The sequence below is a fragment of the Ptiloglossa arizonensis genome, unplaced genomic scaffold, assembly GCF_051014685.1.
Source record: "Ptiloglossa arizonensis isolate GNS036 unplaced genomic scaffold, iyPtiAriz1_principal scaffold0111, whole genome shotgun sequence".
Lineage (NCBI taxonomy): Eukaryota > Metazoa > Arthropoda > Insecta > Hymenoptera > Colletidae > Ptiloglossa > Ptiloglossa arizonensis.
In genome coordinates this window covers 263,462-335,550 of record NW_027478481.1, presented here as the reverse complement: position 1 = coordinate 335,550, position 72,089 = coordinate 263,462, and positions in this window count along the sequence as shown.

Genomic DNA, 72,089 nt, shown 5'->3' with positions numbered 1-72,089 from the left:
GTTATACGTTATACGTTATACGTTATACGTTATACGTTATACGTTATACGTAATATGTAATACGTCATACGTTTTACGTTAATCGTTATACGTTATACGTTATACGCTATACGTTATACGTTATACGTTATACGTTATACGTTATACGTTATACGTTATACGTTATACGTTATACGTTATACGTTATACGTTATACCTTATACGTTATACGTTATACGTTATACGTTATACGTTATACGTTATACGTTATACGTTATGCGTTATAGGATATAAGTTATACGTTATACGTTATACGTTATACGTTGTACGTTATACGTTATACGTTATACGTTATACGTTATACGTTATACGTTATACGTTATACGTTATACGTTATACGTTATACGTTATACGTTATACGTTATACGTTATACGTTATACGTTATACGTTATACGTTATACCTTATACGTTATACGTTATACGTTATACGTTATACGTTATACGTTATACGTTATACGTTATGCGTTATAGGATATAAGTTATACGTTATACGTTATACGTTATACGTTGTACGTTATACGTTATACGTTATACGTTATACGTTATACGTTATACGTTATACGTTGTACGTCATACGTTATGCGTTATAGGATATACGTTATACGTTATACGTTCTACGTTATACGTTATACGTTATACGTTATACGTTATACGTTATACGTTATGCGTTATAGGATATAAGTTATACGTTATACGTTATACGTTATACGTTGTACGTTATACGTTATACGTTATACGTTATACGTTATACGTTATACGTTATACGTTATACGTTATACGTTATACGTCATACGTTATACGATATACGTTATACGTTATACGTTCTACGTTATACGTTATACGTTAAACATTGTACGTTATACGTTATACGTTATACGTTATACGTTATACGTTATACGTTATACGTTATACGTTATACGTTATACGTTATACGTTATACGTTATACGTTATACGTTATGCGTTATACGTTATGCGTTATACGTTATACGTTATACGTTATACGTTATATGTTATACGTTATACGTTATACGTTATACGTTATACGTTATACGTTATACGTTATACGTTATACGTTATACGTTATGCGTTATACGTTATACGTTATACGTTATGCGTTATACGTTATACGTTATACGTTATACGTTATACGTTATACGTTATACGTTACACGTTATGCGCTATACGTTATACGTCATACGTTATAGGTTATACGTTATACATTATACGTTATACGTTATACGTTATACGTTATACGTTATACGTTATACGTTATACGTTATACGTTATACGTTATACGTTATACGTTATACGTTATGCGTTATACGTTATACGTTATACGTTATACGTTATACGTTATACGTAATATGTAATACGTCATACGTTTTACGTTAATCGTTATACGTTATACGTTATACGCTATACGTTATACGTCATACGTTATACGTTATACGTTATACATTATACGTTATACGTTATACGTTATACGTTATACGTTATACGTTATACGTTATACGTTATACGTTATACGTTATACGTTATACGTTATACGTTATACGTTATACGTTATACGTTATACGTTATACCTTATACGTTATACGTTATACGTTATACGTTATACGTTATACGTTATACGTTATACGTTATACGTTATACGTTATACGTTATACGTTATGCGTTATAGGATACAAGTTATACGTTATACGATATACGTTATACGTTGTACGTTATACGTTATACGTTATACGTTATACGTTATACGTTATACGTTATACGTTATACGTTATACGTTATACGTTATACGTTATACGTCATACGTTATACGATATACGTTATACGTTATACGTTCTACGTTATACGTTATACGTTAAACATTGTACGTTATACGTTATACGTTATACGTTATACGTTATACGTTATACGTTATACGTTATACGTTATACGTTATACGTTATACGTTATACGTTATACGTTATACGTTATACGTTATACGTTATGCGTTATAGGATATACGTTATACGTTATACGTTATACGTTATACGTTATACGTTATACGTTATACGTTATACGTTATACGTTATACGTTATACGTTATACGTTATGCGTTATACGTTATACGTTATACGTTATACGTTATACGTTATACGTTATACGTAATATGTAATACGTCATACGTTTTACGTTAATCGTTATACGTTATACGTTATACGCTATACGTTATACGTTATACGTTATACGTTATACGTTATACGTTATACGTTATACGTTATACGTTATACGTTATACGTTATACGTTATACGTTATGCGTTATAGGATATAAGTTATACGTTATACGTTATACGTTATACGTTGTACGTTATACGTTATACGTTATACGTTATACGTTATACGTTATACGTTATACGTTATACGTTGTACGTCATACGTTATGCGTTATAGGATATACGTTATACGTTATACGTTCTACGTTATACGTTATACGTTATACGTTATACGTTATACGTTATACGTTATGCGTTATAGGATATAAGTTATACGTTATACGTTATACGTTATACGTTGTACGTTATACGTTATACGTTATACGTTATACGTTATACGTTATACGTTATACGTTATACGTTATACGTTATACGTCATACGTTATACGATATACGTTATACGTTATACGTTCTACGTTATACGTTATACGTTAAACAATGTACGTTATACGTTATACGTTATACGTTATACGTTATACGTTATACGTTATACGTTATACGTTATACGTTATACGTTATACGTTATACGTTATACGTTATACGTTATACGTTATACGTTATGCGTTATACGTTATGCGTTATACGTTATACGTTATACGTTATACGTTATACGTTATACGTTATACGTTATACGTTATACGTTATACGTTATACGTTATGCGTTATAGGATATACGTTATACGTTATACGTTATACGTTATACGTTATACGTTATACGTTATACGTTATACGTTATACGTTATACGTTATACGTTATGCGTTATACGTTATACGTTATACGTTATACGTTATACGTTATACGTTATACGTAATATGTAATACGTCATACGTTTTACGTTAATCGTTATACGTTATACGTTATACGCTATACGTTATACGTTATACGTTATACGTTATACGTTATACGTTATACGTTATACGTTATACGTTATACGTTATACGTTATACGTCATACGTTATACGTTATACGTTATACGTTATACGTTATACGTTATACGTTATACGTTATGCGTTATACGTTATACGTTATACGTTATGCGTTATACGTTATACGTTATACGTTATACGTTATACGTTATACGTAATATGTAATACGTCATACGTTTTACGTTAATCGTTATACGTTATACGTTATACGCTATACGTTATACGTTATACGTTATACGTTATACGTTATACGTTATACGCTATACGTTATACGTTATACGTTATACGTTATACGTTATACGTTATACGTTATACGTTAAACGTTGTACGTTATACGTTATACGTCATACGTTATACGTTATACGTTATACGTTATACGTTATACGTTATACGTTATACGTAATATGTAATATGTCATACGTTTTACGTTAATCGTTATACGTTATACGTTATACGTTATACGTTATACGTTATACGTTATACGTTATACGTTATACGTTATACGACATACGTTATACGTTATACGTTATACGTTATACGTTATACGATATACGTTATACGTTATACGTTATACGTTATACGTTATACGTTATACGTTATACGTTATACGTTATACGTTATACGTTATACGTTATGCGTTATACGTTATACGTTATGCGTTATAGGATATACGTTATACGTTATACGTTGTACGTTATACGTTGTACGCTATACGTTATACGTTATACGTTGGACGTTATACGTTATACGTTATACGTTATACGCTATACGTTATACGTTATACGTTATGCGTTATAGGATATACGTTATACGTTATACGTTGTACGTTATACGTTATACGCTATACGTTATACGTTATACGTTATACGTTATACGCTATACGTTATACGTTATACGTTATACGTTATATTATACGTTATACGTTGCACGTTATACGTTATACGCTATACGTTATACGTTATACGTTGGACGTTATACGTTATACGTTATACGTTATACGCTATACGTTATACGTTATACGTTATACGTTATACGTTATACGTTATACGTTATACGTTATACGTTATACGTTATACGTTATACGTTATACGTTATACGTTATACGTTATACGTTATACCTTATACGTTATACGTTATACGTTATACGTTATACATTATACGTTATACGTTGAACGTTGTACGATATACGTCATACGTTATACGTTATACGTTATACGTTATACGTTCTACGTTATACGTTATACGTTAAACGTTGTACGTTATACGTTATACGTTATACGTTATTCGTTATACGTTATACGTTATACGTTATACGTTATACGTTATACGTTATACGTTATACGTTATACGTTATGCGTTATAGGATATACGTTATACGTTATACGTTGTACGTTATACGTTATACGTTGTACGTTATACGTTCTACGTTATACGTTATGCGTTAAACGTTGTACGTTATACGTTATACGTCATACGTTATACGTTATACGTTATACCTTATACGTTATACGTTATACGCTATACGTTATACATTATACGTTATACGTTCAACGTTGTACGATATACGTTATACGTTATACGTTATACGTTATATGTTATACGTTATACGTTAAACGTTGTACGTTATACGTTATACGTCATACGTTATACGTTATACGTTATACGTTATACGTTCTACGTTATACGTTATACGTTACACGTTGTACGTTATACGTTATACGTTATACGTTATTCGTTATACGTTATACGTTATACGTTATACGTTATACGTTATACGTTATACGTTATACGTTATACGTTATACGTTATACGTTATACGTTATGCGTTATAGGATATACGTTATACGTTGTACGTTATACGTTATACGTTGTACGTTATACGTTCTACGTTATACGTTATACGTTAAACGTTGTACGTTATACGTTATACGTCATACGTTATACGTTATACGTTATACGTTATACGTTATACGTTATACGTTATACGTTATACGTTATACGTTATACATTATACGTTATACGCTATACGTTATACGTTATACGTTATACGTTAAACGTTGTACGTTATACGTTATACGTCATACGTTATACGTTATACGTTATACGTTATACGTTATACGTTATACGTAATATGTAATACGTCATACGTTTTACGTTAATCGTTATACGTTATACGTTATACGTTATACGTTATACGTTATACGTTATACGTTATACGTTATACGTTATACGTTATACGACATACGTTATACGTTATACGTTATACGTTATACGTTATACGATATACGTTATACGTTATACGTTATACGTTATACGTTATACGTTATACGTTATACGTTATACGTTATACGTTATGCGTTATAGGATATACGTTATACGTTATACGTTGTACGTTATACGTTATACGCTATACGTTATACGTTATACGTTGGACGTTATACGTTATACGTTGTACGTTATACGCTATACGTTATACGTTATACGTTATACATTATACGTTATACGTTGTACGTTATACGTTATACGTTATACGTTATACGTTATACGTTATACGTTATACGTTATACGTTATACGTTATACGTTATACGTTATACGTTATACGTTCTACGTTATACGTTATACGTTAAACGTTGTACGTTATACGTTATACGTTATACGTTATTCGTTATACGTTATACGTTATACGTTATACGTTATACGTTATACGTTATACGTTATACGTTATACGTTATGCGGTATAGGATATACGTTATACGTTATACGTTGTACGTTATACGTTATACGTTATACGTTATGCGTTATAGGATATACGTTATACGTTATACGTTGTACGTTATACGTTATACGCTATACGTTATACGTTATACGTTATACGTTATACGTTATACGTTATACGTTATACGTTATACGTTATATTATACGTTATACGTTGCACGTTATACGTTATACGCTATACGTTATACGTTATACGTTGGACGTTATACGTTATACGTTATACGTTATACGCTATACGTTATACGTTATACGTTATACGTTATACGTTATACGTTATACGTTATACGTTATACGTTATACGTTATACGTTATACGTTATACGTTATACGTTATACGTTATACCTTATACGTTATACGTTATACGTTATACGTTATACATTATACGTTATACGTTGAACGTTGTACGATATACGTCATACGTTATACGTTATACGTTATACGTTATACGTTCTACGTTATACGTTATACGTTAAACGTTGTACGTTATACGTTCTACGTTATACGTTATGCGTTAAACGTTGTACGTTATACGTTATACGTCATACGTTATACGTTATACGTTATACCTTATACGTTATACGTTATACGCTATACGTTATACATTATACGTTATACGTTGAACGTTGTACGATATACGTTATACGTTATACGTTATACGTTATATGTTATACGTTATACGTTAAACGTTGTACGTTATACGTTATACGTCATACGTTATACGTTATACGTTATACGTTATACGTTCTACGTTATACGTTATACGTTACACGTTGTACGTTATACGTTATACGTTATACGTTATTCGTTATACGTTATACGTTATACGTTATACGTTATACGTTATACGTTATACGTTATACGTTATACGTTATACGTTATACGTAATATGTAATACGTCATACGTTTTACGTTAATCGTTATACGTTATACGTTATACGTTATACGTTATACGTTATACGTTATACGTTATACGTTATACGTTATACGTTATACGACATACGTTATACGTTATACGTTATACGTTATACGTTATACGTTATACGTTATACGTTAAACGTTGTACGTTATACGTTATACGTCATACGTTATACGTTATACGTTATACGTTATACGTTATACGTTATACGTAATATGTAATACGTCATACGTTTTACGTTAATCGTTATACGTTATACGTTATACGTTATACGTTATACGTTATACGTTATACGTTATACGTTATACGTTATACGTTATACGACATACGTTATACGTTATACGTTATACGTTATACGTTATACGATATACGTTATACGTTATACGTTATACGTTATACGTTATACGTTATACGTTATACGTTATACGTTATACGTTATGCGTTATAGGATATACGTTATACGTTATACGTTGTACGTTATACGTTATACGCTATACGTTATACGTTATACGTTGGACGTTATACGTTATACGTTGTACGTTATACGCTATACGTTATACGTTATACGTTATACATTATACGTTATACGTTGTACGTTATACGTTATACGTTATACGTTATACGTTATACGTTATACGTTATACGTTATACGTTATACGTTATACGTTATACGTTATACGTTATACGTTCTACGTTATACGTTATACGTTAAACGTTGTACGTTATACGTTATACGTTATACGTTATTCGTTATACGTTATACGTTATACGTTATACGTTATACGTTATACGTTATACGTTATACGTTATACGTTATGCGGTATAGGATATACGTTATACGTTATACGTTGTACGTTATACGTTATACGTTGTACGTTATACGTTCTACGTTATACGTTATGCGTTAAACGTTGTACGTTATACGTTATACGTCATACGTTATACGTTATACGTTATACCTTATACGTTATACGTTATACGCTATACGTTATACATTATACGTTATACGTTGAACGTTGTACGATATACGTTATACGTTATACGTTATACGTTATACGTTATACGTTATACGTTAAACGTTGTACGTTATACGTTATACGTCATACGTTATACGTTATACGTTATACGTTATACGTTCTACGTTATACGTTATACGTTACACGTTGTACGTTATACGTTATACGTTATACGTTATTCGTTATACGTTATACGTTATACGTTATACGTTATACGTTATACGTTATACGTTATACGTTATACGTTATACGTTATGCGTTATAGGATATACGTTATACGTTATACGTTGTACGTTATACGTTATACGTTGTACGTTATACGTTCTACGTTATACGTTATACGTTAAACGTTGTACGTTATACGTTATACGTCATACGTTATACGTTATACGTTATACGTTATACGTTATACGTTATACGTTATACGTTATACGTTATACGTTATACATTATACGTTATACGCTATACGTTATACGTTATACGTTATACGTTAAACGTTGTACGTTATACGTTATACGTAATACGTTATACGTTATACGCTATACGTTATACGTTATACGTTATACGTAATATGTAATACGTCATACGTTTTCGTTAATCGTTATACGTTATACGTTATACGTTATACGTTATACGTTATACGTTATACGTTATACGTTATACGTTATACGTTATACGACATACGTTATACGTTATACGTTATACGTTATACGTTATACGATATACGTTATACGTTATACGTTATACGTTATACGTTATACGTTATACGTTATACGTTATACGTTATACGTTATGCGTTATAGGATATACGTTATACGTTATACGTTGTACGTTATACGTTATACGCTATACGTTATACGTTATACGTTGGACGTTATACGTTATACGTTATACGTTATACGCTATACGTTATACGTTATACGTTATACATTATACGTTATACGTTGTACGTTATACGTTATACGTTATACGTTATACGTTATACGTTATACGTTATACGTTATACGTTATACGTTATACGTTATACGTTATACGTTATACGTTATACGTTATACGTTATACGTTATACGTTATACGTTATATTATACGTTATACATTATACGTTATGTGTTATAGGATATACGTTATACGTTATACGTTGTACGTTATACGTTATACATTATACGTTATACGTTATACGTTATACGTTAAACGTTGTACGTTATACGTTATACGTTATACGTTATACGTTATACGTTATACGTTATACGTTATACGTTATACGTTATACCTTATACCATATACGTTATACGTTATACGTTATACGTTATACGTTATACGTTATACGTAATATGTAATACGTCATACGTTTTACGTTAATCGTTATACGTTATACGTTATACGCTATACGTTATACGTTATACGTTATACGTTATACGTTATACGTTATACGCTATACGTTATACGTTATACGTTATACGTTATACGTTATACGTTATACGTTATACGTTATGCGTTATAGGATATACGTTATACGTTATACGTTATACGTGATACGTTATACGTTATACGTTATACGTTATACGTTATACGTTATACGTTATACGTTATGCGTTATACGTTATACGTTATACGTTATACGTTATACGTTATACGTTATACGTAATATGTAATACGTCATACGTTTTACGTTAATCGTTATACGTTATACGTTATACGCTATACGTTATACGTTATACGTTATACGTTATACGTTATACGTTATACGTTATACGTTATACGTTATACGTTATACGTTATACGTTATACGTTATACGTTATACGTTATACGTTATACGTTATACGTTATACGTTATACGTTATACGTTATACGTTATACGTTATACGTTATACGTTATACGTTATACCTTATACGTTATACGTTATACGTTATACGTTGAACGTTGTACGATATACGTTATACGTTATACGTTATACGTTATACGTTATACGTTAAACGTTGTACGTTATACGTTATACGTCATACGTTATACGTTATACGTTATACGTTATACGTTATACGTTCTACGTTATACGTTATACGTTAAACGTTGTACGTTATACGTTATACGTTATACGTTATTCGTTATACGTTATACGTTATAAGTTATACGTTATACGTTATACGTTATACGTTATACGTTATACGTTATGCGTTATAGGATATACGTTATACGTTATACGTTGTACGTTATACGTTATACGTTGTACGTTATACGTTCTACGTTATACGTTATACGTTAAACGTTGTACGTTATACGTTATACGTTATACGTTATACGTTATACGTTATACGTTATGCGTTATACGTTATACGTTATACGTTATACGTCATACGTTATACGTTATACGTTATACGTTATACGTTATACGTTATACGTTATACGTTATACGTAATATGTAATACGTCATACGTTTTACGTTAATCGTTATACGTTATACGTTATACGTTATACGTTATACGTTATACGTTATACGTTATACGTTATACGTTATACGTTATACGACATACGTTATACGTTAAACGTTGTACGTTATACGTTATACGTTATACGTTATTCGTTATACGTTATACGTTATACGTTATACGTTATACGTTATACGTTATACGTTATACGTTATACGTTATGCGTTATAGGATATACGTTATACGTTATACGTTATACGTTATACGTTATACGTTCTACGTTATACGTTATACGTTAAACGTTGTACGTTATACGTTATACGTTATACGTTATACGTTATACGTTATACGTTATGCGTTATACGTTATACGTTATGCGTTATACGGTATACGTTATACGTTATACGTTATACGTTATACGTTATACGTAATATGTAATACGTCATACGTTTTACGTTAATCGTTATACGTTATACGTTCCACGCTATACGTTATACGTTATACGTTATACGTTATACGTTATACGTTATACGTTATACGTTATACGTTATACGTTATACGTTATACGTTATACGTAATATGTAATACGTCATACGTTTTACGTTAATCGTTATACGTTATACGTTACACGCTATACGTTATACTTTATACGTTATACGTTATACGTTATACGTTATACGTTGTACGTTATACGTTATACGTTATACGTTATACGTTATACGTTATACGTTATACGTTATACGTTATACGTTATACGTTATACGTTATACGTTATACGTTATACGTTATACGTTATACGTTATACGTTATACGTTATACGTTATACGTTATACGTTATACGTTATACGTTATACGTTATACGTTATGCGTTATAGGATATATGTTATACGTTATACGTTGTACGTTATACGTTATACGTTATACGTTATACGTTATACGTTATACGTTATACGTTATACGATATACGTTATACGTTATACGTTATACGTTATACGTTATACGTTATACGTTATACGTTATACGTTATACGTTATGCGTTATAGGATATACGTTATACGTTATACGTTGTACGTTATACGTTATACGCTATACGTTATACGTTATACGTTGGACGTTATACGTTATACGTTATACGTTATACGCTATACGTTATACGTTATACGTTATACGTTATACGTTATACGTAGTACGTTATACGTTATACGTTATACGTTATACGTTATACGTTATACGTTATACGTTATACGTTATACGTTATACGTTATACGTTATACGTTATACGTTATACGTTATACGTTATACGTTATATTATACGTTATACATTATACGTTATGTGTTATAGGATATACGTTATACGTTATACGTTGTACGTTATACGTTATACATTATACGTTATACGTTATACGTTATACGTTATACGTTATACATTATACGTTATACGTTATACGTTATACGTTATACGTTATACGTTATACGTTATACGACATACGTTATACGTTATACGTTATACGTTATACGTTATACGTTATACGTTATACGTTATACGTTATACGTTATACGTTATACGTTATACGTTATACGTTATACGTTATACGTTATACGTTATACGTTATACGTTATACGTTATACGTTATACGTTATACGTTATACGTTATACGTTATACGTTATACGTTATACGTTATACGTTATACGTTATACGTTATACGTTATACGTTATACGTTATACGACATACGTTATACGTTATACGTTATACGTTATACGTTTATACGTTATACGTTATACGTTATACGTTATACGTTATACGTTATACGTTATACGTAATACGTTATACGTTATACGTTATACGTTATACGTTATACGTTATACGTTATACGTTATACGTAATATGTAATACGTCATACGTTTTACGTTAATCGTTATACGTTATACGTTATATGTTATACGTTATACGTTATACGTTATACGTTATACGTTATACGTTATACGTTATACGTTATACGACATACGTTATACGTTATACGTTATACGTTATACGTTATACGATATACGTTATACGTTATACGTTATACGTTATACGTTATACGTTATACGTTATACGTTATACGTTATACGTTATACGTTATACGTTATGCGTTATAGGATATACGTTATACGTTATACGTTGTATGTTATACGTTATACGTTATACGTTATACGTTATACGTTATACGTTAAACGTTATACGTTATACGTAGTACGTTATACGTTATACGTTATACGTTATACGTTATACGTTATACGTTATACGTTATACGTTATACGTTATACGTTATACGTTATACGTTATACGTTATACGTTATACGTTATACGTTATATTATACGTTATACATTATACGTTATGTGTTATAGGATATACGTTATACGTTATACGTTGTACGTTATACGTTATACATTATACGTTATACGTTATACGTTATATTATACGTTATACATTATACGTTATGTGTTATAGGATATACGTTATACGTTATACGTTGTACGTTATACGTTATACATTATACGTTATACGTTATACGTTATACGTTATACGTTATACATTATACGTTATACGTTATACGTTATACGTTATACGTTATACGTTATACGTTATACGACATACGTTATACGCTATACGTTATACGTTATACGTTGGACGTTATACGTTATACGTTATACGTTATACGCTATACGTTATACGTTATACGTTATACGTTATACGTTATACGTAGTACGTTATACGTTATACGTTATACGTTATACGTTATACGTTATACGTTATACGTTATACGTTATACGTTATACGTTATACGTTATACGTTATACGTTATACGTTATACGTTATGCGTTATAGGATATACGTTATACGTTATACGTTATACGTTAAACGTTGTACGTTATACGTTATACGTTATACGTTATACGTTATACGTTATACGTTGGACGTTATACGTTATACGTTATACGTTATACGTTATACGTTATACGTTATACGCTATACGTTATACGTTATACGTTATACGTTATACGTTATACGTTGTACGTTATACGTTATACGTTATACGTTATACGTTATACGTTATACGTTATACGTTATACGTTATACGTTATACGTTATACATTATACGTTATACGTTATACGTTATACGTTATACGTTATACGCTATACGTTATACGACATACGTTATACGTTATACGTTATACGTTATACGTTATACGTTATACGTTATACGTTATACGTTATACGTTATACGTTATACGTTATACGTTATACGTTATACGTTATACGTTATACGTTATACGTTATACGTTATACGTTATACGTTATACGTTATGCGTTATAGGATATACGTTATACGTTATACGTTATACGTTATACGTTGTACGTTATACGTTATACGTTATACGTTATACGTTATACGTTATACGTTATACGTAGTACGTTATACGTTATACGTTATACGTTATATGTTATACGTTATACGTTATACGTTATACGTTATACGTTATACGTTATACGTTATACGTTATACGTTATACGTTATACGTTATACGTTATACGTTATACGTTATACGTTATATTATACGTTATACATTATACGTTATGTGTTATAGGATATACGTTATACGTTATACGTTGTACGTTATACGTTATACATTATACGTTATACGTTATACGTTATACGCTATACGTTATACGTTATACGTTGGACGTTATACGTTATACGTTATACGTTATACGCTATACGTTATACGTTATACGTTATACGTTATACGTTATACCTTATACGTTATACGTTATACGTTATACGTTATACGTTATACGTTATACGTTATACGTTATACGTTATACGTTATACGACATACGTTATACGTTATACGTTATACGTTATACGTTATACGTTATACGTTATACGTTATACGTTATGCGTTATAGGATATACGTTATACGTTATACGTTGTACGTTATACGTTATACGTTATACGTTGTACGTTATACGTTATACGTTATACGTTATACGTTATACGCTATACGTTATACGTTATACGTTATACGTTATACGTTATACCTTATACGTTATACGTTATACGTTATACGTTATACGTTATACGTTATACGTTATACGTAGTACGTTATACGTTATACGTTATACGTTATATGTTATACGTTATACGTTATACGTTATACGTTATACGTTATACGTTATACGTTATACGTTATACGTTATACGTTATACGTTATACGTTATACATTATACGTTATACGTTATACGTTATACGTTATACGTTATACGCTATACGTTATACGACATACGTTATACGTTATACGTTGTACGTTATACGTTATACATTATACGTTATACGTTATACGTTATACGCTATACGTTATACGTTATACGTTGGACGTTATACGTTATACGTTATACGTTATACGCTATACGTTATACGTTATACGTTATACGTTATACGTTATACCTTATACGTTATACGTTATACGTTATACGTTATACGTTATACGTTATACGTTATACGTTATACGTTATACGTTATACGACATACGTTATACGTTATACGTTATACGTTATACGTTATACGTTATACGTTATACGTTATACGTTATGCGTTATAGGATATACGTTATACGTTATACGTTGTACGTTATACGTTATACGTTATACGTTATACGTTATACGTTATACGTTATACGTTATACCTTATACGTTATACGTTATACGTTATACGTTATACGTTATACGTTATACGTTATACGTTATACGTTATACGTTATACGACATACGTTATACGTTATACGTTATACGTTATACGTTATACGTTATACGTTATACGTTATACGTTATGCGTTATAGGATATACGTTATACGTTATACGTTGTACGTTATACGTTATACGTTATACGTTATACGTTATACGTTATACATTATACGTTATACGTTATACGTTATACGTTATACGTTATACGTTATACGTTATACGACATACGTTATACGTTATACGTTATACGTTATACGTTATACGTTATACGTTATACGTTATACGTTATACGTTATACGTTATACGTTATACGTTATACGTTATACGTTATACGTTATACGTTATACGTTATACGTTATACGTTATACGTTATACGTTATACCTTATACGTTATACGTTATACGTTATACGTTATACGTTATACGTTATACGTTATACGTTATACGTTATACGTTATACGACATACGTTATACGTTATACGTTATACGTTATACGTTATACGTTATACGTTATACGTTATACGTTATGCGTTATAGGATATACGTTATACGTTATACGTTGTACGTTATACGTTATACGTTATACGTTATACGTTATACGTTATACATTATACGTTATACGTTATACGTTATACGTTATACGTTATACGTTATACGTTATACGACATACGTTATACGTTATACGTTATACGTTATACGTTATACGTTATACGTTATACGTTATACGTTATACGTTATACGTTATACGTTATACGTTATACGTTATACGTTATACGTTATGCGTTATAGGATATACGTTATACGTTATACGTTATACGTTAAACGTTGTACGTTATACGTTATACGTTATACGTTATACGTTATACGTTATACGTTGGACGTTATACGTTATACGTTATACGTTATACGTTATACGTTATACGTTATACGCTATACGTTATACGTTATACGTTATACGTTATACGTTATACGTTGTACGTTATACGTTATACGTTATACGTTATACGTTATACGTTATACGTTATACGTTATACGTTATACGTTATACGTTATACATTATACGTTATACGTTATACGTTATACGTTATACGTTATACGCTATACGTTATACGACATACGTTATACGTTATACGTTATACGTTATACGTTATACGTTATACGTTATACGTTATACGTTATACGTTATACGTTATACGTTATACGTTATACGTTATACGTTATACGTTATACGTTATACGTTATACGTTATACGTTATACGTTATGCGTTATAGGATATACGTTATACGTTATACGTTATACGTTATACGTTGTACGTTATACGTTATACGTTATACGTTATACGTTATACGTTATACGTTATACGTTATACGTTATACGTTATACGTTATACGTTATACGTTATACGTTATACGTTATACGTTATACGTTATACGTTATACGTTATACGTTATACGTTATACGTTATACGTTATGCGTTATAGGATATACGTTATATGTTATACGTTATACGTTATACGTTGTACGTTATACGTTATACGTTATACGTTATACGTTATACGTTATACGTTATACGTTATACGTTATACGTTATACGTTATACGTTATACGTTATACGTTATACGTTATACGATATACGTTATACGTTATACGTTATACGTTATACGTTATACGTTATACGTTATACGTTATACGTTATGCGTTATACGTTATACGTTATACGTTATACGTTATACGTTATGCGTTATAGGATATAAGTTATACGTTATACGTTATACGTTATACGTTGTACGTTATACGTTATACGTTGTACGTTATACGTTATACGTCATACGTTATACGTTATACGTTATACGTCATGCGTTATAGGATATACGTTATACGTTATACGTTGTACGTTATACGTTATACGTTATACGTTATACGTTATACGTTATACATTATACGTTATACGTTATACGTTATACGTTATACGTTATACGTTATACGTTATACGACATACGTTATACGTTATACGTTATACGTTATACGTTATACGTTATACGTTATACGTTATACGTTATACGTTATACGTTATACGTTATACGTAATACGTTATACGTTATACGTTATACGTTATACGTTATACGTTATACGTTATACGTTATACGTAATATGTAATACGTCATACGTTTTACGTTAATCGTTATACGTTATACGTTATATGTTATACGTTATACGTTATACGTTATACGTTATACGTTATACGTTATACGTTATACGTTATACGACATACGTTATACGTTATACGTTATACGTTATACGTTATACGATATACGTTATACGTTATACGTTATACGTTATACGTTATACGTTATACGTTATACGTTATACGTTATACGTTATACGTTATACGTTATACGTTATGCGTTATAGGATATACGTTATACGTTATACGTTGTACGTTATACGTTATACGTTATACGTTATACGTTATACGTTATACGTTATACGTTATACGTTATAAGTAGTACGTTATACGTTATACGTTATACGTTATACGTTATACGTTATACGTTATACGTTATACCTTATACGTTATACGTTATACGTTATACGTTATACGTTAGACGTTATACGTTATACGTTATATTATACGTTATACATTATACGTTATGTGTTATAGGATATACGTTATACGTTATACGTTGTACGTTATACGTTATACATTATACGTTATACGTTATACGTTATATTATACGTTATACATTATACGTTATGTGTTATAGGATATACGTTATACGTTATACGTTGTACGTTATACGTTATACATTATACGTTATACGTTATACGTTATACGTTATACGTTATACATTATACGTTATACGTTATACGTTATACGTTATACGTTATACGTTATACGTTATACGACATACGTTATACGCTATACGTTATACGTTATACGTTGGACGTTATACGTTATACGTTATACGTTATACGCTATACGTTATACGTTATACGTTATACGTTATACGTTATACGTAGTACGTTATACGTTATACGTTATACGTTATACGTTATACGTTATACGTTATACGTTATACGTTATACGTTATACGTTATACGTTATACGTTATACGTTATACGTTATACGTTATACGTTATATTATACGTTATACATTATACGTTATGTGTTATAGGATATACGTTATACGTTATACGTTGTACGTTATACGTTATACATTATACGTTATACGTTATACGTTATACGTTATACGTTATACATTATACGTTATACGTTATACGTTATACGTTATACGTTATACGTTATACGTTATACGACATACGTTATACGTTATACGTTATACGTTATACGTTATACGTTATACGTTATACGTTATACGTTATACGTTATACGTTATACGTTATACGTTATACGTTATACGTTATACGTTATACGTTATACGTTATACGTTATACGTTATACGTTATACGTTATACGTTATACGTTATACGTTATACGTTATACGATATACGTTATACGTTATACGTTATACGTTATACGTTATACGTTATACGTTATACGTTATACGTTATGCGTTATACGTTATACGTTATACGTTATACGTTATACGTTATGCGTTATAGGATATAAGTTATACGTTATACGTTATACGTTATACGTTGTACGTTATACGTTATACGTTGTACGTTATACGTTATACGTCATACGTTATACGTTATACGTTATACGTCATGCGTTATAGGATATACGTTATACGTTATACGTTGTACGTTATACGTTATACGTTATACGTTATACGTTATACGTTATACATTATACGTTATACGTTATACGTTATACGTTATACGTTATACGTTATACGTTATACGACATACGTTATACGTTATACGTTATACGTTATACGTTATACGTTATACGTTATACGTTATACGTTATACGTTATACGTTATACGTTATACGTAATACGTTATACGTTATACGTTATACGTTATACGTTATACGTTATACGTTATACGTTATACGTAATATGTAATACGTCATACGTTTTACGTTAATCGTTATACGTTATACGTTATACGTTATACGTTATACGTTATGCGTTATAGGATATACGTTATACGTTATACGTTGTACGTTATACGTTATACGTTATACGTTATACGTTATACGTTATGCGTTATAGGATATACGTTATACGTTATACGTTGTGCGTTATACGTTATACGTTATACGTTATACGTTATACGTTATACGTTATACGTTATACGACATACGTTATACGTTATACGTTATACGTTATACGTTATACGATATACGTTATACGTTATACGTTATACGTTATACGTTATACGTTATACGTTATACGTTATACGTTATACGTTATACGTTATACGTTATACGTTATGCGTTATAGGATATACGTTATACGTTATACGTTGTACGTTATACGTTATACGTTATACGTTATACGTTATACGTTATACGTTATACGTTATACGTTATACGTTATACGTAGTACGTTATACGTTATACGTTATACGTTATACGTTATACGTTATACGTTATACGTTATACCTTATACGTTATACGTTATACGTTATACGTTATACGTTAGACGTTATACGTTATACGTTATATTATACGTTATACATTATACGTTATGTGTTATAGGATATACGTTATACGTTATACGTTGTACGTTATACGTTATACATTATACGTTATACGTTATACGTTATATTATACGTTATACATTATACGTTATGTGTTATAGGATATACGTTATACGTTATACGTTGTACGTTATACGTTATACATTATACGTTATACGTTATACGTTATACGTTATACGTTATACATTATACGTTATACGTTATACGTTATACGTTATACGTTATACGTTATACGTTATACGACATACGTTATACGCTATACGTTATACGTTATACGTTGGACGTTATACGTTATACGTTATACGTTATACGCTATACGTTATACGTTATACGTTATACGTTATACGTTATACGTAGTACGTTATACGTTATACGTTATACGTTATACGTTATACGTTATACGTTATACGTTATACGTTATACGTTATACGTTATACGTTATACGTTATACGTTATACGTTATACGTTATACGTTATATTATACGTTATACATTATACGTTATGTGTTATAGGATATACGTTATACGTTATACGTTGTACGTTATACGTTATACATTATACGTTATACGTTATACGTTATACGTTATACGTTATACATTATACGTTATACGTTATACGTTATACGTTATACGTTATACGTTATACGTTATACGACATACGTTATACGTTATACGTTATACGTTATACGTTATACGTTATACGTTATACGTTATACGTTATACGTTATACGTTATACGTTATACGTTATACGTTATACGTTATACGTTATACGTTATACGTTATACGTTATACGTTATACGTTATACGTTATACGTTATACGTTATACGTTATACCTTATACGTTATACGTTATACGTTATACGTTATACGTTATACGTTATACGTTATACGTTATACGACATACGTTATACGTTATACGTTATACGTTATACGTTATACGTTATACGTTATACGTTATACGTTATGCGTTATAGGATATACGTTATACGTTATACGTTGTACGTTATACGTTATACGTTATACGTTATACGTTATACGTTATACATTATACGTTATACGTTATACGTTATACGTTATACGTTATACGTTATACGTTATACGTTATACGACATACGTTATACGTTATACGTTATACGTTATACGTTATACGTTATACGTTATACGTTATACGTTATACGTTATACGTTATACGTTATACGTTATACGTTATACGTTATACGTTATGCGTTATAGGATATACGTTATACGTTATACGTTATACGTTAAACGTTGTACGTTATACGTTATACGTTATACGTTATACGTTATACGTTATACGTTGGACGTTATACGTTATACGTTATACGTTATACGTTATACGTTATACGTTATACGCTATACGTTATACGTTATACGTTATACGTTATACGTTATACGTTGTACGTTATACGTTATACGTTATACGTTATACGTTATACGTTATACGTTATACGTTATACGTTATACGTTATACGTTATACATTATACGTTATACGTTATACGTTATACGTTATACGTTATACGTTATACGTTATACGACATACGTTATACGTTATACGTTATACGTTATACGTTATACGTTATACGTTATACGTTATACGTTATACGTTATACGTTATACGTTATACGTTATACGTTATACGTTATACGTTATACGTTATACGTTATACGTTATACGTTATACGTTATGCGTTATAGGATATACGTTATACGTTATACGTTATACGTTATACGTTGTACGTTATACGTTATACGTTATACGTTATAGGTTATACGTTATACGTTATACGTTATACGTTATACGTTATACGTTATACGTTATACGTTATACGTTATACGTTATACGTTATACGTTATACGTTATACGTTATACGTTATACGTTATACGTTATACGTTATACGTTATGCGTTATAGGATATACGTTATATGTTATACGTTATACGTTATACGTTGTACGTTATACGTTATACGTTATACGTTATACGTTATACGTTATACGTTATACGTTATACGTTATACGTTATACGTTATACGTTATACGTTATACGTTATACGATATACGTTATACGTTATACGTTATACGTTATACGTTATACGTTATACGTTATACGTTATACGTTATACGTTATGCGTTATACGTTATACGTTATACGTTATACGTTATACGTTATGCGTTATAGGATATAAGTTATACGTTATACGTTATACGTTATACGTTGTACGTTATACGTTATACGTTGTACGTTATACGTTATACGTCATACGTTATACGTTATACGTTATACGTCATGCGTTATAGGATATACGTTATACGTTATACGTTGTACGTTATACGTTATACGTTATACGTTATACGTTATACGTTATACATTATACGTTATACGTTATACGTTATACGTTATACGTTATACGTTATACGTTATACGACACACGTTATACGTTATACGTTATACGTTATACGTTATACGTTATACGTTATACGTTATACGTTATACGTTATACGTTATACGTTATACGTAATACGTTATACGTTATACGTTATACGTTATACGTTATACGTTATACGTTATACGTTATACTTAATATGTAATACGTCATACGTTTTACGTTAATCGTTATACGTTATACGTTATATGTTATACGTTATACGTTATACGTTATACGTTATACGTTATACGTTATACGTTATACGTTATACGTTATACGACATACGTTATACGTTATACGTTATACGTTATACGTTATACGATATACGTTATACGTTATACGTTATACGTTATACGTTATACGTTATACGTTATACGTTATACGTTATACGTTATGCGTTATAGGATATACGTTATACGTTATACGTTGTACGTTATACGTTATACGTTATACGTTATACGTTATACGTTATACATTATACGTTATACGTTATACGTTATACGTTATACGTTATACGTTATACGTTATACGCTATACGTTATACGTTATACGTTATACGTTATACGTTATACGTTATACGTTATACCTTATACGTTATACGTTATACGTTATACGTTATACGTTATACGTTATACGTTATACGACATACGTTATACGTTATACGTTATACGTTATACGTTATACGTTATACGTTATACGTTATACGTTATGCGTTATAGGATATACGTTATACGTTATACGTTGTACGTTATACGTTATACGTTATACGTTATACGTTATACGTTATACGTTATACGTTATACGTTATACGTTATACGTTATACGTTATACGTTATACGTTATACGACATACGTTATACGTTATACGTTATACGTTATACGTTATACGTAATACGTTATACGTTATACGTTATACGTTATACGTTATACGTTATACGTTATACGTTATACGTAATATGTAATACGTCATACGTTTTACGTTAATCGTTATACGTTATACGTTATATGTTATACGTTATACGTTATACGTTATACGTTATACGTTATACGTTACACGTTATACGACATACGTTATACGTTATACGTTATACGTTATACGTTATACGTTATACGTTATACGTTATACGTTATACGTTATACGTTATACGTTATACGTTATACGTTATACGTTATACGTTATACGTTATACGTTATACGTTATACGTTATACGTTATACGTTATACGTTATACGTTATACGTTATACCTTATACGTTATACGTTATACGTTATACGTTATACGTTATACGTTATACGTTATACGTTATACGACATACGTTATACGTTATACGTTATACGTTATACGTTATACGTTATACGTTATACGTTATACGTTATACGTTATGCGTTATAGGATATACGTTATACGTTATACGTTGTACGTTATACGTTATACGTTATACGTTATACGTTATACGTTATACATTATACGTTATACGTTATACGTTATACGTTATACGTTATGCGTTATAGGATATACGTTATACGTTATACGTTATACGTTAAACGTTGTACGTTATACGTTATACGTTATACGTTATACGTTATACGTTATACGTTGGACGTTATACGTTATACGTTATACGTTATACGTTATACGTTATACGCTATACGTTATACGTTATACGTTATACGTTATACGTTATACGTTGTACGTTATACGTTATACGTTATACGTTATACGTTATACGTTATACGTTATACGTTATACGTTATACGTTATACGTTATACATTATACGTTATACGTTATACGTTATACGTTATACGTTATACGTTATACGTTATACGACATACGTTATACGTTATACGTTATACGTTATACGTTATACGTTATACGTTATACGTTATACGTTATACGTTATACGTTATACGTTATACGTTATACGTTATACGTTATACGTTATACGTTATACGTTATACGTTATGCGTTATAGGATATACGTTATACGTTATACGTTATACGTTATACGTTTTACGTTATACGTTATACGTTATACGTTATACGTTATACGTTATACGTTATACGTTATACGTTATACGTTATACGTTATACGTTATACGTTATACGTTATACGTTATACGTTATACGTTATACCTTATACGTTATACGTTATACGTTATACGTTATACGTTATGCGTTATAGGATATACGTTATATGTTATACGTTATACGTTATACGTTGTACGTTATACGTTATACGTTATACGTTATACGTTATACGTTATACGTTATACGTTATACGTTATACGTTATACGTTATACGTTATACGTTATACGTTATACGTTATACGATATACGTTATACGTTATACGTTATACGTTATACGTTATACGTTATACGTTATACGTTATACGTTATGCGTTATACGTTATACGTTATACGTTATACGTTATACGTTATACGTTATGCGTTATAGGATATAAGTTATACGTTATACGTTATACGTTATACGTTGTACGTTATACGTTATACGTTGTACGTTATACGTTATACGTCATACGTTATACGTTATACGTTATACGTCATGCGTTATAGGATATACGTTATACGTTATACGTTGTACGTTATACGTTATACGTTATACGTTATACGTTATACGTTATACATTATACGTTATACGTTATACGTTATACGTTATACGTTATACGTTATACGTTATACGACATACGTTATACGTTATACGTTATACGTTATACGTTATACGTTATACGTTATACGTTATACGTTATACGTTATACGTTATACGTTATACGTTATACGTAATACGTTATACGTTATACGTTATACGTTATACGTTATACGTTATACGTTATAGGTTATACGTAATATGTAATACGTCATACGTTTTACGTTAATCGTTATACGTTATACGTTATATGTTATACGTTATACGTTATACGTTATACGTTATACGTTATACGTTATACGTTATACGACATACGTTATACGTTATACGTTATACGTTATACGTTATACGATATACGTTATACGTTATACGTTATACGTTATACGTTATACGTTATACGTTATACGTTATACGTTATACGTTATGCGTTATAGGATATACGTTATACGTTATACGTTGTACGTTATACGTTATACGTTATACGTTATACGTTATACGTTATACATTATACGTTATACGTTATACGTTATATGTTATACGTTATACGTTATACGTTATACGCTATACGTTATACGTTATACGTTATACGTTATACGTTATACGTTATACGTTATACCTTATACGTTATACGTTATACGTTATACGTTATACGTTATACGTTATACGTTATACGACATACGTTATACGTTATACGTTATACGTTATACGTTATACGTTATACGTTATACGTTATACGTTATACGTTATACGTTATGCGTTATAGGATATACGTTATACGTTATACGTTGTACGTTATACGTTATACGTTATACGTTATACGTTATACGTTATACGTTATACGTTATACGTTATACGTTATGCGTTATACGTTATACGTTATACGTTATACGACATACGTTATACGTTATACGTTATACGTTATACGTTATACGTTATACGTTATACGTTATACGTTATACGTTATACGTTATACGTTATACGTTATACGTTATACGTTATACGTTATGCGTTATAGGATATACGTTATACGTTATACGTTATACGTTAAACGTTGTACGTTATACGTTATACGTTATACGTTATACGTTATACGTTATACGTTGGACGTTATACGTTATACGTTATACGTTATACGATATACGTTATACGCTATACGTTATACGTTATACGTTATACGTTATACGTTATACGTTATACCTTATACGTTATACGTTATACGTTATACGTTATACGTTATACGTTATACGTTATACGTTATACGTTATACGACATACGTTATACGTTATACGTTATACGTTATACGTTATACGTTATACGTTATGCGTTATAGGATATACGTTATACGTTATACGTTGTACGTTATACGTTATACGTTATAGGATATACGTTATACGTTATACGTTGTACGTTATACGTTATACGATATACGTTATACGTTATACGTTATACGTTATACGTTATACGTTATACGTTATACGTTATACGTTATACGTTATACGTTATACGTTATACGTTATACGTTATACGACATACGTTATACGTTATACGTTATACGTTATACGTTATACGTTATACGATATACGTTATACGTTATACGTTATACGTTATACGACATACGTTATACGTTATACGTTATACGTTATACGTTATACGTTATACGTTATACGTTATGCGTTATAGGATATACGTTATACGTTATACGTTGTACGTTATACGTTATACGTTATGCGTTATAGGATATACGTTATACGTTATACGTTGTACGTTATACGTTATACGTTATACGTTATACGTTATACGTTATACGTTATACGTTATACGACATACGTTATACGTTATACGTTATACGTTATACGTTATACGTTATACGTTATACGTTATACGTTATACGTTATACGTTATACGTTATGCGTTATAGGATATACGTTATACGTTATACGTTGTACGTTATACGTTATACGTTATGCGTTATAGGATATACGTTATACGTTATACGTTATACGTTATACGTTATACGTTACACGTTATACGTTATACGTTATACGTTATGCGTTATAGGATATACGTTATACGTCATACGTTGTACGTTATACGTTATACGTTATACGTTATACGTTATACGTTATACGTTATACGTTATACGTTATACGTTATACGTTATACGTTATACGTTATACGTTATACGTTATACGTTATACGTTATACGTTATACGACATACGTTATACGTTATACGTTATACGTTATACGTTATACGTTATACGATATACGTTATACGTTATACGTTATACGTTATACGTTATACGACATACGTTATACGTTATACGTTATACGTTATACGTTATACGTTATACGTTATGCGTTATAGGATATACGTTATACGTTATACGTTGTACGTTATACGTTATACGTTATGCGTTATAGGATATACGTTATACGTTATACGTTGTACGTTATACGTTATACGTTATACGTTATACGTTATACGTTATACGTTATACGTTATACGACATACGTTATACGTTATACGTTATACGTTATACGTGATACGTTATACGTTATACGTTATACGTTATACGTTATACGTTATACGTTATACGTTATGCGTTATAGGATATACGTTATACGTTATACGTTGTACGTTATACGTTATACGTTATGCGTTATAGGATATACGTTATACGTTATACGTTATACGTTATACGTTATACGTTATACGTTATACGTTATACGTTATACGTAATGCGTTATAGGATATACGTTATACGTTATACGTTATACGTTAAACGTTGTACGTTATACGTTATACGTTATACGTTATACGTTATACGTTATACGTTATACGTTGGACGTTATACGTTATACGTTATACGTTATACGTTATACGTTATACGCTATACGTTATACGTTATACGTTATACGTTATACGTTATACATTATACGTTATACGTTATACGTTATACGTTATACGTTATACGTTATACGTTATACGTTATACGTTATACGTTATACGTTATACGTTATACGTTATACGTTATACGTTATACATTATACGTTATACGTTATACGACATACGTTATACGTTATACGTTATACGTTATACGTTATACGTTATACGATATACGTTATACGTTATACGTTATACGTTATACGTTATACGACATACGTTATACGTTATACGTTATACGTTATACGTTATACGTTATACGTTATACGTTATGCGTTATAGGATATACGTTATACGTTATACGTTGTACGTTATACGTTATACGTTATGCGTTATAGGATATACGTTATACGTTATACGTTGTACGTTATACGTTATACGTTACACGTTATACGTTATACGTTATACATTATACGTTATACGTTATACGTTATACGTTATGCGTTATAGGATATACGTTATACGTTATACGTTGTACGTTATACGTTATACGTTATGCGTTATAGGATATACGTTATACGTTATACGTTGTACGTTATACGTTATACGTTATACGTTATACGTTATACGTTATACGACATACGTTATACGTTATACGTTATACGTTGTACGTTATACGTTATGCGTTATAGGATATAAGTTATACGTTATACGTTGTACGTTATACGTTATACGTTATACGTTATACGTTATACGTTATACATTATACGTTATACGTTATGCGTTATACGTTATACGTTATACGTTATACGTTATACGTTATACGTTATACGTTATACGTTATACGTTATACGTTATACGACATACGTTATACGTTATACGTTATACGTTATACGTTATACGTTATACGATATACGTTATACGTTATACGTTATACGTTATACGTTATACGACATACGTTATACGTTATACGTTATACGTTATACGTTATACGTTGGACGTTATACGTTATACGTTATACGTTATACGTTATACGTTATACGCTATACGTTATACGATATACGTTATACGTTATACGTTATACGACATACGTTATACGTTATACGTTATACGTTGTACGTTATACGTTATGCGTTATAGGATATACGTTATACGTTATACGTTGTACGTTATACGTTATACGTTATACGTTATACGTTATACGTTATACATTATACGTTATACGTTATACGTTATACGTTATACGTTATACGTTATACGTTATACGTTATACGTTATACGTTATACGTTATACGTTATACGTTATACGACATACGTTATACGTTATACGTTATACGTTATACGTTATGCGTTATAGGATATACGTTATACGTTATACGTTGTACGTTATACGTTATACGTTATGCGTTATAGGATATACGTTATACGTTATACGTTATACGTTATACGTTATACGTTATACGTTATACGTTATACGTTATGCGTTATAGGATATACGTTATACGTTATACGTTGTACGTTATACGTTATACGTTATACGTTATACGTTATACGTTATACGTTATACGTTATACGTTATACGTTATACGTTATACGCTATACGTTATACGTTATACGTTATACGTTATACGTTATACATTATACGTTATACGTTATACGTTATACGTTATACGTTATACGTTATACGTTATACGTTATACGTTATACGTTATACGTTATACGTTATACGTTATACGTTATACGTTATACGTTATACATTATACGTTATACGTTATACGTTATACGTTATACGTTATACGTTATACGTTATACGTTATACGTTATACGTTATACGTTATACGTTATACGTTATACGTTATACGACATACGTTATACGTTATACGTTATACGTTATACGTTATACGTTATACGATATACGTTATACGTTATACGTTATACGTTATACGTTATACGACATACGTTATACGTTATACGTTATACGTTATACGTTATACGTTATACGTTATGCGTTATAGGATATACGTTATACGTTATACGTTGTACGTTATACGTTATACGTTATGCGTTATAGGATATACGTTATACGTTATACGTTGTACGTTATACGTTATACGTTATACGTTATACGTTATACGTTATACGACATACGTTATACGTTATACGTTATACGTTGTACGTTATACGTTATGCGTTATAGGATATAAGTTATACGTTATACGTTGTACGTTATACGTTATACGTTATACGTTATACGTTATACGTTATACATTATACGTTATACGTTATGCGTTATACGTTATACGTTATACGTTATACGTTATACGTTATACGTTATACGTTATACGTTATACGTTATACGTTATACGTTATACGACATACGTTATACGTTATACGTTATACGTTATACGTTATACGTTATACGATATACGTTATACGTTATACGTTATACGTTATACGTTATACGACATACGTTATACGTTATACGTTATACGTTATACGTTATACGTTATACGTTATACGTTATGCGTTATAGGATATACGTTATATGTTATACGTTGTACGTTATACGTTATACGTTATGCGTTATAGGATATACGTTATACGTTATACGTTGTACGTTATACGTTATACGTTACACGTTATACGTTATACGTTATACATTATACGTTATACGTTATACGTTATACGTTATACGTTATACGTTATACGTTATACGTTATACGTTATACGTTATACGTTATACGTTATACGTTATACGTTATACGTTATACGTTATACGTTATACGTTATACGTTATACGTTATACGATATACGTTATACGTTATACGTTATACGTTATACGTTATACGACATACGTTATACGTTATACGTTATACGTTATACGATATACGTTATACGTTATACGTTATGCGTTATAGGATATACGTTATACGTTATACGTTGTACGTTATACGTTATACGTTATGCGTTATAGGATATACGTTATACGTTATACGTTGTACGTTATACGTTATACGTTACACGTTATACGTTATACGTTATACATTATACGTTATACGTTATACGTTATACGTTATGCGTTATAGGATATACGTTATACGTTATACGTTGTACGTTATACGTTATACGTTATGCGTTATAGGATATACGTTATACGTTATACGTTGTACGTTATACGTTATACGTTATACGTTATACGTTATACGTTATACGACATACGTTATACGTTATACGTTATACGTTATACGTTATACGTTATACGTTATACGTTATGCGTTATAGGATATACGTTATACGTTATACGTTGTACGTTATACGTTATACGTTATGCGTTATAGGATATACGTTATACGTTATACGTTGTACGTTATACGTTATACGTTACACGTTATACGTTATACGTTATACATTATACGTTATACGTTATTCGTTATACGTTATGCGTTATAGGATATACGTTACACGTTATACGTTGTACGTTATACGTTATACGTTATGCGTTATAGGATATACGTTATACGTTATACGTTGTACGTTATACGTTATACGTTATACGTTATACGTTATACGTTATACGACATACGTTATACGTTATACGTTATACGTTGTACGTTATACGTTATGCGTTATAGGATATAAGTTATACGTTATACGTTGTACGTTATACGTTATACGTTATACGTTATACGTTATACGTTATACATTATACGTTATACGTTATGCGTTATACGTTATACGTTATACGTTATACGTTATACGTTATACGTTATACGTTATACGTTATACGTTATACGTTATACGACATACGTTATACGTTATACGTTATACGTTATACGTTATACGTTATACGATATACGTTATACGTTATACGTTATACGTTATACGTTATACGACATACGTTATACGTTATACGTTATGCGTTATACGTTATACGTTGGACGTTATACGTTATACGTTATACGTTATACGTTGTACGTTATACGTTATGCGTTATAGGATATAAGTTATACGTTATACGTTGTACGTTATACGTTATACGTTATACGTTATACGTTATACGTTATACATTATACGTTATACGTTATGCGTTATACGTTATACGTTATACGTTATACGTTATACGTTATACGTTATACGTTATACGTTATACGTTATACGTTATACGTTATACGACATACGTTATACGTTATACGTTATACGTTATACGTTATACGTTATACGTTATACGTTATACGTTATACGTTATACGTTATACGTTATACGTTATACGTTATACGTTATACGACATACGTTATACGTTATACGTTATACGTTATACGTTATGCGTTATAGGATATACGTTATACGTTATACGTTGTACGTTATACGTTATACGTTATGCGTTATAGGATATACGTTATACGTTATACGTTATACGTTATACGTTATACGTTATACGTTATACGTTATACGTTATGCGTTATAGGATATACGTTATACGTTATACGTTGTACGTTATACGTTATACGTTATACGTTATACGTTATACGTTATACGTTATACGTTATACGTTATACGTTATACGTTATACGCTATACGTTATACGTTATACGTTATACGTTATACGTTATACATTATACGTTATACGTTATACGTTATACGTTATACGTTATACGTTATACGTTATACGTTATACGTTATACGTTATACGTTATACGTTATACGTTATACGTTATACGTTATACGTTATACATTATACGTTATACGTTATACGTTATACGTTATACGTTATACGTTATACGTTATACGTTATACGTTATACGTTATACGTTATACGTTATACGTTATACGTTATACGACATACGTTATACGTTATACGTTATACGTTATACGTTATACGTTATACGATATACGTTATACGTTATACGTTATACGTTATACGTTATACGACATACGTTATACGTTATACGTTATACGTTATACGTTATACGTTATACGTTATGCGTTATAGGATATACGTTATACGTTATACGTTGTACGTTATACGTTATACGTTATGCGTTATAGGATATACGTTATACGTTATACGTTGTACGTTATACGTTATACGTTATACGTTATACGTTATACGTTATACGACATACGTTATACGTTATACGTTATACGTTGTACGTTATACGTTATGCGTTATAGGATATAAGTTATACGTTATACGTTGTACGTTATACGTTATACGTTATACGTTATACGTTATACGTTATACATTATACGTTATACGTTATACGTTATACGTTATACGTTATACGTTATACGTTATACGTTATACGTTATACGTTATACGTTATACGTTATACGTTATACGTTATACGTTATACGTTATACGTTATACGTTATACGTTATACGATATACGTTATACGTTATACGTTATACGTTATACGTTATACGACATACGTTATACGTTATACGTTATACGTTATACGTTATACGTTATACGTTATACGTTATGCGTTATAGGATATACGTTATACGTTATACGTTGTACGTTATACGTTATACGTTATGCGTTATAGGATATACGTTATACGTTATACGTTGTACGTTATACGTTATACGTTACACGTTATACGTTATACGTTATACATTATACGTTATACGTTATACGTTATACGTTATGCGTTATAGGATATACGTTATACGTTATACGTTGTACGTTATACGTTATACGTTATGCGTTATAGGATATACGTTATACGTTATACGTTGTACGTTATACGTTATACGTTATACGTTATACGTTATACGTTATACGACATACGTTATACGTTATACGTTATACGTTATACGTTATACGTTATACGTTATACGTTATGCGTTATAGGATATACGTTATACGTTATACGTTGTACGTTATACGTTATACGTTATGCGTTATAGGATATACGTTATACGTTATACGTTGTACGTTATACGTTATACGTTACACGTTATACGTTATACGTTATACATTATACGTTATACGTTATTCGTTATACGTTATGCGTTATAGGATATACGTTATACGTTATACGTTGTACGTTATACGTTATACGTTATGCGTTATAGGATATACGTTATACGTTATACGTTGTACGTTATACGTTATACGTTATACGTTATACGTTATACGTTATACGACATACGTTATACGTTATACGTTATACGTTGTACGTTATACGTTATGCGTTATAGGATATAAGTTATACGTTATACGTTGTACGTTATACGTTATACGTTATACGTTATACGTTATACGTTATACATTATACGTTATACGTTATGCGTTATACGTTATACGTTATACGTTATACGTTATACGTTATACGTTATACGTTATACGTTATACGTTATACGTTATACGACATACGTTATACGTTATACGTTATACGTTATACGTTATACGTTATACGATATACGTTATACGTTATACGTTATACGTTATACGTTATACGACATACGTTATACGTTATACGTTATACGTTATACGTTATACGTTGGACGTTATACGTTATACGTTATACGTTATACGTTGTACGTTATACGTTATACGTTATACGTTATACGTTATACGTTATACATTATACGTTATACGTTATGCGTTATACGTTATACGTTATACGTTATACGTTATACGTTATACGTTATACGTTATACGTTATACGTTATACGTTATACGTTATACGACATACGTTAAACGTTATACGTTATACGTTATACGTTATACGTTATACGATATACGTTATACGTTATACGTTATACGTTATACGTTATACGTTATACGTTATACGTTATACGTTATACGTTATACGTTATACGTTATACGACATACGTTATACGTTATACGTTATACGTTATACGTTATACGTTATACGTTATACGTTATACGTTATACGTTATACGTTATACGTTATACGTTATACGTTATACGTTATACGACATACGTTATACGTTATACGTTATACGTTATACGTTATACGTTATACGATATACGTTATACGTTATACGTTATACGTTATACGTTATACGACATACGTTATACGTTATACGTTATACGTTATACGTTATACGTTATACGTTATGCGTTATAGGATATACGTTATACGTTATACGTTATACGTTATACGTTATACGTTATACGTTATACGTTATACGTTATACGACATACGTTATACGTTATACGTTATACGTTATACGTTATACGTTATACGATATACGTTATACGTTATACGTTATACGTTATACGTTATACGACATACGTTATACGTTATACGTTATACGTTATACGTTATACGTTATACGTTATACGTTATACATTATACGTTATACGTTATGCGTTATACGTTATACGTTATACGTTATACGTTATACGTTATACGTTATACGTTATACGTTATACGTTATACGTTATACGTTATACGACATACGTTAAACGTTATACGTTATACGTTATACGTTATACGTTATACGATATACGTTATACGTTATACGTTATACGTTATACGTTATACGACATACGTTATACGTTATACGTTATACGTTATACGTTATACGTTGGACGTTATACGTTATACATTATACGTTATACGTTATACGTTATACGCTATACGTTATACGTTATACGTTATACGTTATACGTTATACGACATACGTTATACGTTATACGTTATACGTTGTACGTTATACGTTATGCGTTATAGGATATACGTTATACGTTATACGTTGTACGTTATACGTTATACGTTATACGTTATACGTTATACGTTATACATTATACGTTATACGTTATACGTTATACGTTATACGTTATACGTTATACGTTATACGTTATACGTTATACGTTATACGTTATACGTTATACGACATACGTTATACGTTATACGTTATACGTTATACGTTATGCGTTATAGGATATACGTTATACGTTATACGTTGTACGTTATACGTTATACGTTATGCGTTATAGGATATACGTTATACGTTATACGTTATACGTTATACGTTATACGTTATACGTTATACGTTATACGTTATGCGTTATAGGATATACGTTATACGTTATACGTTGTACGTTATACGTTATACGTTATACGTTATACGTTATACGTTATACGTTATACGTTATACGTTATACGTTATACGTTATACGCTATACGTTATACGTTATACGTTATACGTTATACGTTATACATTATACGTTATACGTTATACGTTATACGTTATACGTTATACGTTATACGTTATACGTTATACGTTATACGTTATACGTTATACGTTATACGTTATACGTTATACGTTATACGTTATACATTATACGTTATACGTTATACGTTATACGTTATACGTTATACGTTATACGTTATACGTTATACGTTATACGTTATACGTTATACGTTATACGTTATACGTTATACGACATACGTTATACGTTATACGTTATACGTTATACGTTATACGTTATACGATATACGTTATACGTTATACGTTATACGTTATACGTTATACGACATACGTTATACGTTATACGTTATACGTTATACGTTATACGTTATACGTTATGCGTTATAGGATATACGTTATACGTTATACGTTGTACGTTATACGTTATACGTTATGCGTTATAGGATATACGTTATACGTTATACGTTGTACGTTATACGTTATACGTTATACGTTATACGTTATACGTTATACGACATACGTTATACGTTATACGTTATACGTTGTACGTTATACGTTATGCGTTATAGGATATAAGTTATACGTTATACGTTGTACGTTATACGTTATACGTTATACGTTATACGTTATACGTTATACATTATACGTTATACGTTATACGTTATACGTTATACGTTATACGTTATACGTTATACGTTATACGTTATACGTTATACGTTATACGTTATACGTTATACGTTATACGTTATACGTTATACGTTATACGTTATACGTTATACGATATACGTTATACGTTATACGTTATACGTTATACGTTATACGACATACGTTATACGTTATACGTTATACGTTATACGTTATACGTTATACGTTATACGTTATGCGTTATAGGATATACGTTATACGTTATACGTTGTACGTTATACGTTATACGTTATGCGTTATAGGATATACGTTATACGTTATACGTTGTACGTTATACGTTATACGTTACACGTTATACGTTATACGTTATACATTATACGTTATACGTTATACGTTATACGTTATGCGTTATAGGATATACGTTATACGTTATACGTTGTACGTTATACGTTATACGTTATGCGTTATAGGATATACGTTATACGTTATACGTTGTACGTTATACGTTATACGTTATACGTTATACGTTATACGTTATACGACATACGTTATACGTTATACGTTATACGTTATACGTTATACGTTATACGTTATACGTTATGCGTTATAGGATATACGTTATACGTTATACGTTGTACGTTATACGTTATACGTTATGCGTTATAGGATATACGTTATACGTTATACGTTGTACGTTATACGTTATACGTTACACGTTATACGTTATACGTTATACATTATACGTTATACGTTATTCGTTATACGTTATGCGTTATAGGATATACGTTATACGTTATACGTTGTACGTTATACGTTATACGTTATGCGTTATAGGATATACGTTATACGTTATACGTTGTACGTTATACGTTATACGTTATACGTTATACGTTATACGTTATACGACATACGTTATACGTTATACGTTATACGTTGTACGTTATACGTTATGCGTTATAGGATATAAGTTATACGTTATACGTTGTACGTTATACGTTATACGTTATACGTTATACGTTATACGTTATACATTATACGTTATACGTTATGCGTTATACGTTATACGTTATACGTTATACGTTATACGTTATACGTTATACGTTATACGTTATACGTTATACGTTATACGACATACGTTATACGTTATACGTTATACGTTATACGTTATACGTTATACGATATACGTTATACGTTATACGTTATACGTTATACGTTATACGACATACGTTATACGTTATACGTTATACGTTATACGTTATACGTTGGACGTTATACGTTATACGTTATACGTTATACGTTGTACGTTATACGTTATACGTTATACGTTATACGTTATACGTTATACATTATACGTTATACGTTATGCGTTATACGTTATACGTTATACGTTATACGTTATACGTTATACGTTATACGTTATACGTTATACGTTATACGTTATACGTTATACGACATACGTTAAACGTTATACGTTATACGTTATACGTTATACGTTATACGATATACGTTATACGTTATACGTTATACGTTATACGTTATACGTTATACGTTATACGTTATACGTTATACGTTATACGTTATACGTTATACGACATACGTTATACGTTATACGTTATACGTTATACGTTATACGTTATACGTTATACGTTATACGTTATACGTTATACGTTATACGTTATACGTTATACGTTATACGTTATACGACATACGTTATACGTTATACGTTATACGTTATACGTTATACGTTATACGATATACGTTATACGTTATACGTTATACGTTATACGTTATACGACATACGTTATACGTTATACGTTATACGTTATACGTTATACGTTATACGTTATGCGTTATAGGATATACGTTATACGTTATACGTTATACGTTATACGTTATACGTTATACGTTATACGTTATACGTTATACGACATACGTTATACGTTATACGTTATACGTTATACGTTATACGTTATACGATATACGTTATACGTTATACGTTATACGTTATACGTTATACGACATACGTTATACGTTATACGTTATACGTTATACGTTATACGTTATACGTTATACGTTATACATTATACGTTATACGTTATGCGTTATACGTTATACGTTATACGTTATACGTTATACGTTATACGTTATACGTTATACGTTATACGTTATACGTTATACGTTATACGACATACGTTAAACGTTATACGTTATACGTTATACGTTATACGTTATACGATATACGTTATACGTTATACGTTATACGTTATACGTTATACGACATACGTTATACGTTATACGTTATACGTTATACGTTATACGTTGGACGTTATACGTTATACATTATACGTTATACGTTATACGTTATACGCTATACGTTATACGTTATACGTTATACGTTATACGTTATACGACATACGTTATACGTTATACGTTATACGTTGTACGTTATACGTTATGCGTTATAGGATATACGTTATACGTTATACGTTGTACGTTATACGTTATACGTTATACGTTATACGTTATACGTTATACATTATACGTTATACGTTATACGTTATACGTTATACGTTATACGTTATACGTTATACGTTATACGTTATACGTTATACGTTATACGTTATACGACATACGTTATACGTTATACGTTATACGTTATACGTTATGCGTTATAGGATATACGTTATACGTTATACGTTGTACGTTATACGTTATACGTTATGCGTTATAGGATATACGTTATACGTTATACGTTATACGTTATACGTTATACGTTATACGTTATACGTTATACGTTATGCGTTATAGGATATACGTTATACGTTATACGTTATACGTTGTACGTTATACGTTATACGTTATACGTTATACGTTATACGTTATACGTTATACGTTATACGTTATACGTTATACGTTATACGCTATACGTTATACGTTATACGTTATACGTTATACGTTATACATTATACGTTATACGTTATACGTTATACGTTATACGTTATACGTTATACGTTATACGTTATACGTTATACGTTATACGTTATACGTTATACGTTATACGTTATACGTTATACATTATACGTTATACGTTATACGTTATACGTTATACGTTATACGTTATACGTTATACGTTATACGTTATACGTTATACGTTATACGTTATACGTTATACGTTATACGACATACGTTATACGTTATACGTTATACGTTATACGTTATACGTTATACGATATACGTTATACGTTATACGTTATACGTTATACGTTATACGACATACGTTATACGTTATACGTTATACGTTATACGTTATACGTTATACGTTATGCGTTATAGGATATACGTTATACGTTATACGTTGTACGTTATACGTTATACGTTATGCGTTATAGGATATACGTTATACGTTATACGTTGTACGTTATACGTTATACGTTATACGTTATACGTTATACGTTATACGACATACGTTATACGTTATACGTTATACGTTGTACGTTATACGTTATGCGTTATAGGATATAAGTTATACGTTATACGTTGTACGTTATACGTTATACGTTATACGTTATACGTTATACGTTATACGACATACGTTATACGTTATACGTTATACGTTATACGACATACGTTATACGTTATACGTTATACGTTATACGTTATACGTTATACGTTATACGTTATGCGTTATAGGATATACGTTATACGTTATACGTTGTACGTTATACGTTATACGTTATGCGTTATAGGATATACGTTATACGTTATACGTTGTACGTTATACGTTATACGTTATACGTTATACGTTATACGTTATACGATATACGTTATACGTTATACGTTATACGTTATACGTTATACGACATACGTTATACGTTATACGTTATACGTTATACGTTATACGTTATACGTTATACGTTATGCGTTATAGGATATAGGTTATACGTTATACGTTGTACGTTATACGTTATACGTTATGCGTTATAGGATATACGTTATACGTTATACGTTGTACGTTATACGTTATACGTTATACGTTATACGTTATACGTTATACGACATACGTTATACGTTATACGTTATACGTTGTACGTTATACGTTATGCGTTATAGGATATAAGTTATACGTTATACGTTGTACGTTATACGTTATACGTTATACGTTATACGTTATACGTTATACATTATACGTTATACGTTATGCGTTATACGTTATACGTTATACGTTATACGTTATACGTTATACGTTATACGTTATACGTTATACGTTATACGTTATACGACATACGTTATACGTTATACGTTATACGTTATACGTTATACGTTATACGTTATAGGATATACGTTATACGTTATACGTTGTACGTTATACGTTATACGTTATGCGTTATAGGATATACGTTATACGTTATACGTTGTACGTTATACGTTATACGTTATACGTTATACGTTATACGTTATACGACATACGTTATACGTTATACGTTATACGTTGTACGTTATACGTTATGCGTTATAGGATATAAGTTATACGTTATACGTTGTACGTTATACGTTATACGTTATACGTTATACGTTATACGTTATACATTATACGTTATACGTTATGCGTTATACGTTATACGTTATACGTTATACGTTATACGTTATACGTTATACGTTATACGTTATACGATATACGTTATACGTTATACGTTATACGTTATACGTTATACGACATACGTTATACGTTATACGTTATACGTTATACGTTATACGTTATACGTTATACGTTATGCGTTATAGGATATACGTTATACGTTATACGTTGTACGTTATACGTTATACGTTATGCGTTATAGGATATACGTTATACGTTATACGTTGTACGTTATACGTTATACGTTATACGTTATACGTTATACGTTATACGTTATACGTTATACATTATACGTTATACGTTATACGTTATACGTTATACGTTATACGTTATACGTTATACGTTATACGTTATACGTTATACGTTATACGTTATACGTTATACGTTATACGTTATACCTTATACGTTATACGTTATACGTTATACGTTATACGTTATACGATATACGTTATACATTATACGTTATACGTTATACGTTATACGTTATACGTTATACGTTATACGTTATACGTTATACGTTATGCGTTATAGGATATACGTTATACGTTATACGTTGTACGTTATACGTTATACGTTATACGTTATACGTTATACGTTATACGTTATACGTTATACGTTATACGTTATGCGTTATAGGATATACGTTATACGTTATACGTTGTACGTTATACGTTATACGTTATGCGTTATAGGATATACGTTATACGTTATACGTTGTACGTTATACGTTATACGTTATACGTTATACGTTATACGTTATACGTTATACGTTATACGACATACGTTATACGTTATACGTTATACGTTATACGTTATACGTTATACGTTATACGTTATACGTTATACGTTATACGTTATGCGTTATAGGATATACGTTATACGTTATACGTTGTACGTTATACGTTATACGTTATGCGTTATAGGATATACGTTATACGTTGTACGTTATACGTTATACGTTATGCGTTATAGGATATACGTTATACGTTATACATTATACGTTATACGTTATACGTTATACGTTATACGTTATACGTTATACGTTATACGTTATACGTTATACGTTATACGTTATACGTTATACGTTATACGACATACGTTATACGTTATACGTTATACGTTATACGTTATACGTTATACGTTATACGTTATGCGTTATAGGATATACGTTATACGTTATACGTTGTACGTTATACGTTATACGTTATGCGTTATAGGATATACGTTATACGTTATACGTTGTACGTTATACGTTATACGTTATACGTTATACGTTATACGTTATACGACATACGTTATACGTTATACGTTATACGTTGTACGTTATACGTTATGCGTTATAGGATATAAGTTATACGTTATACGTTGTACGTTATACGTTATACGTTATACGTTATACGTTATACGTTATACATTATACGTTATACGTTATGCGTTATACGTTATACGTTATACGTTATACGTTATACGTTATACGTTATACGTTATACGTTATACGTTATACGTTATACGTTATACGACATACGTTATACGTTATACGTTATACGTTATACGTTATACGTTATACGATATACGTTATACGTTATACGTTATACGTTATACGTTATACGACATACGTTATACGTTATACGTTATACGTTATACGTTATACGTTGGACGTTATACGTTATACGTTATACGTTATACGTTATACGTTATACGCTATACGTTATACGTTATACGTTATACGTTATACGTTATACGACATACGTTATACGTTATACGTTATACGTTGTACGTTATACGTTATGCGTTATAGGATATACGTTATACGTTATACGTTGTACGTTATACGTTATACGTTATACGTTATACGTTATACGTTATACATTATACGTTATACGTTATACGTTATACGTTATACGTTATACGTTATACGTTATACGTTATACGTTATACGTTATACGTTATACGTTTTACGTTATACGACATACGTTATACGTTATACGTTATACGTTATACGTTATGCGTTATAGGATATACGTTATACGTTATACGTTGTACGTTATACGTTATACGTTATGCGTTATAGGATATACGTTATACGTTATACGTTATACGTTATACGTTATACGTTATACGTTATACGTTATACGTTATGCGTTATAGGATATACGTTATACGTTATACGTTGTACGTTATACGTTATACGTTATACGTTATACGTTATACGTTATACGTTATACGTTATACGTTATACGTTATACGTTATACGCTATACGTTATACGTTATACGTTATACGTTATACGTTATACATTATACGTTATACGTTATACGTTATACGTTATACGTTATACGTTATACGTTATACGTTATACGTTATACGTTATACGTTATACGTTATACGTTATACGTTATACGTTATACATTATACGTTATACGTTATACGTTATACGTTATACGTTATACGTTATACGTTATACGTTATACGTTATACGTTATACGTTATACGTTATACGACATACGTTATACGTTATACGTTATACGTTATACGTTATACGTTATACGATATACGTTATACGTTATACGTTATACGTTATACGTTATACGACATACGTTATACGTTATACGTTATACGTTATACGTTATACGTTATACGTTATGCGTTATAGGATATACGTTATACGTTATACGTTGTACGTTATACGTTATACGTTATGCGTTATAGGATATACGTTATACGTTATACGTTGTACGTTATACGTTATACGTTATACGTTATACGTTATACGTTATACGACATACGTTATACGTTATACGTTATACGTTGTACGTTATACGTTATGCGTTATAGGATATAAGTTATACGTTATACGTTGTACGTTATACGTTATACGTTATACGTTATACGTTATACGTTATACATTATACGTTATACGTTATGCGTTATACGTTATACGTTATACGTTATACGTTATACGTTATACGTTATACGTTATACGTTATACGTTATACGTTATACGTTATACGACATACGTTATACGTTATACGTTATACGTTATACGTTATACGTTATACGATATACGTTATACGTTATACGTTATACGTTATACGTTATACGACATACGTTATACGTTATACGTTATACGTTATACGTTATACGTTATACGTTATACGTTATGCGTTATAGGATATACGTTATACGTTATACGTTATACGTTGTACGTTATACGTTATACGTTATGCGTTATAGGATATACGTTATACGTTATACGTTGTACGTTATACGTTATACGTTACACGTTATACGTTATACGTTGTACGTTATACGTTATACGTTATACGTTATACGTTATACGTTATACGTTATACGTTATACGTTATACGTTATACGACATACGTTATACGTTATACGTTATACGTTATACGACATACGTTATACGTTATACGTTATACGTTATACGTTATACGTTATACGTTATGCGTTATAGGATATACGTTATACGTTATACGTTGTACGTTATACGTTATACGTTATGCGTTATAGGACATACGTTATACGTTATACGTTGTACGTTATACGTTATACGTTATACGTTATACGTTATACGTTATACGACATACGTTATACGTTATACGTTATACGTTGTACGTTATACGTTATGCGTTATAGGATATACGTTATACGTTATACGTTGTACGTTATACGTTATACGTTATACGTTATACGTTATACGTTATACGACATACGTTATACGTTATACGTTATACGTTGTACGTTATACGTTATGCGTTATAGGATATACGTTATACGTTATACGTTGTACGTTATACGTTATACGTTATACGTCATACGTTATACGATATACGTTATACATTATACGTTATACGTTATACGTTATACGTTATACGTTATACGTTATACGTTATACGTTATACGTTATACGTTATACGTTATACGTTATACGTTATACGACATACGTTATACGTTATACGTTATACGTTATACGTTATACGTTATACGATATACGTTATACGTTATACGTTATACGTTATACGTTATACGACATACGTTATACGTTATACGTTATACGTTATACGTTATACGTTATACGTTATGCGTTATAGGATATACGTTATACGTTATGCGTTATAGGATATACGTTATACGTTATACGTTATACGTTAAACGTTGTACGTTATACGTTATACGTTATACGTTATACGTTATACGTTATACGTTGGACGTTATACGTTATACGTTATACGTTATACGATATACGTTATACGCTATACGTTATACGTTATACGTTATACGTTATACGTTATACGTTATACGTTATGCGTTATAGGATATACGTTATACGTTATACGTTGTACGTTATACGTTATACGTTATGCGTTATAGGATATACGTTATACGTTATACGTTGTACGTTATACGTTATACGTTATACGTTATACGTTATACGTTATACGTTATACGTTATACGTTATACGTTATACGTTATACGACATACGTTATACGTTATACGTTATACGTTATACGTTATACGTTATACGTTATACGTTATACGTTATACGTTATACGTTATACGTTATGCGTTATAGGATATACGTTATACGTTATACGTTGTACGTTATACGTTATACGTTATGCGTTATAGGATATACGTTATACGTTATACGTTATACGTTATACGTTATACGTTATACGTTATACGTTATACGTTATGCGTTATAGGATATACGTTATACGTTATACGTTGTACGTTATACGTTATACGTTATACGTTATACGTTATACGTTATACGTTATACGTTATACGTTATACGTTATACGTTATACGTTATACGTTATACGTTATACGTTATACGTTATACGTTATACGTTATACGTTATACGACATACGTTATACGTTATACGTTATACGTTATACGTTATACGTTATACGATATACGTTATACGTTATACGTTATACGTTATACGTTATACGACATACGTTATACGTTATACGTTATACGTTATACGTTATACGTTATACGTTATGCGTTATAGGATATACGTTATACGTTATACGTTGTACGTTATACGTTATACGTTATGGGTTATAGGATATACGTTATACGTTATACGTTGTACGTTATACGTTATACGTTATACGTTATACGTTATACGTTATACGTTATACGTTATACGACATACGTTATACGTTATACGTTATACGTTATACGTTATACGTTATACGTTATACGTTATACGTTATACGTTATGCGTTATAGGATATACGTTATACGTTATACGTTGTACGTTATACGTTATACGTTATACGTTATGCGTTATAGGATATACGTTATACGTTATACGTTATACGTTATACGTTATACGTTATACGTTATACGTTATACGTTATACGTTATACGTTATGCGTTATAGGATATACGTTATACGTTATACGTTATACGTTAAACGTTGTACGTTATACGTTATACGTTATACGTTATACGTTATACGTTATACGTTATACGTTATACGTTGGACGGTATACGTTAAACGTTATACGTTATACGTTATACGTTATACGCTATACGTTATACGTTATACGTTATACGTTATACGTTATACATTATACGTTATACGTTATACGTTATACGTTATACGTTATACGTTATACGTTATACGTTATACGTTATACGTTATACGTTATACGTTATACGTTATACGTTATACATTATACGTTATACGTTATACGTTATACGTTATACGTTATACGTTATACGTTATACGTTATACGTTATACGTTATACGTTATACGTTATACGTTATACGACATACGTTATACGTTATACGTTATACGTTATACGTTATACGTTATACGATATACGTTATACGTTATACGTTATACGTTATACGTTATACGACATACGTTATACGTTATACGTTATACGTTATACGTTATACGTTATACGTTATGCGTTATAGGATATACGTTATACGTTATACGTTGTACGTTATACGTTATACGTTATACGTTATACGTTATACGTTATACGACATACGTTATACGTTATACGTTATACGTTGTACGTTATACGTTATGCGTTATAGGATATAAGTTATACGTTATACGTTGTACGTTATACGTTATACGTTATACGTTATACATTATACGTTATACGTTATACGTTATACGTTATACGTTATACGTTATACGTTATACGTTATACGTTGTACGTTATACGTTATTCGTTATGCGTTATAGGATATACGTTATACGTTATACGTTGTACGTTATACGTTATACGTTATGCGTTATAGGATATACGTTATACGTTATACGTTATACGTTATACGTTATACGTTATACGTTATACGTTATACGTTATACGTTATACGTTATACGTTATACGTTATACGTTATACGTTATACGTTATACGTTATACGTTATACGTTATACGTTATACGACATACGTTATACGTTATACGTTATACGTTATACATTATGCGTTATAGGATATACGTTATACGTTATACGTTGTACGTTATACGTTATACGTTACACGTTATACGTTATACGTTATACATTATACGTTATACGTTATACGTTATACGTTATGCGTTATAGGATATACGTTATACGTTATACGTTGTACGTTATACGTTATACGTTATGCGTTATAGGATATACGTTATACGTTATACGTTGTACGTTATACGTTATACGTTATACGTTATACGTTATACGTTATACGACATACGTTATACGTTATACGTTATACGTTGTACGTTATACGTTATGCGTTATAGGATATAAGTTATACGTTATACGTTGTACGTTATACGTTATACGTTATACGTTATACGTTATACGTTATACGACATACGTTATACGTTATACGTTATACGTTGTACGTTATACGTTATGCGTTATAGGATATAAGTTATACGTTATACGTTATACGTTATACGTTATACGTTATACGTTATACGTTATACGTTATGCGTTATAGGATATACGTTATACGTTATACGTTGTACGTTATACGTTATACGTTATGCGTTATAGGATATACGTTATACGTTATACGTTGTACGTTATACGTTATACGTTACACGTTATACGTTATACGTTATACATTATACGTTATACGTTATACGTTATACGTTATGCGTTATAGGATATACGTTATACGTTATACGTTGTACGTTATACGTTATACGTTATGCGTTATAGGATATACGTTATACGTTATACGTTGTACGTTATACGTTATACGTTATACGTTATACGTTATACGTTATACGACATACGTTATACGTTATACGTTATACGTTGTACGTTATACGTTATGCGTTATAGGATATAAGTTATACGTTATACGTTGTACGTTATACGTTATACGTTATACGTTATACGTTATACGTTATACATTATACGTTATACGTTATGCGTTATACGTTATACGTTATACGTTATACGTTATACGTTATACGTTATACGTTATACGTTATACGTTATACGTTATACGACATACGTTATACGTTATACGTTATACGTTATACGTTATACGTTATACGATATACGTTATACGTTATACGTTATACGTTATACGTTATACGACATACGTTATACGTTATACGTTATACGTTATACGTTATACGTTATACGTTATACGTTATGCGTTATACGTTATACGTTATACGTTATGCGTTATAGGATATACGTTATACGTTATACGTTGTACGTTATACGTTATACGTTATGCGTTATAGGATATACGTTATACGTTATACGTTGTACGTTATACGTTATACGTTACACGTTATACGTTATACGTTATACATTATACGTTATACGTTATACGTTATACGTTATGCGTTATAGGATATACGTTATACGTTATACGTTGTACGTTATACGTTATACGTTATGCGTTATAGGATATACGTTATACGTTATACGTTGTACGTTATACGTTATACGTTATACGTTATACGTTATACGTTATACGTTATACGTTATACATTATACGTTATACGTTATGCGTTATACGTTATACGTTATACGTTATACGTTATACGTTATACGTTATACGTTATACGTTATACGTTATACGTTATACGTTATACGACATACGTTATACGTTATACGTTATACGTTATACGTTATACGTTATACGATATACGTTATACGTTATACGTTATACGTTATACGTTATACGACATACGTTATACGTTATACGTTATACGTTATACGTTATACGTTATACGTTGTACGTTATACGTTATGCGTTATAGGATATACGTTATACGTTATACGTTGTACGTTATACGTTATACGACATACGTTATACGTTATACGTTATACGTTATACGTTATACGTTATACGTTATACGTTATACGTTATGCGTTATAGGATATACGTTATACGTTATACGTTATACATTATACGTTATACGTTATACGTTATACGTTATACGTTATACGTTATACGTTATACGTTATACGTTATACGTTATACGTTATACGTTATACGTTATACGTTATACGTTATACGTTATACGTTATACATTATACGTTATACGTTATGCGTTATAGGATATACGTTATACGTTATACGTTGTACGTTATACGTTATACGTTACACGTTATACGTTATACGTTATACATTATACGTTATACGTTATACGTTATACGTTATGCGTTATAGGATATACGTTATACGTTATACGTTGTACGTTATACGTTATACGTTATGCGTTATAGGATATACGTTATACGTTATACGTTGTACGTTATACGTTATACGTTACACGTTATACGTTATACGTTATACATTATACGTTATACGTTATAGGATATAAGTTATACGTTATACGTTGTACGTTATACGTTATACGTTATACGTTATACGTTGTACGTTATACGTTATACGTTACACGTTATACGTTATACGTTATACATTATACGTTATACGTTATACGTTATACGTTATGCGTTATAGGATATACGTTATACGTTATACGTTGTACGTTATACGTTATACGTTGTACGTTATACGTTATACGTTATACGTTATACGTTATACGACATACGTTATACGTTATACGTTATACGTTGTACGTTATACGTTATGCGTTATAGGATATAAGTTATACGTTATACGTTGTACGTTATACGTTATACGTTATACGTTATACGTTATACGTTATACGACATACGTTATACGTTATACGTTATACGTTGTACGTTATACGTTATGCGTTATAGGATATAAGTTATACGTTATACGTTATACGTTATACGTTATACGTTATACGTTATACGTTATACGTTATGCGTTATAGGATATACGTTATACGTTATACGTTGTACGTTATACGTTATACGTTATGCGTTATAGGATATACGTTATACGTTATACGTTGTACGTTATACGTTATACGTTACACGTTATACGTTATACGTTATACATTATACGTTATACGTTATACGTTATACGTTATGCGTTATAGGATATACGTTATACGTTATACGTTGTACGTTATACGTTATACGTTATGCGTTATAGGATATACGTTATACGTTATACGTTGTACGTTATACGTTATACGTTATACGTTATACGTTATACGTTATACGACATACGTTATACGTTATACGTTATACGTTGTACGTTATACGTTATGCGTTATAGGATATAAGTTATACGTTATACGTTGTACGTTATACGTTATACGTTATACGTTATACGTTATACGTTATACATTATACGTTATACGTTATGCGTTATACGTTATACGTTATACGTTATACGTTATACGTTATACGTTATACGTTATACGTTATACGTTATACGTTATACGACATACGTTATACGTTATACGTTATACGTTATACGTTATACGTTATACGATATACGTTATACGTTATACGTTATACGTTATACGTTATACGACATACGTTATACGTTATACGTTATACGTTATACGTTATACGTTATACGTTATACGTTATACGTTATGCGTTATAGGATATACGTTATACGTTATACGTTGTACGTTATACGTTATACGTTATGCGTTATAGGATATACGTTATACGTTATACGTTGTACGTTATACGTTATACGTTACACGTTATACGTTATACGTTATACATTATACGTTATACGTTATACGTTATACGTTATGCGTTATAGGATATACGTTATACGTTATACGTTGTACGTTATACGTTATACGTTATGCGTTATAGGATATACGTTATACGTTATACGTTGTACGTTATACGTTATACGTTATACGTTATACGTTATACGTTATACGTTATACGTTATACATTATACGTTATACGTTATGCGTTATACGTTATACGTTATACGTTATACGTTATACGTTATACGTTATACGTTATACGTTATACGTTATACGTTATACGTTATACGACATACGTTATACGTTATACGTTATACGTTATACGTTATACGTTATACGATATACGTTATACGTTATACGTTATACGTTATACGTTATACGACATACGTTATACGTTATACGTTATACGTTATACGTTATACGTTATACGTTATACGTTATACGTTATGCGTTATAGGATATACGTTATACGTTATACGTTGTACGTTATACGTTATACGACATACGTTATACGTTATACGTTATACGTTATACGTTATACGTTATACGTTATACGTTATACGTTATGCGTTATAGGATATACGTTATACGTTATACGTTATACATTATACGTTATACGTTATACGTTATACGTTATACGTTATACGTTATACGTTATACATTATACGTTATACGTTATGCGTTATACGTTATACGTTATACGTTATACGTTATACGTTATACGTTATACGTTATACGTTATACGTTATACGTTATACGACATACGTTATACGTTATACGTTATACGTTATACGTTATACGTTATACGATATACGTTATACGTTATACGTTATACGTTATACGTTATACGACATACGTTATACGTTATACGTTATACGTTATACGTTATACGTTATACGTTATACGTTATACGTTATGCGTTATAGGATATACGTTATACGTTATACGTTGTACGTTATACGTTATACGACATACGTTATACGTTATACGTTATACGTTATACGTTATACGTTATACGTTATACGTTATACGTTATACGTTATACGTTATACGTTATACGTTATACGTTATACGTTATACGTTATACGTTATACGTTATACGTTATACGTTATACGTTATACATTATACGTTATACGTTATACGTTATACGTTATACGTTATACGTTATACGTTATACGTTGTACGTTATACGTTATTCGTTATGCGTTATAGGATATACGTTATACGTTATACGTTGTACGTTATACGTTATACGTTATACGTTATACGTTATACGTTATACGTTATGCGTTATAGGATATACGTTATACGTTATACGTTGTACGTTATACGTTATACGACATACGTTATACGTTATACGTTATACGTTATACGTTATACGTTATACGTTATACGTTATACGTTATACGTTATGCGTTATAGGATATACGTTATACGTTATACGTTATACATTATACGTTATACGTTATACGTTATACGTTATACGTTATACGTTATACGTTATACGTTATACGTTATACGTTATACGTTATACGTTATACGTTATACGTTATACGTTATACGTTATACGTTATACATTATACGTTATACGTTATACGTTATACGTTATACGTTATACGTTATACGTTATACGTTGTACGTTATACGTTATTCGTTATGCGTTATAGGATATACGTTATACGTTATACGTTGTACGTTATACGTTATACGTTATACGTTATACGTTATACGTTATACGACATACGTTATACGTTATACGTTATACATTATACGTTATACGTTATGCGTTATACGTTATACGTTATACGTTATACGTTATACGTTATACGTTATACGTTATACGTTATACGTTATACGTTATACGACATACGTTATACGTTATACGTTATACGTTATACGTTATACGTTATACGATATACGTTATACGTTATACGTTATACGTTATACGTTATACGACATACGTTATACGTTATACGTTATACGTTATACGTTATACGTTATACGTTATACGTTATACGTTATACGTTATGCGTTATAGGATATACGTTATACGTTATACGTTGTACGTTATACGTTATACGTTATGCGTTATAGGATATACGTTATACGTTATACGTTGTACGTTATACGTTATACGTTACACGTTATACGTTATACGTTATACATTATACGTTATACGTTATACGTTATACGTTGTACGTTATACGTTATGCGTTATAGGATATAAGTTATACGTTATACGTTGTACGTTATACGTTATACGTTGTACGTTATACGTTATACGTTATACGTTATACGTTATACGTTATACATTATACGTTATACGTTATGCGTTATACGTTATACGTTATACGTTATACGTTATACGTTATACGTTATACGTTATACGTTATACGTTATACGTTATACGACATACGTTATACGTTATACGTTATACGTTATACGTTATACGTTATACGATATACGTTATACGTTATACGTTATACGTTATACGTTATACGTTATACGACATACGTTATACGTTATACGTTATACGTTATACGTTATACGTTGGACGTTATACGTTATACGTTATACGTTATACGTTATACGTTATACGCTATACGTTATACGTTATACGTTATACGTTATACGTTATACGACATACGTTATACGTTATACGTTATACGTTGTACGTTATACGTTATGCGTTATAGGATATACGTTATACGTTATACGTTGTACGTTATACGTTATACGTTATACGTTATACGTTATACATTATACGTTATACGTTATACGTTATACGTTATACGTTATACGTTATACGTTATACGTTATACGTTATACGTTATACGTTATACGTTATACGTTATACGACATACGTTATACGTTATACGTTATACGTTATACGTTATGCGTTATAGGATATACGTTATACGTTATACGTTGTACGTTATACGTTATACGTTATGCGTTATAGGATATACGTTATACGTTATACGTTATACGTTATACGTTATACGTTATACGTTATACGTTATACGTTATACGTTATGCGTTATAGGATATACGTTATACGTTATACGTTGTACGTTATACGTTATACGTTATACGTTATACGTTATACGTTATACGTTATACGTTATACGTTATACATTATACGTTATACGTTATGCGTTATACGTTATGCGTTATAGGATATACGTTATACGTTATACGTTGTACGTTATACGTTATACGTTGTACGTTATACGTTATACGTTATGCGTTATAGGATATAAGTTATACGTTATACGTTGTACGTTATACGTTATACGTTATATGTTATACGTTATACGTTATACATTATACGTTATACGTTATGCGTTATACGTTATACGTTATACGTTATACGTTATACGTTATACGTTATACGTTATACGTTATACGTTATACGTTATACGACATACGTTATACGTTATACGTTATACGTTATACGTTATACGTTATACGATATACGTTATACGTTATACGTTATACGTTATACGTTATACGACATACGTTATACGTTATACGTTATACGTTATACGTTATGCGTTATAGGATATACGTTATACGTTATACGTTGTACGTTATACGTTATACGTTATACGTTATACGTTATACGTTATACGTTATACGTTATACGTTATACGTTATACGTTATACGTTATACGCTATACGTTATACGTTATACGTTATACGTTATACGTTATACATTATACGTTATACGTTATACGTTATACGTTATACGTTATACGTTATACGTTATACGTTATACGTTATACGTTAAACGTTATACGTTATACGTTATACGTTATACGTTATACACTATACGTTATACGTTATACGTTATACGTTATACGTTATACGTTATACGTTATACGTTATACGTTATACGTTATACGTTATACGTTATACGTTATACGACATACGTTATACGTTATACGTTATACGTTATACGTTATACGTTATACGATATACGTTATACGTTATACGTTATACGTTATACGTTATACGACATACGTTATACGTTATACGTTATACGTTATACGTTATACGTTATACGTTATACGTTATACGTTATACGTTATACGTTATACATTATACGTTATACGTTATACGTTATACGTTATACGTTATACGTTATACGTTATACGTTATACGTTATACGTTATACGTTATACGTTATACGTTATACGTTATACGTTATACGTTATACGTTATACGTTATACGTTATACGTTATACGTTATACGTTATACATTATACGTTATACGTTATACGTTATACGTTATACGTTATACGTTATACGTTATACGTTGTACGTTATACGTTATTCGTTATGCGTTATAGGATATACGTTATACGTTATACGTTGTACGTTATACGTTATACGTTATACGTTATACGTTATACGTTATACGTTATGCGTTATAGGATATACGTTATACGTTATACGTTGTACGTTATACGTTATACGACATACGTTATACGTTATACGTTATACGTTATACGTTATACGTTATACGTTATACGTTATACGTTATACGTTATGCGTTATAGGATATACGTTATACGTTATACGTTATACATTATACGTTATACGTTATACGTTATACGTTATACGTTATACGTTATACGTTATACGTTATACGTTATACGTTATACGTTATACGTTATACGTTATACGTTATACGTTATACGTTATACGTTATACGTTATACATTATACGTTATACGTTATACGTTATACGTTATACGTTATACGTTATACGTTATACGTTGTACGTTATACGTTATTCGTTATGCGTTATAGGATATACGTTATACGTTATACGTTGTACGTTATACGTTATACGTTATACGTTATACGTTATACGTTATACGACATACGTTATACGTTATACGTTATACATTATACGTTATACGTTATGCGTTATACGTTATACGTTATACGTTATACGTTATACGTTATACGTTATACGTTATACGTTATACGTTATACGTTATACGACATACGTTATACGTTATACGTTATACGTTATACGTTATACGTTATACGATATACGTTATACGTTATACGTTATACGTTATACGTTATACGACATACGTTATACGTTATACGTTATACGTTATACGTTATACGTTATACGTTATACGTTATACGTTATGCGTTATAGGATATACGTTATACGTTATACGTTGTACGTTATACGTTATACGTTATGCGTTATAGGATATACGTTATACGTTATACGTTGTACGTTATACGTTATACGTTACACGTTATACGTTATACGTTATACATTATACGTTATACGTTATACGTTATACGTTGTACGTTATACGTTATGCGTTATAGGATATAAGTTATACGTTATACGTTGTACGTTATACGTTATACGTTGTACGTTATACGTTATACGTTATACGTTATACGTTATACGTTATACATTATACGTTATACGTTATGCGTTATACGTTATACGTTATACGTTATACGTTATACGTTATACGTTATACGTTATACGTTATACGTTATACGTTATACGACATACGTTATACGTTATACGTTATACGTTATACGTTATACGTTATACGATATACGTTATACGTTATACGTTATACGTTATACGTTATACGTTATACGACATACGTTATACGTTATACGTTATACGTTATACGTTATACGTTGGACGTTATACGTTATACGTTATACGTTATACGTTATACGTTATACGTTATACGCTATACGTTATACGTTATACGTTATACGTTATACGTTATACGACATACGTTATACGTTATACGTTATACGTTGTACGTTATACGTTATGCGTTATAGGATATACGTTATACGTTATACGTTGTACGTTATACGTTATACGTTATACGTTATACGTTATACATTATACGTTATACGTTATACGTTATACGTTATACGTTATACGTTATACGTTATACGTTATACGTTATACGTTATACGTTATACGTTATACGTTATACGACATACGTTATACGTTATACGTTATACGTTATACGTTATGCGTTATAGGATATACGTTATACGTTATACGTTGTACGTTATACGTTATACGTTATGCGTTATAGGATATACGTTATACGTTATACGTTATACGTTATACGTTATACGTTATACGTTATACGTTATACGTTATACGTTATGCGTTATAGGATATACGTTATACGTTATACGTTGTACGTTATACGTTATACGTTATACGTTATACGTTATACGTTATACGTTATACGTTATACGTTATACATTATACGTTATACGTTATGCGTTATACGTTATGCGTTATAGGATATACGTTATACGTTATACGTTGTACGTTATACGTTATACGTTGTACGTTATACGTTATACGTTATGCGTTATAGGATATAAGTTATACGTTATACGTTGTACGTTATACGTTATACGTTATACGTTATACGTTATACGTTATACATTATACGTTATACGTTATGCGTTATACGTTATACGTTATACGTTATACGTTATACGTTATACGTTATACGTTATACGTTATACGTTATACGTTATACGACATACGTTATACGTTATACGTTATACGTTATACGTTATACGTTATACGATATACGTTATACGTTATACGTTATACGTTATACGTTATACGACATACGTTATACGTTATACGTTATACGTTATACGTTATGCGTTATAGGATATACGTTATACGTTATACGTTGTACGTTATACGTTATACGTTATACGTTATACGTTATACGTTATACGTTATACGTTATACGTTATACGTTATACGTTATACGTTATACGCTATACGTTATACGTTATACGTTATACGTTATACGTTATACATTATACGTTATACGTTATACGTTATACGTTATACGTTATACGTTATACGTTATACGTTATACGTTATACGTTAAACGTTATACGTTATACGTTATACGTTATACGTTATACATTATACGTTATACGTTATACGTTATACGTTATACGTTATACGTTATACGTTATACGTTATACGTTATACGTTATACGTTATACGTTATACGTTATACGTTATACGACATACGTTATACGTTATACGTTATACGTTATACGTTATACGTTATACGATATACGTTATACGTTATACGTTATACGTTATACGTTATACGACATACGTTATACGTTATACGTTATACGTTATACGTTATACGTTATACGTTATGCGTTATAGGATATACGTTATACGTTATACGTTGTACGTTATACGTTATACGTTATGCGTTATAGGATATACGTTATACGTTATACGTTGTACGTTATACGTTATACGTTATACGTTATACGTTATACGTTATACGACATACGTTACACGTTATACGTTATACGTTGTACGTTATACGTTATGCGTTATAGGATATAAGTTATACGTTATACGTTGTACGTTATACGTTATACGTTATACGTTATACGTTATACGTTATACATTATACGTTATACGTTATGCGTTATACGTTATACGTTATACGTTATACGTTATACGTTATACGTTATACGTTATACGTTATACGTTATACGTTATACGACATACGTTATACGTTATACGTTATACGTTATACGTTATACGTTATACGATGTACGTTATACGTTATACGTTATACGTTATACGTTATACGACATACGTTATACGTTATACGTTATACGTTATACGTTATACGTTATACGTTATACGTTATGCGTTATAGGATATACGTTATACGTTATACGTTGTACGTTATACGTTATACGTTATACGTTATGCGTTATAGGATATACGTTATACGTTATACGTTGTACGTTATACGTTATACGTTACACGTTATACGTTATACGTTATACGTTATACGTTATACGATATACGTTATACGTTATACGTTATACGTTATACGTTATACGACATACGTTATACGTTATACGTTATACGTTATACGTTATACGTTATACGTTATGCGTTATAGGATATACGTTATACGTTATACGTTGTACGTTATACGTTATACGTTATGCGTTATAGGATATACGTTATACGTTATACGTTGTACGTTATACGTTATACGTTATACGTTATACGTTATACGTTATACGACATACGTTACACGTTATACGTTATACGTTGTACGTTATACGTTATGCGTTATAGGATATAAGTTATACGTTATACGTTGTACGTTATACGTTATACGTTATACGTTATACGTTATACGTTATACATTATACGTTATACGTTATGCGTTATACGTTATACGTTATACGTTATACGTTATACGTTATACGTTATACGTTATACGTTATACGTTATACGTTATACGACATACGTTATACGTTATACGTTATACGTTATACGTTATACGTTATACGATATACGTTATACGTTATACGTTATACGTTATACGTTATACGACATACGTTATACGTTATACGTTATACGTTATACGTTATACGTTATACGTTATACGTTATGCGTTATAGGATATACGTTATACGTTATACGTTGTACGTTATACGTTATACGTTATACGTTATGCGTTATAGGATATACGTTATACGTTATACGTTGTACGTTATACGTTATACGTTACACGTTATACGTTATACGTTATACATTATACGTTATACGTTATACGTTATACGTTATACGTTATACGTTATACGTTATACGTTATACGTTATACGTTATACGTTATACGTTATACGTTATACGTTATACGTTATACGTTATACCTTATACGTTATACGTTATACGTTATACGTTATACGTTATACGTTATACGTTATACGTTATACGACATACGTTATACGTTATACGTTATACGTTATACGTTATACGTTATACGTTGTACGTTATACGTTATACCTTATACGTTATACGTTATACGTTATACGTTATACGTTATACGTTATACGTTATACGACATACGTTATACGTTATACGTTATACGTTATACGTTATACGTTATACGTTATACGTTATACGTTATGCGTTATAGGATATACGTTATACGTTATACGTTGTACGTTATACGTTATACGTTATACGTTATACGTTATACGTTATACGTTATACGTTATACGTTATACGTTATACGTTATACATTATACGTTATACGTTATACGTTATACGTTATACGTTATACGTTATACGTTATACGACATACGTTATACGTTATACGTTATACGTTATACGTTATACGTTATACGTTATACGTTATACGTTATACGTTATACGTTATACGTTATACGTTATACGTTATACGTTATGCGTTATAGGATATACGTTATACGTTATACGTTATACGTTAAACGTTGTACGTTATACGTTATACGTTATACGTTATACGTTATACGTTATACGTTGGACGTTATACGTTATACGTTATACGTTATACGTTATACGTTATACGCTATACGTTATACGTTATACGTTATACGTTATACGTTATACGTTGTACGTTATACGTTATACGTTATACGTTATACGTTATACGTTATACGTTATACGTTATACGTTATACGTTATACGTTATACATTATACGCTATACGTTATACGTTATACGTTATACGTTATACGTTATACGTTATACGACATACGTTATACGTTATACGTTATACGTTATACGTTATACGTTATACGTTATACGTTATACGTTATACGTTATACGTTATACGTTATACGTTATACGTTATACGTTATACGTTATGCGTTATAGGATATACGTTATACGTTATACGTTATACGTTATACGTTATACGTTATACGTTATACGTTATACGTTATACGTTATACGTTATACGTTATACGTTATGCGTTATACGTTATACGTTATACGTTATACGTTATACGTTATACGTTATGCGTTATAGGATATAAGTTATACGTTATACGTTATACGTTATAAGTTGTACGTTATACGTTATACGTTGTACGTTATACGTTATACGTCATACGTTATACGTTATACGTTATACGTCATGCGTTATAGGATATACGTTATACGTTATACGTTGTACGTTATACGTTATACGTTATACGTTATACGTTATACGTTATACATTATACGTTATACGTTATACGTTATACGTTATACGTTATACGTTATACGTTATACGACATACGTTATACGTTATACGTTATACGTTATACGTTATACGTTATACGTTATACGTTATACGTTATACGTTATACGTTATACGTAATACGTTATACGTTATACGTTATACGTTATACGTTATACGTTATACGTTATACGTAATATGTAATACGTCATACGTTTTACGTTAATCGTTATACGTTATACGTTATATGTTATACGTTATACGTTATACGTTATACGTTATACGTTATACGTTATACGTTATACGACATACGTTATACGTTATACGTTATACGTTATACGTTATACGATATACGTTATACGTTATACGTTATACGTTATACGTTATACGTTATACGTTATACGTTATACGTTATGCGTTATAGGATATACGTTATACGTTATACGTTGTACGTTATACGTTATACGTTATACGTTATACGTTATACGTTATACGTTATACATTATACGTTATACGTTATACGTTATACGTTATACGTTATACGTTATACGTTATACGTTATACGTTATACGTTATACGTTATACGTTATACGTTATACGTTATACGTTATACGTTATGCGTTATAGGTTATACGTTATACGTTATACGTTATACGATAAACGTTGTACGTTATACGTTATACGTTATACGTTATACGTTATACGTTATACGTTATACGTTGGACGTTATACGTTATACGTTATACGTTATACGTTATACGTTATACGCTATACGTTATACGTTATACGTTATACGTTATACGTTATACGTTATACGTTATACCTTATACGTTATACGTTATACGTTATACGTTATACGTTATACGTTATACGTTATACGACATACGTTATACGTTATACGTTATACGTTATACGTTATACGTTATACGTTATACGTTATACGTTATACGTTATGCGTTATAGGATATACGTTATACGTTATACGTTGTGCGTTATACGTTATACGTTATACGTTATACGTTATACGTTATACGTTATACGTTATACGTTATACGTTATACGTTATACATTATACGTTATACGTTATACGTTATACGTTATACGTTATACGTTATACGTTATACGACATACGTTATACGTTATACGTTATACGTTATACGTTATACGTTATACGTTATACGTTATACGTTATACGTTATACGTTATACGTTATACGTTATACGTTATGCGTTATAGGATATACGTTATACGTTATACGTTATACGTTAAACGTTGTACGTTATACGTTATACGTTATACGTTATACGTTATACGTTATACGTTGGACGTTATACGTTATACGTTATACGTTATACGTTATACGTTATACGTTATACGTTATACGTTATACGTTATACGTTATACGTTATACGTTATGCGTTATAGGATATACGTTATACGTTATACGTTGTACGTTATACGTTATACGTTATACGTTATACGTTATACGTTATACGTTATACGTTATACGTTATACGTTATACGTTATACATTATACGTTATACGATATACGTTATACGTTATACGTTATACGTTATACGTTATACGACATACGTTATACGTTATACGTTATACGTTATACGTTATACGTTATACGTTATGCGTTATAGGATATACGTTATACGTTATACGTTGTACGTTATACGTTATACGTTATGCGTTATAGGATATACGTTATACGTTATACGTTGTACGTTATACGTTATACGTTATACGTTATACGTTATACGTTATACGTTATACGTTATACGACATACGTTATACGTTATACGTTATACGTTATACGTTATACGTTATACGTTATACGTTATACGTTATACGTTATACGTTATACGTTATGCGTTATAGGATATACGTTATACGTTATACGTTGTACGTTATACGTTATACGTTATGCGTTATAGGATATACGTTATACGTTATACGTTATACGTTATACGTTATACGTTATACATTATACGTTATACGTTATACGTTATACGTTATACGTTATACGTTATACGTTATACGTTATACGTTATACGTTATACGTTATACGTTATGCGTTATAGGATATACGTTATACGTTATACGTTATGCGTTATAGGATATACGTTATACGTTATACGTTGTACGTTATACGTTATACGTTATACGTTATACGTTATACGTTATACGTTATACGTTATACGTTATACGTTATACGTTATACGTTATACATTATACGTTATACGTTATACGTTATACGTTATACGTTATACGTTATACGTTATACATTATACGTTATACGTTATACGTTATACGTTATACGTTATACGTTATACGTTATACGACATACGTTATACGTTATACGTTATACGTTATACGTTATACGTTATACGTTATACGTTATACGTTATACGTTATACGTTATGCGTTATAGGATATACGTTATACGTTATACGTTGTACGTTATACGTTATACGTTATACGTTATACGTTATACGTTATACGTTATACGTTATACGTTATACGTTATACGTTATACATTATACGTTATACGTTATACGTTATACGTTATACGTTATACGTTATACGTTATACGACATACGTTATACGTTATACGTTATACGTTATACGTTATACGTTATACGTTATACGTTATACGTTATACGTTATACGTTATACGTTATACGTTATACGTTATGCGTTATAGGATATACGTTATACGTTATACGTTATACGTTAAACGTTGTACGTTATACGTTATACGTTATACGTTATACGTTATACGTTATACGTTGGACGTTATACGTTATACGTTATACGTTATACGTTATACGTTATACGTTATACGTTATACGTAATACGTTATACGTTATACGTTATACGTTATACGTTATACGTTATACGTTATACGTAATACGTTATACGTTATACGTTATACGTTATACGTTATACGTTATACGTTATACGTTATACGTAATATGTAATACGTCATACGTTTTACGTTAATCGTTATACGTTATACGTTATACGACATACGTTATACGTTATACGTTATACGTTATACGTTATACGATATACGTTATACGTTATACGTTATACGTTATACGTTATACGTTATACGTTATACGTTATACGTTATACGTTATGCGTTATAGGATATACGTTATACGTTATACGTTGTACGTTATACGTTATACGTTATTCGTTATACGTTATACGTTATACATTATACGTTATACGTTATACGTTATACGTTATACGTTATACGTTATACGTTATACGTTATACGTTATACGTTATACGTTATACGTTATACGTTATACGTTATACGTTATACGTTATACGTTATACGTTATACCTTATACGTTATACGTTATACGTTATACGTTATACGTTATACGTTATACGTTATACGACATACGTTATACGTTATACGTTATACGTTATACGTTATACGTTATACGTTATACGTTATACGTTATACGTTATGCGTTATGGGATATACGTTATACGTTATACGTTGTACGTTATACGTTATACGTTATACGTTATACGTTATACGTTATACGTTATACGTTATACGTTATACGTTATACGTTATACGTTATACGTTATACGTTATACGTTATACGTTATACGTTATACGTTATACGTTATACGTTATACGTTATACGTTATACGTTATACGTTATACGTTATACGTTATACGTTATACGTTATACGTTATACGTTATACGTTATACGTTATACGTTATACGTTATACGTTATACGTTATACGTTATGCGTTATAGGATATACGTTATACGTTATACGTTATACGTTAAACGTTGTACGTTATACGTTATACGTTATACGTTATACGTTATACGTTATACGTTATACGTTATACGTTATACGTTATACGTTATACGACATACGTTATACATTATACGTTATACGTTATACGTTATACGTTATACGTTATACGTTATACGTTATACGACATACGTTATACGTTATACGTAATACGTTATACGTTATACGTTATACGTTATACGTTATACGTTATGCGTTATAGGATATACGTTATACGTTATACGTTGTGCTTTATACGTTATACGTTATACGTTATACGTTATACGTTATACGTTATACGTAATACGTTATACGTTATACGTTATACGTTATACGTTATACGTTATACGTTATACGTTATACGTTATACGACATACGTTATACGTTATACGTTATACGTTATACGTTATACGTTATACGATATACGTTATACGTTATACGTTATACGTTATACGTTATACGACATACGTTATACGTTATACGTTATACGTTATACGTAATACGTTATACGTTATACGTTATACGTTATACGTTATACGTTATACGTTATACGTTATACGTAATATGTAATACGTCATACGTTTTACGTTAATCGTTATACGTTATACGTTATACGACATACGTTATACGTTATACGTTATACGTTATACGTTATACGATATACGTTATACGTTATACGTTATACGTTATACGTTATACGTTATACGTTATACGTTATACGTTATACGTTATGCGTTATAGGATATACGTTATACGTTATACGTTGTACGTTATACGTTATACGTTATTCGTTATACGTTATACGTTATACATTATACGTTATACGTTATACGTTATACGTTATACGTTATACGTTATACGTTATACGTTATACGTTATACGTTATACGTTATACGTTATACGTTATACGTTATACGTTATACGTTATACGTTATACGTTGTACCTTATACGTTATACGTTATACGTTATACGTTATACGTTATACGTTATACGTTATACGACATACGTTATACGTTATACGTTATACGTTATACGTTATACGTTATACGTTATACGTTATACGTTATACGTTATGCGTTATGGGATATACGTTATACGTTATACGTTGTACGTTATACGTTATACGTTATACGTTATACGTTATACGTTATACGTTATACGTTATACGTTATACGTTATACGTTATACGTTATACGTTATACGTTATACGTTATACGTTATACGTTATACGTTATACGTTATACGTTATACGTTATACGTTATACGTTATACGTTATACGTTATACGTTATACGTTATGCGTTATAGGATATACGTTATACGTTATACGTTATACGTTATACGTTATACGTTATACGTTATACGTTATACGTTATACGTTATACGTTATACGTTATACGTTATACGTTATGCGTTATAGGATATACGTTATACGTTATACGTTATACGTTAAACGTTGTACGTTATACGTTATACGTTATACGTTATACGTTATACGTTATACGTTATACGTTATACGTTATACGTTATACGTTATACGACATACGTTATACGTTATACGTTATACGTTATACGTTATACGTTATACGTTATACGTTATACGTTATACGACATACGTTATACGTTATACGTAATACGTTATACGTTATACGTTATACGTTATACGTTATACGTTATGCGTTATAGGATATACGTTATACGTTATACGTTGTGCTTTATACGTTATACGTTATACGTTATACGTTATACGTTATACGTTATACGTAATACGTTATACGTTATACGTTATACGTTATACGTTATACGTTATACGTTATACGTTATACGTTATACGACATACGTTATACGTTATACGTTATACGTTATACGTTATACGTTATACGTTATACGTTATACGTTATACGTTATACGTTATACGTTATACGTTATGCGTTATAGGATATACGTTATACGTTATACGTTGTACGTTATACGTTATACGTTATGCGTTATAGGATATACGTTATACGTTATACGTTATACGTTATACGTTATACGTTATACGTTATACGGTATACGTTATACGTTATGCGTTATAGGATATACGTTATACGTTATACGTTATACGTTAAACGTTGTACGTTATACGTTATACGTTATACGTTACACGTTATACGTTATACGTTGGACGTTATACGTTATACGTTATACGTTATACGTTATACGTTATACGCTATACGTTATACGTTATACGTTATACGTTATACGTTATACATTATACGTTATACGTTATACGTTATACGTTATACGTTATACGTTATACGTTATACGTTATACGTTATACGTTATACGTTATACGTTATACGTTATACGTTATACATTATACGTTATACGTTATACGTTATACGTTATACGTTATACGTTATACGTTATACGTTATACGTTATACGTTATACGTTATACGTTATACGTTATACGTTATACGTTATACGTTATGCGTTATAGGATATACGTTATACGTTATACGTTGTACGTTATACGTTATACGTTATACGTTATACGTTATACGTTATACGTTATACGTTATACGACATACGTTATACGTTATACGTTATACGTTATACGTTATACGTTATACGTTATACGTTATACGTTATACGTTATACGTTATACGTTATACGTTATGCGTTATAGGATATACGTTATACGTTATACGTTGTACGTTATACGTTATACGTTATGCGTTATAGGATATACGTTATACGTTATACGTTATACGTTATACGTTATACGTTATACGTTATACGGTATACGTTATACGTTATGCGTTATACGACATACGTTATACGTTATACGTTATACGTTATACGATATACGTTATACGTTATACGTTATACGTTATACGTTATACGACATACGTTATACGTTATACGTTATACGTTATACGTTATACGTTATACGATATACGTTATACGTTATACGTTATACGTTATACGTTATACGACATACGTTATACGTTATACGTTATACGTTATACGTTATACGTTATACGTTATGCGTTATAGGATATACGTTATACGTTATACGTTGTACGTTATACGTTATACGTTATACGTTATACGTTATACGTTATACGACATACGTTATACGTTATACGTTATACGTTATACGTTATACGTTATACGATATACGTTATACGTTATACGTTATACGTTATACGTTATACGACATACGTTATACGTTATACGTTATACGTTATACGTTATACGTTATACGTTATGCGTTATAGGATATACGTTATACGTTATACGTTGTACGTTATACGTTATACGTTATGCGTTATAGGATATACGTTATACGTTATACGTTGTACGTTATACGTTATACGTTATACGTTATACGTTATACGTTATACGTTATACGTTATACGACATACGTTATACGTTATACGTTATACGTTATACGTTATACGTTATACGTTATACGTTATACGTTATACGTTATACGTTATACGTTATACGTTATGCGTTATAGGATATACGTTATACGTTATACGTTGTACGTTATACGTTATACGTTATGCGTTATAGGATATACGTTATACGTTATACGTTATACGTTATACGTTATACGTTATACGTTATACGGTATACGTTATACGTTATGCGTTATAGGATATACGTTATACGTTATACGTTATACGTTAAACGTTGTACGTTATACGTTATACGTTATACGTTACACGTTATACGTTATACGTTGGACGTTATACGTTATACGTTATACGTTATACGTTATACGTTATACGCTATACGTTATACGTTATACGTTATACGTTATACGTTATACATTATACGTTATACGTTATACGTTATACGTTATACGTTATACGTTATACGTTATACGTTATACGTTATACGTTATACGTTATACGTTATACGTTATACGTTATACATTATACGTTATACGTTATACGTTATACGTTATACGTTATACGTTATACGTTATACGTTATACGTTATACGTTATACGTTATACGTTATACGTTATACGTTATACGTTATACGACATACGTTATACGTTATACGTTATACGTTATACGATATACGTTATACGTTATACGTTATACGTTATACGTTATACGACATACGTTATACGTCATACGTTATACGTTATACGTTATACGTTATACGTTATACGTTATACGTTATACGTTATACGTTATACGTTATACGTTATACGTTATACGTTAGACGTTATACGTTATACGACATACGTTATACGTTATACGTTATACGTTATACGTTATACGTTATACGTTATACGTTGTACGTTATACGTTATACGTTATACGTTATACGTTATACGTTATACGTTATACGTTATACGTTATACGTTATACGTTATACGTTATACGTTATACGTTATACGTTATGCGTTATAGGATATACGTTATACGTTATACGTTGTACGTTATACGTTATACGTTATACGTTATACGTTATACGTTATACGTTATACGTTATACGTTATACGTTATACGTTATACATTATACGTTATACGTTATACGTTATACGTTATACGTTATACGTTATACGTTATACATTATACGTTATACGTTATACGTTATACGTTATACGTTATACGTTATACGTTATACGACATACGTTATACGTTATACGTTATACGTTATACGTTATACGTTATACGTTATACGTTATACGTTATACGTTATGCGTTATAGGATATACGTTATACGTTATACGTTGTACGTTATACGTTATACGTTATACGTTATACGTTATACGTTATACGTTATACGTTATACGTTATACGTTATACGTTATACATTATACGTTATACGTTATACGTTATACGTTATACGTTATACGTTATACGTTATACGACATACGTTATACGTTATACGTTATACGTTATACGTTATACGTTATACGTTATACGTTATACGTCATACGTTATACGTTATACGTTATACGTTATACGTTATGCGTTATAGGATATACGTTATACGTTATACGTTATACGTTAAACGTTGTACGTTATACGTTATACGTTATACGTTATACGTTATACGTTATACGTTGGACGTTATACGTTATACGTTATACGTTATACGTTATACGTTATACGTTATACGTTATACGTTATACGTTATACGTTATACGTTATACGTTATACGTTATACGTTATACGTTATACGTTATACCTTATACGTTATACGTTATACGTTATACGTTATACGTTATACGTTATACGTTATACGACATACGTTATACGTTATACGTTATACGTTATACGTTATACGTTATACGTTATACGTTATACGTTATGCGTTATAGGATATACGTTATACGTTATACGTTGTACGTTATACGTTATACGTTATACGTTATACGTTATACGTTATACGTTATACGTTATACGTTATACGTTATACGTTATACGTTATGCGTTATAGGATATACGTTATACGTTATACGTTATACGTTAAACGTTGTACGTTATACGTTATACGTTATACGTTATACGTTATACGTTATACGTTGGACGTTATACGTTATACGTTATACGTTATACGTTATACGTTATACGCTATACGTTATACGTTATACGTTATACGTTATACGTTATACGTTATACCTTATACGTTATACGTTATACGTTATACGTTATACGTTATACGTTATACGTTATACGTTATACGACATACGTTATACGTTATACGTTATACGTTATACGTTATACGTTATACGTTATACGTTATACGTTATGCGTTATAGGATATACGTTATACGTTATACGTTGTGCTTTATACGTTATACGTTATACGTTATACGTTATACGTTATACGTTATACGTTATACGTTATACGTTATACGTTATACGTTATACGTTATACGTTATACGTTATACGTTATACGTTATACGTTATACGTTATACGTTATACGTTATACGTTATACGTTATACGTTATACGTTATACGTTATACGTTATACGTTATACGTTATACGTTATACGTTATACGTTATACGTTATGCGTTATAGGATATACGTTATACGTTATACGTTATACGTTATACGTTATACGTTATACGTTATACGTTATACGTTATACGTTATACGTTATACGTTATACGTTATACGTTATACGTTATGCGTTATAGGATATACGTTATACGTTATACGTTATACGTTAAACGTTGTACGTTATACGTTATACGTTATACGTTATACGTTATACGTTATACGTTATACGTTATACGTTATACGTTATACGTTATACGACATACGTTATACGTTATACGTTATACGTTATACGTTATACGTTATACGTTATACGTTATACGTTATACGACATACGTTATACGTTATACGTAATACGTTATACGTTATACGTTATACGTTATACGTTATACGTTATGCGTTATAGGATATACGTTATACGTTATACGTTGTGCTTTATACGTTATACGTTATACGTTATACGTTATACGTTATACGTTATACGTAATACGTTATACGTTATACGTTATACGTTATACGTTATACGTTATACGTTATACGTTATACGTTATACGACATACGTTATACGTTATACGTTATACGTTATACGTTATACGTTATACGATATACGTTATACGTTATACGTTATACGTTATACGTTATACGACATACGTTATACGTTATACGTTATACGTTATACGTTATACG